General features: G+C 38.0%; 3 protein-coding genes across 10 annotated transcripts; 1 reads left to right on the top strand and 2 right to left on the bottom strand.

Annotated features, from left to right (window-relative positions):
• The first annotated feature begins 29,198 nt into the window (after positions 1-29,198).
• LOC107830830 (UBP1-associated protein 2B-like) lies at positions 29,199-33,506 on the top strand. Of its 7 annotated transcripts, none has more exons than XM_016658491.2 (4): positions 29,199-30,422; positions 30,616-30,973; positions 31,641-31,670; positions 32,358-33,345. In XM_016658491.2, exons 1-2 carry the CDS (start codon positions 29,306-29,308, stop codon positions 30,960-30,962), a joined length of 1,464 nt encoding a protein of 487 aa, XP_016513977.1. In that variant the 5' UTR covers positions 29,199-29,305; the 3' UTR covers positions 30,963-30,973; positions 31,641-31,670; positions 32,358-33,345. The 7 variants fall into 7 exon arrangements, with proteins under 7 accessions (XP_016513977.1, XP_016513976.1, XP_016513975.1 ...); XM_016658490.2 differs by having other exon boundaries at positions 31,641-31,674; XM_016658489.2 differs by lacking the exon at positions 32,358-33,345 and adding an exon at positions 31,896-32,166.
• Positions 33,507-41,832: 8,326 nt separating this feature from the next.
• On the bottom strand, positions 41,833-50,369 carry LOC107830831 (protein argonaute 4-like). 2 transcript variants are annotated; one of them, XM_075245139.1, is made up of 21 exons: positions 49,692-50,369; positions 47,362-47,601; positions 47,086-47,291; positions 46,767-46,994; positions 46,544-46,680; positions 46,366-46,463; positions 46,188-46,285; positions 45,900-46,056; positions 45,694-45,810; positions 45,513-45,620; positions 45,369-45,428; positions 45,136-45,249; positions 44,891-45,056; positions 44,693-44,805; positions 44,436-44,573; positions 44,099-44,229; positions 43,740-43,805; positions 43,252-43,315; positions 43,044-43,155; positions 42,893-42,966; positions 41,833-41,989 (listed from the first exon to the last, which is right to left on the bottom strand). In XM_075245139.1, exons 2-21 carry the CDS (start codon positions 47,590-47,592, stop codon positions 41,891-41,893), a joined length of 2,517 nt encoding a protein of 838 aa, XP_075101240.1. In that variant the 5' UTR covers positions 47,593-47,601; positions 49,692-50,369; the 3' UTR covers positions 41,833-41,890. The 2 variants fall into 2 exon arrangements, with proteins under 2 accessions (XP_075101240.1, XP_075101241.1); XM_075245140.1 differs by lacking the exon at positions 49,692-50,369 and adding an exon at positions 48,869-48,997.
• A 13,440-nt stretch (positions 50,370-63,809) lies between these two features.
• On the bottom strand, positions 63,810-65,209 carry LOC142176308 (putative mitochondrial protein AtMg00860). The gene is made up of 2 exons (XM_075243437.1): positions 64,817-65,209; positions 63,810-63,926 (listed from the first exon to the last, which is right to left on the bottom strand). Exons 1-2 carry the CDS (start codon positions 65,207-65,209, stop codon positions 63,810-63,812), a joined length of 510 nt encoding a protein of 169 aa, XP_075099538.1.
• Between the last annotated feature and the right edge of the window lie 6,880 nt (positions 65,210-72,089).

Below are 72,089 nucleotides of genomic sequence, written 5' to 3'. Positions count from 1 at the left end.
GAGCTCTGCCCCTACCTTGGCCTCTAGCACGGCCTCGGTCTCACCCTCTGCCCCTCGTGGGAGCTGTTGTTGGGGGCTCGGGCTGCCGATCAGTGGATGAGGAAGCGCGTGTCCTCGCCATCTGTGAAAGAACAAAGTAGAAATTCAATTAGTATTGAGAAACACCGCACGACATAAAGGAATAAATGTGAAGTTTTTCCTAACTCTGTAGCCTCTAGGGGATAAATACAAACGTCTCTGTACCGATCCCTCAGACTCTCTAAGCTTGTTTGTGAACTGTGAGACCCATGTAACCTAGATCTCTGATACCAACTTGTCACGACCCGGATTTTCCACCCTCGAGAGTCGTGATGGCGCCTACTGATGAAAGCTAGGCAAGCCAAATTATTCTAATTACTTAACCTTTTCCAGTTTTAAACCATTATCAGTAATGAGTAGCTATCATACAAATAGCAAAAATAATTAAGCGGAAGACAAAATCTGATAATTTATCTTAACACAAACCGCGGAAGTCTAAATACAACTCTATCCAGAATTTGGTGTCACAAGTTCACAGACAGTCTAAGATTACTACAAATAAAGTCCGAATAAAAGTACACGAATCTGTCTCTGAATAAGTAGAAACAGAAAAGAAATGATAGAAGGAGTGTTGGACTGAAGGCAGCAACCTCTCTGCAGTCCAAACGCTCTGGTACCAGTATCTGCACACAGTGCATAGTGTACTATCAACACAACCGACACCATGTACTGGTAAGTGCATAGCCTAACCTCGGCGAAGTAGTGACGAGGCTAGGACCAGACTACCAAATAAACTTGTGCAGTTAAATCATATACAACGGAAAAATAAAAGCAGATAATTATAGTTAAAGATGGGAGGGGGAAAACATGCTTTGAGGAATAACAGATAACAACAGAATATCAAGAGGAATATAAAGAAACCAAAATCTCATTACTAACAAGGATAAGGAAAACAAATGCAGAATTCACTTTCATTTCACATCTTGTTGCAGGCGTGCAACCCGATCCCATTTCATGTGTCTTGTTGCAGGCGTACAACCCGATCCCATTTCATATATCTCGTTGCAGGCGTGCAACCCACTCCAATTTCACATATCTCGTTGCAGGCATGTAACCCGCTCCCATTTCACATATCTCGTTGTAGGCGTGCAACCCGATCTCATTTCATGTATCTTGTTGCAGGCGTACAACCCACTCCCATTTCACATATCTTGTTATAGCGTGCAACCCGCTCCCATTTCATATATTTTCGTGGCGGCGTGCCACTCGATCCCTTTTACAAATCAACAACAATCACAAAAGAATCCCGACAAGGGAACAATTATATTTCAACAACATCCCGACAAGGGAAAAATAGTATCAAGACAACATCCCGGCAAGGGAATAATAATGATAATAACATCCCGGCAAGGGAACAATAATGATAATAACATCCCGACAAGGGAATGATAAAGATAATAACAAGTAAAGCGCAATAAACCACAACAGAGTCATAACAATTACAATACAAGACTCACGGGCATGCTTGACACCGACGTATAGATACTCGTCACCCTGCCTATACGCCGTACTCCACAACTAACACGTAGCAAATAAGACACAACTCCTAATCCTTCAAACTAAGGTTAGACCAAACACTTACCTCGATGCCACGAACACAATTCAAGCCTCAACTATCGCTTTACCTCTCGATTCCACCACCAATTCGCTCGTATCTAGCCACAAGTTACTTAATTACATCAATAAATGCTAAATGAATCAATGCCAATGCATGAAAATAATTTTTTTCCAAAGTTTTATCTAAAAAGTAAAAAATCGCCCCCCGGGCCCACATGGTCAAAACCCGAGGTTCGAACCAAAACCCGATTACCCATTCCCCCACGAACCCAAATATATAATTTATTTTGAAATCGGACCTCAAATCGAGGTCCAAATCCCCAATTTTTGAAAAACCTAGGTTCTACCCAAAACACCCAATTTTTCCCATGAAATTGATTTTGAGTTGAAATCATGTGAAAAGATGTTAATGATTGAATTGAAGGAAACGAGTTAAAATTGACTTACAATTGATTTGGAAGAAGAGTTGTCTATGAAAAATCGCCCAAGAGTGTTTTGGTTTTGAAAGAGTGTGAAAAATAAAAGATTTTCGGCTAAGTTATAAAATTGCAGGTTGCAGATATGGGAATTGTGAACCCAGACTTCTGCTAAGTTCGCATTTGCGAATGCAATGTCATATTTGCGACTAAAGTCTCGCATTTGCGACCAAGGGGGATTCCAGGCAGTTGTCGCATTTGCGACAGTCACTTCGCATTTGCGAAGAAGGCAGCCCGGGCCACATCTCGCATTTGCGACACATTGCTCGCATTTGTGAGACATGTGAAGCCTGCAAGCCTGTAGCACACCAGCAATTCTCTAAGTTAAAATTTCACTCCGTGGCCTATCAAAAACTCACCCGAGCCCTCAGGGATCCAAACCAAACATGCACACCAACCTAAAAATATCATATGGACTCGTTGGTGCATTCAAATCACTAAAATAACATCAACAACTATGAATTTAGCATCAAAGTCATGAAATTTCTTACGAACTTACAAATTTTCCATTTTTCTCAAAGCGATCTGATTCACATCGTTTCAAGTCCGTTTCTTACCAAACTTCACAGACTTATCTTAAATCACATATAAGACCTGTACCGGGCGCCAGAACCAAAATACGGGCCCCATACCATCAAGTTTTAAACACTTTTCATTTCCAAAACTCATAAACAATTTCAGAAAATAATTTTCTTTAAAAATTCATTTCTCGGGCTTGGGACCTCGGAATTCGAATTCGGGCATACGCCCAAGTCCTATATTTTCCGACGAACCCTCCGGGAATGTCAAATCAAGGATCCAGTTCCGTTTACTCAAAATGTTGACCGAAGTCAAATTAATTCATTTTAAAGTAAAAATTCATCATTTTTCACAAATTTTTACATATTGGCTTTCCGGCTACGCGCCCGAACTGCGCACGCAAATCGATGTGATGTTGAAGAGGTTTTAAGGCCTCGAAACGCTAATTCATTTTTAAAACAAGTAATGACCATTTGGATCATCACATTCTCCGCCTCTAAAACAACCATTTGTATATGACCTTTTGGGTCATCACATTCAAAAACTGTTTTTTCAAGTTTCAACGAAAATTATATCTCAGCGCTAGCTTAGAACCGAGACACTTTGTAGAAAAAATGCACAATGGCTAAATATTGTCAAAAATCACATCCAATAGTAAAGAAGTAGTATAGTGGACAATTACACATCTTGAAAGCAATCTGTGCAGTTAAATTGGAGGTGAAACAAAAATATTTTGTGGCTAATAAGCAACGGAAATGCAACTTTCTGGAATAAAAATTGGACAAATTAATCTTGGTCCATTATGCACCATATTTATGTTACAACTTGATAAGGAAACGAATAACTCAATAACTATTAGTGCAATAACGTTAGACTTCAAAATGGTGAAATGAATAAATATCATACATTTGAAAAGCGAACCAACACTGCTAAAATCATAAATCAACATCTTAAAAGAAAAATTGGTGCAAAAGTTGCCATCACGAAGCTGTAAGAGGTCCATCATAAATACAACATATATAAGAGTTAGTATATAAACTACACCTAATTTTGATGTTACAAATTGTCACACCTCTTTTTACACCCGAAATGAGGTATAAGGGAGTTTTTCCAATTTAAGTGACAATCAAAACAGGATTATTTTATTTATTTCAGAGTCGCTACTTGGGTAATTTATAATGTCCCAAGTCACTGATTGAAATCCCGAATCAAGGAAGTTTGACTCTGTTCTACAGTCTGCGAACACAAAAATCCGGGTAAGAAATTCTGTTAACCCGGGAGAAGGTGTTAGGCATTCCCAGGTTCCGTGATTCTAGCACGGTCGCTTAGCAATTTATACTCGACTTAAATTGTCTAATTACTTATTTTAGAACCTATGTGCAATTATCTTTTTACCGCATTTAAATCACTTTATTTATTCGTAATTAAAGAATTGAGTTACGCGTACGTATACTCTTTTCCTATGACGCGTCAAAAATCATGTCACGCGAACGTGTCCACAATTAATAATGCTTCGTTTATTTATTTAAGAAAATTTGATTGAGGTTGCGCGAACGCATCCCTCAAGTTTTTTTTTAAAGTTAAATTCGCAATTATGTTACGCGAAAGTATACATAATCACAATGGTTTATTATTAATCGCGCCTAAAGAAACTACGATGTATGATGAGTTATTTCTTCCAATGCAATGGGATTTTGCGTAAAGTCAAAAGCTTATGGAATTAGACAGTAGGGGTTCAAAAATCTTTGTTACAAAGCCAAGTTCATTTGAAGTTTTGCAGAATTAGACAAATAGCCTAATGACCTGTGCACGTTGATTAATTAAAGAGCATTTGTCCGTTACACTAAAGAACTAAGGCAAATATAAGTAGTCAATCCTTAGAATGTACATCTTTCCCCTTACTCTTTCCCTAATACTATCAAGAAATGCCAAATCGCTTACGAAATATTTATCTGTACAATAAGCAATCTTACAACGTAATAAATACTTTTCCATCTCAAAATTTTTTTCCACGTTGGAATATTTCTTTTTGGTTTAATAATCATCTTAACTGATTAAAGGTAGAGGGATATAAAATAACCAATCCATATAATTTGCAAAAGAAAGAAATTAACCATAATGTCACAGATTTTTGAAGAGCATCAACTCATATAGCTGCCAGTAAAAAGATTTTTATAAATCAACCAGATAAAAATACCACATTAAGAATGATAAGAGGAGATTGTTCCATCTAGAATTGAACTAATCGAACCTATCCAAACAAACCTCTTAAGCAAACAAATAACAAGAACAGTAGGATCCATAAACAGTACGAATTAAATAATTTTTCATATTTAAGATACTCAAACCAATTTGGGCAATAAGATTCACAAAGTACGATTCAGGGCCAAAACAAATCCTATCTATATGAAACTCCTTGCACTTTAGAGATTCCTAATAAGTAAATAAGCGAAATACCTTGATAGCAATAATACAACTTGAACTTAGCCAAACGAATTCCGAAATGGAAGAGTGAAGCTCAATGTGTTCAAGCAGAATACTCAACAAACAACATTTATTTCTCGAAATAAAACCAATATTGAGCATGCTTGTTCTACTGACACTATACTAAATCCCTACAATCCATACATACAGACGAAACCTTAAACCATTCACATCAGCTTGACTAATAAGAATGTTCTGCTTATTTATAAATGAACTTTAAGGCAAAAAAACAACTAAGAATTATATTATAAATGGTTATATATGCTAGGAATCGATCAGGGAACTGCAGTTAGAATATAACATGTAAAAGGCAAATCGACATGACACAAGCTGTGGCCCAGCAATATGATTTCAAATTCTTCTAATCTCATATATCCATGAGGTGCAGGAAAGTACCTGAAATTTGAAGAAAGGGAAGGTAAGAGGTGAAACAATAATAAACAGCAGCAACAGTAGAACCCCAGCAATCAAAGAGCAGACCAGCAGAACGATCTTTAACTCAAAAATGAAGTACAAACTAAAAAAAACTCAATGGAACAGTGTTTTCTGCAAAGTTTACAACTTTTTTTTTTTGATTTTTCAGGATTTCTTGGCTCTTCAGTATTTTTTAGTATTTTTCAGAATGTCCTCCCTTGTCTCTCTTTTGACTCTTTCTTCTGTATCTATGTCTTTTCAGTCTGTTTAGTTCCCCTCTTTTTCTGTCCTCAACAGCCCTTGAAATAAGCATTAAGTTAGTGTTCTCTCCACTATCAATTCACCTTTTCATTTTTAAACCATCCACTAGCTTAGTGCTTTCTTAATTTAAACAACTATTGCAATCCCAACCCTACCACTATTAAAAGCTTCCTAAAGTTAGTTAGGTAGATAATCCCTTTTATTAAACAATTCTTAATTTTCAACCTTTTAACTAATGTGTTGCTTTTGTTTGTTTAATTCCTAAGCCTAAAATTATTGTAAGGCTAAAATTATGGACATGGAATTTTAGAGGACATGATGTGGCTTACTCATAGCTATTGGACCAACAATTTTAATGGGCTGCACACATAAGGAATCGAGTAATCCACCAGAAAAAATGATTAAGAACCAAAGAATTGTGACTCATTACCAAGACTTTATTAATCTATCCTGTTTAAGGAAAAAGATAGGAAATACTCAAACTTCTACTCACATTCATTAATATGCAACTTGAAATTTAAATGGCAAAGAGCTGACAACAAATATACTTTTACATTTATCAACAGTAACAAACCGAAACGCATCAGCTTTTGGTCATGATACTACTGCAAAATTTCCCATTACAATACCTCTAAAACAACATGAAACCCCTACAAATCCAACATCAAATCCAATAGCAAGGAACTATTCCACAAACTTACTTCCTACACGTAATGGGTATCCAATTATCCAGTTTTCCAATTATCAAATACACCCATAACTGAATGAACATCATGCCTATCACCACAAAATTCAAGCAACAAATTAAAAATGGGAAATAGATAAACCTGAATTGCTTTCCAATGTACTTGAATCTCCGACGATTACCATTTAATAAGAATTCCAACGATTGAACTCGAAAAGAAAGCTTAATACAACAACAACAGAATCGAACCGGTACCGCGAATCTGCCTAGATTGAACCTCGGACAGTGACTTCGAATCAAGCCCAAAAAGCTAACTTAACAGCTTTCAATCGCGCCTCAACCGAAGGCCGACGATGACCTCGAGCGGACTTCGTAGGAACTAATGGAAACAGTTACTGAACTCAATCGAAAAAATGGAGAATCATCGGAAAATATACTAAACGAGTTCTCGATTGATGGATTTTACCAGTGGTTATGAGGTTGGAGAAGAAGAAGATGAATGATGGGGTGTTGTGTTTCGCTGGTCTCTAGTGTTCTCTGCTGGAGAAGACAAAGACAGGGGAGAGTCCCTCTTCTGTTTGTGTGACTGATTCCGGCGAGTTAGTGAAGCAGGGTGGTGTGAGGTCCGGCGACTTGGGGTGGGGTGTGTGAAGGAGATGGAAGGCGAGGGGTTGGGGTCTTCTCTTGTTGCAGCTGATTTTCTTCTTAGGATTATAGGTTAGAATTTTAGGTGGGGAAAAATGGGGCGGGTCTTGGGTGTTGGGTCGGGTCGTGGGCGGGTTTTGGCTGATTTTGGTAGGGTATTAGGTGGTTTTGTGTTTGGGCTTGGGATTTAAATGGGACTTTAGCCTAATTTTGATTTCCCCCTCTTTTATTAGTTATTTTCATTTTCTTTTCTTCCAAAAATTAAAACTAAAATCCTAATTAAATTTTAAAAACCCAAATTAACTTAAAAATATTAATTAACTTTAAATAATACCTATCACAAGTAATTAAACACCAAATTAAAAGAAAAATCACAAAATTTGACATTAAACACTAAAAATGCACCAATACGTTATTTTTTGTGAAATTTTCATTTTTTGTTAAACAACAATTTACTAATTTAACTAAAAAAATGTAAAATCAAATCCTACGTGTCAATGCTATATTTTTTTGTATTTTTAATGCATTAATAAATTAAATATGCACTAAAAATATGCAAACAATCAGGAAAATCACACAGTAATTCCTAAAATAACACATAATTAAAGAAAAAACCTAATTTTGAGAATTCTTTTTGAGTAATCCGTGTGAGGCAAAAATCACGTGCTCATAGCTGCCCCTCTTTGCTCGGAAACACGAAGAGTTTTCGTGCAAAGATAAAGTGAGCGGATACGAGCGATTTTTGCCCGTTTAAATACTCCGTGGGAAGCATTTTTTAAAGAATTTGACCGAACCTCTGCTTCAAAGGTTTCCTACATATCCTTGGCTATAAAGAAATCAGGTCAATATAGTTCGGGAAGTTTTGGTAGCTGGGACTACCATGAAGCTGTGGTTTCACTATTACCGCTGCTGCTGATACTGCTTACTGACCTCCTTATTACACCATAACAAAAATGAAGAAGCTAGACTAAGTTATAATCTATGCTTTACAAAGACTTATTTTCAAACTTGGTCCTGTGACTGTTGTTTCCTTGTTGACTTGTATTTTCTTCAGAAGTTCCTTTGTTGCTGACTTGAATGGTATTTTTTTTTTGAATGCTTTCCCTTTTTCTCCAGGCGGGTACCTGATTATTGAACCTTTTAAATGTCTTCCTTTAACTATTGTTTCCTTTCCTCTGTTCTCCAGGCGGGCTTCTGATTACTTGAAATTTGAATTGTATTCTCTTTCTCTCCAGGTGGGCGTCTGATTGATGAAGCTTGAATTGCATTCCCTTGTTCTTTAGGTGGGCTCCTGACTGCTGAAACTTGAAATGTATTCCCTTGTTCTCTAGGTGGGCTCCTGATTTCAACAAAATAGACAAAACAAAGAAAATTTTCTGCCCCTGTTTGGTGGATGAGCACATATGTGAGTGTAAACTAAATCATGTTACCAAATATTAGTAAGAACTTGAAAGATGAAACTTGAATTGTACTCCTTTGCTCTCCAGGTGGGCATCTGATTGCTGAAACTTGAATTGTTGTTTCTTGTTCTCCAGGTGGACGTCTGATTACTGAATCTTCAACAACTTTTCCTTATTCTCCAGGTGGATGCCAGATTGTTGATACTTCAACTGTTGTTCCTTGTTCTCCAGGTGGACGCTTGATTACTAAATCTTCAACTACTTTTCCTTGTTCTCCAGGTGGACGCCTGATTGCTGATACTTCAACTGTTGTTCCCTGTTCTCCAGGTGGACGCCTGATTGCTTGGTCCTGATCCGCTTTTATCCTTAACATCCGTGTTATCCTTCCCTGTTCTTCAGACGAGTATTTGACTTCAACAAAATAGACAACAAAAGAAAATTTCTGCCCCAGCTTGGTAACCAGGCGCATCTGTGAGTGTCAATTGAATCCTTTTACCAAATATCTCTAACAATCAGCAAGCTATATCCCATTATCTAGGAGAGTCCTGAAAATCTCTAGTAAGTTTCAAAGCTACATTATATTTTTTAGAGGTATGACTTCCGTCGAATCTTGTTATCTAAGACAGTCTTAAAGCTACATCCCATTATCTAGGAGGGTCCTGAAATTTTGAATTAAAGCTTATCTTACGATTGACAATTCCAACACTAAACTGTACTCTCTTATAACAACACTTACTTATCTAATGGAATGCTTAAAGTTATGTCTCATTATTCAGGTGGGTCCTGAAAACTCTTATGCGAATTTTGAAGCCAACTTATATTCCTTTTGGTGTACATTTATGCTATATCTACTACTTATGATTGTTTTGGATTTTAGCCTAGGTCCCATTTTCCAGGAGGATCCTGAAAATTTCTAATTGAGTCTTGTCTTAAAAATGAAAACTTCAAACCAACTTATATTTTCACAAAGTAGAGCTTATGCTAGATATTGTACTCGTGAATATTTCGAATTAAAGCTAAGTCCCATTATCCAGAAGGGTCCTGAAAATTTCCAATTAAACCGGGGGAAAAGGTGGAAAGAATGGTGTTTTTTCTTGGGGGGGAAAGGTTGAGAAAGTAGAAAATCATAACCACCAGTCTGGGAAAGAAGAGAAGTCAGAATCTTTGTTATCATGGGGTAAAAAGGTAGAAAAAGATGGTGTTTCTTCTTTCTTGAGGAAGTAAAGCAGAAACGGGTTCTTTTCGGTCCCTTTGTTGGCCAACCCGAGAGATAGAGGCTATGAGAGTCTTCCCAAATTACTTTGAAATTCGAGGCCTCTAGGGTAATGTCCAAAGTGTATCTCAAACATGCAAACTTTGAAGCTTCACTTATAATCCTTTGGGGTGCATTTATGCCAAATTCTGCTACTCATGATTATTTTAGATCTTAAACTAAGTCCCGTTTTCTAGGAGGGTCCTGAGAATTCTGCGATCAAACCTGCATGTTACTTGCTTTCCTTACAGGGTACTTCCTGAAACAAATGCCATCTTTGCCCCTGTTTCAAATCAAAGAAAATCTTGTCAGTTTAAAATGTGGTGGTTAGTTGTGGCATTCTTGCTGGGGATGGTTTTCTCTTTGCCATGCTTTGCTTCGACCGACTGCCTTAAACTTGTCGAGAATTGTTTTGACCTCCTGACTGATCCTCAACCACAGGATCCCCAATTGTTGTTTTTCACTTATGACCCTTTTATTCGAAACCATACATCTCCCATGACATTACTGAACCATTTCACCGATTTAACCTTTGCTCACACTCTATGTCCCATTTTTCATCATACTATCTCTAGCATGTCCTAGCCGCATTTTGCTTTGTGCAATTTTGAATCTGGTAGTACACTTTGACATTCCCTCTTATTTGTTGAAACAAGGCTAACCTTGGAAGAGCTTTAGAGGAGTAAAATTATCAGCAATGAAATGCAACAATTTTGAGAATTAAGAATAAAGAAGAAAATCCAAATTTGGATGACTGTTGGAGATAGGAAAGAAAGTTATCTGAGTGGAATCACTGGCACCAATGATCATGGTATGCATTTTGGATTAATCAGCCCAGTCTATTTAACCGATCTCTTTTCCAATTATTTTACTTTGTGCTCCAAGATTTCCACAACCCAATTGTCTTTCCGCCAACTTACGGACCTTGTTTGACTTGCAGTGCCCTGAAGGGTTTTCACCGACCAACCTCTCTCATTTGTTCATTCCTCAATTCCTTGTCGCCTCATGGTGCCCCTGAAGGTTTTCACCAATAAGACTCTCTCATTTTTATTTTCTCTCAGCTTTCATCGCCTCATGGTGCCCATGAGGGTTTTCACCAATAAGACTCTCTCATTTTTTGATTTTCACTTGCTTAAACCGGAGTGTTGTCCCTGATATGAATTCTCTTTTCATTGCTTGACTTGGAATCTCTCGAAAACTAATTGGGAGGTCTTTCTTTGGACAGCAATGTGGGTTCTTGGGTATGTTTTGGAAATAAAAAGGTATAAAACGGGCTCAAAACAACTTCAAATGAGTTAGAAGTACAACTTTTGGAATCACATTTCTAATCACAACTTCTGCCCCAGTTTCTTGCTTGGGGATCTTTTGACTTTTATTTTACTATGACAGAGCCGTGAGGCTGCCTACGTATCCTTAACAGGAATCAGGTCAAACGTAGTTCACACCTGAATTTCCTTGTTGTTATACTTTCTCTTTTCACTTCTTTTCTTTTCTCTTTTTTCTCTTCTTTCTTTTCTCTATTTTTCGTTATTGATTCCAAAAGAGGGGTATGAAAGAAATAAATAAGGCTCAAAAGGGGGAACAAAGGGTAAAGTGTATAGATAGCAGAACAAATTGCCTTCGTCATTTCAATCTTCGAAATAATGCCAAATACAAACAATCAACAATTATACCAAAGAAATCATACATAATATCTCTTGACTGCATCAGAATTTATAGCCTTGTCTATGCATTTTCTTTCGATATCTGTTAAAAATAAAGCACCATTGGACAATACTCTAGTTATAATGAATGGCCCTTGCCAATTCGGGGGGAACTTGCCTTTTGCATCAGCTTGATGTGGAAGGATACATTTCATCACTTGCTGACCCACTTCAAACTTTCGGGGACGCACCTTTTTGTTGTATGCTCTTGCCATTCTCTTTTGATATAACTGGCCATGACACACTGCTGCCAATCTTTTTTCATCAATCAAGCTCAACTGCTCCAAACGGGTTTTGACCCACTTATCATTATCAATCTCAGCCTCAACAACAATCCGAAGGGATGAGATTTCAACTTCTGCAGGTATTATTGATTCAGTGCCATATACCAACAAATAAGGAGTTGCACCTACTGAAGTACGGACAGTAGTGCGATAACCCAGCAACGCAAATGGTAATTTTTCATGCCATTACCTGGAACCTTCAACCATTTTTCGAAGTATCTTCTTTATATTTTTGTTAGCTGCCTCGACTGCTCCATTCACCTTGGGACGATATGGGGTAGAATTGCGATGTGTGATTTTAAACTGTTGACATACCTCTTTCATCAAATTACTGTTAAGATTAACACCATTATCCGTGATGATCACCTTTGGGATTCCGAATCGATAGATGATATTTGAGTGAACAAAATCGACCACTGCTTTCTTGGTCACTGATTTGAAAGTTTTGGCCTCAACCCACTTGGTGAAATAATCAATGGCTACCAGAATGAATCTATGCCCATTGGATGATGCTGGCTCAATTGGTCCAATGACATCCATACCCCAAGCAACGAAGGTCATGGTGCCGACATTGTGAGCAATTCCAATGGTGGAGAATGAATCAAATCTCTGTGTATCTAGCACTGATGATATTTGCGCACAAAACTGATACAATCTCGCTCCATGGTGAGCCAATAATAACCTGCTCAGAGAATTTTCTTTGCCAGCACATATTCGCTCATATGTGGTCCGCATACTCCCGGATTTACTTTGGACATGACAGTCGTAGCTTGTCCAACATCTATGCATCTTAATAATCCAAGGTCTGGAGTTCTTTTATACAAAACTCCTCCACTTAAGAAAAACCCACTTGCCAACCATCAAATTGTTTTCTTTTGATCCCCCGTGGCTTGCACTAGATATATCCTCATTCTGATGTATTCCTTGATATCGTGGAACCATGGTTTACCATCAAGTTCTTCTTCTATCATGTTATAGTAAGCATGCTGATCTCGGACTTGAATATTCAGAGGATCGACATAAGCTTTATCCAGATGGTGTAACATTGATGCCAGGGTAGCCAAAGCATCGACAACCTCATTATGGACCCTTGGAATATGCCTGAACTCCACTGATCTAAACCGTTGACAAAGATCATGCAAACATTGTCGATACGGTATGAGCTTCAAATCTCATGTTTCCCATTCTCCTTGAATTTGATGTACTAGAAGATCCGAGTCTCCCAAGACCAAGACTTCCTCGACATCCATGTCTGCAGCTAGCCTCAAACCCAAAATACATGCCTCATATTCAGCCATATTGTTGGTGCAATAAAACCGAAGCTGAGCCGTAATAGGATAGTGATACCCTATTTCAGAAATAAGCACAGCCCCTATTCCAACTCCTTTCATGTTGGCAGCCCCATCAAAGAAAAGTTTCCAGCCTGGTTTTTGAATTTGCTCCAGTTCATCGATATGCATCACTTATTCATCGGGAAAATAAGTTCTCAATGGCTCGTAATCTTTATCGACCGGGTTCTCGGCCAAATGATCGGCCAATGCTTGGGTTTTTATCGCAGTCCGAGTCACATAGATGATGTCAAACTCTGTGAGCAAAATCTGCCACTTCACAAGTTTTCCTGTCAGCATTGGCTTTTAAAAGATATACTTCAACGGATCCAAGCGCGAAATGAGGTAAGTAGTGTAGGATGATAAATAATGTTTCAATTTCTGAGCCACCCAAGTTAGGGCGCAACATGTCCTTTCCAAATGAGTGTACTTAACCTCATAAGCTGTGAATTTCTTGCTAAGATAGTAGATGGCTTGTTCCTTTCTGCCGGTGATGTCATGCTGCCCCTGTACACAGCCAAATGAATTTTCCAAGACTGTCAAGTAAAGAATCAAAGGTCTCTCTGGTTCTGGCGGAACCAACACAGGTGGGTTTGACAAGTATCATTTTATCTTATCAAATGCTTCTTGACACTCATCAGTCAACTTGACCGCAACATCCTTTTTCAGCAACTTGAAAATAGGCTCACAAGTTGTCGTGAGCTGAGCAATAAACCTGTTGATGTAGTTCAACCTCCCTAACAGACTCATCACCTCAGTCTTGTTCCTCGGAGGCGACAATTCTTGGATAACTTTGATCTTTGATAGGTCCAACTCAATACCTCGACGGCTGACTATGAATCCTAACAATTTTTCGTATGAAACACCAAATGCACACTTGGCAGAGTTGAGCTTGAGGTTGTACCTGCAAAGCCTCTGGAAATATTTCCTCAAATCCCCAACGTGGTCGGCCTGATGTTTTGATTTTATGATCACATCATCCACGTATACCTCAATTTCTTTGTGTATTATATCATGAAACACAATAGTCATCGCTCTCATGTAAGTTGCCCCAGCATTCTTCAAACCAAATGGCATTACCCGGTAGCAATAAGTTCCCTATGGCGTGATGAATGTTGTCTTTTCTGCATCTTCTTCATCCATTAGAATCTGATGATACCCGACATAGCAATCCACAAAAGATCAATCTCACACTTGGCACAATTATCGATCAAAATGTGGATATTGGGTAGTGGGAAGTTATCCTTCGGACTTACTTTGTTGAGATTGCGGTAATCGACGCATACTCTGATCTTCCATCCGTCTTCGGCACAGGCACGACATTAGCCAGCCAAACAGGATATCGAGTGACCCGAATAACCTTTGCATCCAACTGCTTTGTGATTTCTTCTTTAATCTTCACACTCATATCAGTTTTGAATTTTCTCAACTTTTGATTGACGGGAGAAAACGCTAGATCAGTGGGCTATTTATGGACCACTAAATCAGTGCTCAAACCCGGCATGTCGTCATATGACCATGCAAAAACATCTTTGTATTCGATGAATACTTTGATTAACTCTTCCCGGATCTTTGGCTCGAGATGGACACTTATTTTAGTCTCTCTGATATTATCTGTGTCCCCTAAATTGACGGCTTCTGTTTCATTCAGGTTGGGTTTGGGTTTTTCTTCGAAGTGAATTAACTCCTTACTAATCTCTTCGAAGGCTTCATCTTCATCGTATTCTGATTCGTAGTCACAATCTACTTCTTGAACTATTATTTCGGAATCAGATTGATTTTTAAGACTGGGCTGAGGATTCCTCATGCATTCCATGTCATTAGAACCAGCGTAAAAAGAACTGTACAAAAAAGAAAAAAAACAAAAGAAAAACTATCGGGAATGATAAAGAAAGGGAAACTGCATTTCATTGAATGATGAAAGATAACAAGGTTTGCACACTTCAAACAGACTGAAAGATAAAAAATTTGGATTACAACCCTGGAATAACCCAGACAAACTGAAGGAAACTCAAAATAAACTAGCAAGACTCCTTCCGAGTGGGGAGAGGAGTAGCCTTCCAATTGTTAATCTTTATTTTTGGCCCGACAAGTTGCACTTCCGCGTTGCTAGAACCCTCTCCAATTTCCACCATGTTCACACTGTCGAACAACTTCTCAAATCTTTCAATTAACTCCTTGTCAGGATCAATCACAGAACTGGGAATTGCTGTTACTGGGCGGCTTTTGGTACCGGACTTGACAAATGTTTTAGAAAGACGTGGGACTGTCTTTGGAAGGACCCATGCCTTCTGTTTTAGCTTTCTGGCCTTTCTTATGTCTGCGGCAGTGGGCTTGAATCCCAGACCAAATGTTCCCAAGTTTTCAGGAAGGGACAACGGCTGTATGATGCCTTGCAAAGATGAGCCCAAACCTTTACCGAGTACAAAATCATTCTTCAACATCTCATAGGCTACCATGACTGATGCGGCGGTTATCTTTGGATTTGGAATGTATTTCCCCTCCGGAACTTTCTCTACCAACATCGTGTCAGAAACTTGGTAGACCTATGGTCCCTGGTCATCTTCCACTTCAATGACCGGTACAATGGCGTTGTTGTGAGCGCATAAACTGTCTTCCCCATGCACAACTATTTCTTGTCTATCTCATTCAAATTTGACTACCTGGTGTAGTGTTGATGGGACTGCTTTAGCGGCGTGGATCCATGGTTGACCCAACAGCAAATTATAGGAAATAGTTATATCTAGCACCTGAAACTCCATTGTGAACTCAACGGGCCCTATCGTCAGCTCCAGCACTATATCCCCAACTGAATCTTTACCTCCGCCGTCAAATCCCCGCACGCAAATATTGTTCTTATGGATCCTCTCATCTTCTATTTTCAATTTGCTTAGAGTGGAGAGAGAAAAAATGTTTGCGCTTGACCCGTTGTCAACCAATACCCGGGTCACCACAGAGTTCTCATATTTTACTGTGAGGTAAAGAGCTTTGTTGTGCTCAATACCTTCTATAGGCAATTCATCATCGAAAAACATGACTTTGTTTGCTTCGAAGATTTTTTTGGCTATTTGTTCCAAGTGATTCACGGAGATCTTATCGGGAACGTGCGCCTCATTCAAGATCTTCATTAAAGCTTGACGGTGCTCATCCGAATGGATCAATAATGACAATAGGGAAATTTGAGCATGCGTCTTTCTTAATTGTTCCACAATAGAGTAGTCATGTAGCTTCATCTTCCTCAAGAATTCTTCCACTTCTTCTTCAGTTACAGTTTTCTTTACCAGTGCTGGATTATCTTTAATTCCTATTAACTCCTTGGGAGTAAAACACCTTCCCGAGCGAGTCAAACCCTGTGCTTCACAGACTTCTTCTTTGACTTCCTTCCCTTTGTACATCACTATTACCCGTTCGTAATTCCATGGAATAGCCTTGCTGTTGATTCTTGGTAACTGGGTTACCAACTTGATAATAACTTGATCTGCGCGGGCACCTTCCACGATTATGACGGGTTTGCTGGCCACTCCGGGCACAACCACCTTCATCCCTTCCTGTTTCATTACAACTTTGCTTAAAGACCCCTTCTCAACTGCTACAGATGGCCCAATACTCTTTTTGCTCGACTTGAGCACCGACTTCTCACCTGCTGATTGTTCATCTGTCTTGACTCCACTGGACCGAATCATCATGACAGTTTGTGATGGCTTCTTGGGTTCCCTTTCCTCATGCACTATTTCAATCATATTCGCCTCCTGATGGGCTGACATCGGATTTCTGTTGATATTGGGTGCATCAGGAGCTTGAACTTCAATTCTATTGGTATTAATGAGCTCCTGTATCGCACTTTTCAAGTGCCAGCACTTCTCTGTGTCATGACCTGGAGTACCAGAACAATACTCACAACTGATAGTATAGTCAAGGTTTTTTGGAGGAGGATTTGGCAGTTTGGACTGTATCGGCCTCAGCATGTTCAATTGTTTTAGCCTGTGGAACAGACTGGTGTATGATTCTCCCAACAGAATAAAGGTTTTCTTTTTCTGAAACCTTTCACCCTTGAATGCTTGACTAGGTCGGAAACTTGGTCCGGGAGTGTTTTGGTAGGCTCATGGATGTGGATAAGTATTTTGTAGGACGGGAGCATGCCATTGAGTGTGGGCAGGAGGTTGGTTGTATGCTTGTGCATGGTGGATGGAAAAATGAGGTTCTGGTGGGGGATAGTAGTGTTGGGGTGGATTGTGGTGATAAGTTTGTTGGTGGGGTCGAGGTTGATTGTAGTGGTAAGGTGAACCTCTGGATCCGGACCAAGTTCCTGAATCAACCATCGTTGCTTCCTCTCTCTTCTTTTTCCCAATCCCTCCTATGCTGCCCTGAATAGCCTGAGTAGTCACTTTGATAGCCGAATAGCTCATGATTTTATTCTACTTGAGGCCCTCTTCTACCATGCCCCCATCTTTACCACTTCGTTGAATGACTTTCCCACAGCGGAGACCAAATGGCCATAGTAAGTAGGTTCCAAAGCCTGTAGGAAGTAATCTACCATCTCACTTTCCTTCATTGGGGGATCTACTCTTGTTGCTTGCTCCCTCCATCGGAAACCATATTTTCTGAAGCTTTCACTGTGCTTCTTCTCCAGTTTAGTCAAGGACAGTCGATCTGGAATGATCTCAAGATTGTATTGGAAGTGACAAGCAAATGCTTGCGCCAGATCATCCCACGTGTACCATCTTCCATGGTCTTGGCGGGTATACCATTCCAATGCTGATCCACTCAAACTCTGACTGAAGTAAGCCATTAACAATTCATCTTTTCCTCCCGCTCCCCTCATCTTGCTGCAAAAACCCCTCAAGTGAGCTACTGGATCATCGTGCTCGTCGTATAGATCGAACTTGGGCATTTTGAAACCTGCCGGTAATTGCACATTCGGGAACAGACATAGGTCCTTGTAGGCTACGCTTACTTGCCCTCCCAATCCCCGCATGTCTCTGAATGATTGTTCTAAGCTTTTAACTTTCCTGAACATCTCCTCATGTTCAGGATTTTTGACTGGTTTATCAGCTTCTATCGGGAGGTCAAAGCGAGGAGTATAGGAATGTGTTTCTGAAGCTTTTAAAGTGGGCTCCGAGGGGTAGTATTGGTTGTCCTGGACCTGGAACATAGGCTCGCTAGGAGATTTGTGGAGTGTAGCTAGTGGAGGTGCTACGAAAACAGTAGTTACTGGTGAAAGAGGGTATGAAGTTGGTTTAGGGGGTGGAGATTGTGGTGTATGAGAAGTGGTGCCCCGGTAGTGTTGGTAAATGGGAAAGCTCGGGGATAGATCGGTGGCAGGATGATCCTGAGTTTGAGCCGGTGGTGGAGTGAAGGTAGGGTTAGCCGGGTAGGCGGATGGCGGTTGTCCTTTAGCCCAGGCCTGATACATTTCGGCCATTTGTTGTTTCAATATGTACATCTCTTCTTTCATTGCGTTAACGTCAAACTCTTCTCCTTCGATGACACTGGTGTCTACATTTGGGATAGACATGATTATTTCACCTTTGGATCTGGTTTGGTATGGGTGGGTTGCCAGTATGCTTAGGTGAACTAACTGCTTGAATTCTGGAAACAACAACCAAACTTGTTAGTGATTAGAGTTTTAACAAATAAACAACGCACATAGGAATGCAATGCACCTAGGCAATTAGTCATTTCTATCATGCATTTGCTTGGTTGCTTGTGTCATCCCGGCTTTTCTTATTTATGACATCTCTTTTTACTGTCGCTCATGCCTATTTTCCTTTTGGTTGTGGTCGAATCCTATAGAGATTGCCTACGTATCATGACCCCGCATGAATCAAACCGAGCGTAGTTCTGGTGGAAACAATTATTATTATTTTTATTTATTTTAACAAGCAAAATAGTACAAAGACGGAAATAATATTATATTTGGACAACACTTTAAGAAAATAGTTTAAAAGACTCAACATGTACTCAAACTAAAACATGACTAGTATATGAAAAGTTTTAACAACTATGACTATGCTTCACTCCACAATCTTTTCCTTTCAATCACTAGAACATCTGCTCACGGTGGAGCTTGACCCGACTGACCCCCTAATGTACAGTACATCCTCTCTAACTCTACTGCAAGATGACGGGCAAAAGTAGGCGCATGCTCCATAAACCTTTCATAATCCATCCCCTGGCAGTTCACATAACTTTGAGAGGTATAAACGGCCAAATCATGGATTTGTGCTCTGAAATCTTGGAGATTCTGGTCTTGGTTTTGTAATTGCTGTTAGCGAGTGGTGGTTATATCTCTTATGTGGCCCTCGCGATCTAAATCCGACTCCAATTGAGCCCGAAGTCTGGCCTGCTCGATCTTGCCTGTGCTATCTCCCTATTAATATCTGCATGCTGATGTTCTCTATTATACCTTCTCATTTCTTCCAATTGTGCATGGAGCTGAGCCTTTGAACATATCTAATGATCCTTCTCTTTCTCGAATTGAGTCATTTCTTCTTCAAATCTCATTACTTGGTGTTCTTTACTAGATATGGCCTCCTCATTCAACTGTATGATTTTTTCCTTAGCTTCATCTAACGCCTTTTCGGTTCTTGCCAAAATGGAGTCATAATCTTGCATCCTTTCCATCAGATTGGAAATGATTTTCTGATCTTTCCAACTTCTCACTGGTGCTTCAGAGGCTTTCTTTATCTGTTGAAACTGAGTGCGGAGAGTTTTATTCTCGCAAATCAGACTCTTCTTTTCACCTTCTGCTTCTTGTGTTTTTAAGTCTTTCTCTAAATTGAGGTTCCTTAGGCTTTCTTCTAAGGCATGAATAGTTTCTTTGTACCCCTTTTCCTTTTCACCCCAAGCCAACTGTTCTTGGATTTTGTCATCAAAGGCTTGAATATGCGGTCTTTTTATGGGCCTTTTGGGATCGGGTTCTGGTGCATCATCCACACGAGATCTTTTCTCAAACCACCTTGCATAACCCAGATTTATCTCACCTTTCGCATGATCTGGAACTTGGGTATCATCTTTCAAGTATCGACAACCATTCCAAATCCGTTGGATTAAAGCCTCAAGGAGTGTGGCTTCGGGGTGTAGCTCAATCACTTGCACACTCAAATCTTCATCATCAAGCACCATTTGGTATCTCCCTAGCCGTCTTAGAACTCTCTGTGGCGCATACGACTGGACACTTCTTAAACCCAACAACAGCAAATAACTCTTTAAGGTTGACATGTGTATCACCTCTCTTACCGGGAGCCATCCCAAAGTCCACTCAATTTGACTTGCCATTAAAGATCTTAAATGGGATATCCAGGCTTCCACCCCTTCTGGAGATTTATAATCTTTTATTCTTTCTTCATAACTCTCAATGAAATTGTCCTTGCTCGGACCATACTGCATGAACTTGGGGTGATGTCGGAGATGTTCAGTCAACCACATTTGCAACAAAATATTGCACCCTTCGAAGAATTTTGCCCCGGACTTACACAAAGTCAACGCCCGATAAATGTCTGAAAGAATGATCGGGGCAAGAGTGTGATGTTCCTTGGTAGTGAGGACTTGTACGACTCTGGCTATGCGAATATCAATCGTCCACTCTTTGTTTGGGAAGACCATGATTCCCAGAAAAGCCACCATGAAAGCGAAGCGACGGTGAATCTGTCAGGTGTCCTTGTTTTGTTTGTTAGTAAGGCCCTTTTCATGAATTTCAAATCCATCCGGCTTTCCGAACCTTGAATATAGGAAGTTGAAAGAACAACACCCTTTGACAATGTTGCTTTTTCTGATTTGATTACTGATATTCAGAAGACCAAAGAATCGGTGTACAGAGGGAGCTTTTGGGAGTATAAGATTCTGGGTTCTCAAATCTCCGTCAAAACCAGAATATCCAGCTATTTCTTCTAAAGTGGGAGTAAGCTCGAAATCAGAGAAGCGAAAGACATTGTGAACAGGGTCCCAAAAAGTCACTAGCGTCGTAATCAAATCATCGCGTGGTTTAACTTTCATAATATCTGTGAGAGCTCCCAAATACTTAATAACCCATTCTTGACCATCTTCTCCTAATTCATACCACCACATCTGAAGCCGAAATAGAAATTCATCTACATCTGTGAATGGTGGGTTTTGGATGGTGCTCATTTTGTACTTGTGAGTGATTTTAATTTTAAAAATAAAAATCAAGACTCATTTTGAAAAAAAAATCATCAATATTTCTAAAAAAAAGTTTTCATAAAAAGCATTTTGATGAAGAAGATTTAAAGGCTGTGTTTGTTAACCGACCAGGATTTTTTTTTAAAAAAAACGACCAAAGGCGGCTGTTCTTGCAAAAACGGCCTTCCGACGCCCTTTTGGGGACATTCGGCATATGTTGGACAAGAATGGCATCGCCTTACTTATGACAACACAACGACATTTATGTACCCATATTTTTATTTATTTATTATCTTTTCCTTCTTTTTTTTTTCAAAAATAGCTGGACCCGATGTGGGTTGCCTACGTATCTCACATCCGGTGAGAATCAAGCTTACGTAGTTCGTAATAATAAAACTATTTTTTTGAAAGAAACACAAAATTTCCTTCTTCTTTTTTTCAAAATTTCGGTAGTATTTTAAAATATTTTGGAAATTGTTTTTTTTCGAAAACAACCAATTTTCTTTCTCGATCCTCACATTGATTTTCCTTTTCTAACTTTTTCCTTATAAGCTGGTCAACATGCAAATCCGAAACAAATGAATGTACAAGTAGCAAGTAAGATGCATCAGGATGGTCTTTTCATTTCGGGTACACCTGTCCTAGACAGACCCAACCCCTGTGTTGAGTCTCCAAAGTCAAATGCACATGATGCAATCAAACGTTCCTACTAGGGATCCAGCATGAAGCTGAGTTATTCTAAGTGTAAAACCTAGGGTATATTGTTCTAAACCCGGCTTACCCTAGCGGACAACTCGAGCCGAAGTGGAGGCAACGTACCGGGAGCACGGAAGTCTACCTGGCCTAGTTACTTGACCCAACTTCGTTCTATTTGGTATGACTTTTAACAGAAAGGTGGGTCGCGCACACGTGTGCACCATAAATTCAGAAGACTCAGAAAGAGGAAGGGTTTCAAAACGATAAATAGACAACAATTAGCACATTAAGTCCACAAAATACAATAATATCAACAATAAAACCAAATAAAAATCGCATTAACAAGCTCGAATTCTTGAACCCTGAACCGGAAGTTCTAGGTTCTTTTCCCCAACGGAGTCGCCAGAGCTGTCACACCTCCTTTTTATATCCGAAATGTGGTACAAGGGAGTTTTTTCAATTTAAGTGACAATCACAATGAGATTATTTTATTTATTTCAGAGTCGCCACTTGGGATAATTTATGGTATCCCAAGTCACCGATTGAAATCCCGAATCGAGGAATTTTGACTCTGTTTTACAGTCTGCGAATAAAAAAATCCGGGTAAGGAATTTTGTTAACCCGGGCGAAGGTGTGAGGCATTCCCGGGTTCCGTAGTTCTAGCACACTCGCTTAGCAATTTATACTCGACTTAAATTGTCTAATTACTTATTTTAGAACCTATGTGCAATTATCTTTTTACCGCATTTAAATCACTTGATTTATTCGTAATTAAAGAATTGAGTTACGTGTATGTATACTCTTTTCCTTTGGCGCATCAAAAATCATGTCATGTGAACGTGTCCACAATTAATAACGCTTCGTTTATTTATTTAAGAAAATTTGATTGAGGTTGCGCGAATGCATCCCTCGAGTCTTTTTTTTTTAGTTAAATTCGCAATTATGTTACGCGAACGTATACATAATTTTAAATTCGCAATTATGTTACACGAACGTATACATAATCACAATGGTTTATTATTAATCGCGCCTAAATAAACTACGATGTATGATGAGTTATTTCTTCCGATGCAATGGATTTTGCGTAAAGTCAAAAGCTTATGGAATTAGACAGTGGGGGTTCAAATATCTTCATTACAAAGCCAAGTTCATTTGGATTTTTGCACAATTAGACAAATAGCCTAATGACTTGTGCACGTTAATTAATTAAAGAGCATTTGTCTGTTACACTAAATAACTAAGGCAAATATAAGTAGTCAATCCTTAGATGTACATCTTTCTCCTTACTCTTTCCCTAATACTATCAAGAAATGCCAAATTACTTATGAAATATTTATCTGTACAATAAGCAATCTTACAACTTAATAAATACTTTTCCATCTCAAAACTTTTTCCCACGTTGGAATATTTCTTTTTGGTTTAATAATCATCTTAACTGATTAAAGGTAGAGGGATATAAAATAACCAATCCATGTAATTTGCAAAAGAAAGAAATTAAACACAATATCACAGATTTTTGAAGAGCATCAACTCATATAGCTGCCAGCAAAAAGATTTTTATAAATCAACCAGATAAAAATACCACATTAAGAATGATAAGAGGAGATTATTCCATCTAGAATTGAACTGATCGGACCTATCCAAACAAACCTCTTAAGCAAACAAATAACAAGAACAGTAGGATCCATAAACAGTACAAATTAAACAATATTTCATATTTAAGATACTCAAACCAATTTGGACAATAGGATTCACAAAGTACGATTCAGGGCCAAAACAAATCCTATCCGTATGAAACTCCATACACTTCAGAGATTCCTAATAAGTAAATAAGCGAAATACCTTGATAGCAATAATACAACTTGAACTTAGCCAAACGAATTCCGAAATGGAAGAGTGAAGCTCAATGTGTTCAAGCAGAATACTCAACAAACAACATTTATTTCTCGAAATAAAACCGATATTGAGCATGTTTATTCTAGTGACACTATACTAAATCCCTACAATCTATACATACAAACAAAACCTTAAACCATTCACATCAACTTGACTAATAAGAATGTTCTGCTTATTTACAAATGAACTTTAAGGCAAAAATTGCAACAACTAAGAATTATATGACAAATGGTTATATATGTTAGGAATCGATCAGGGAACTGTAGCTAGAATATAACATGTAAAAGGCAAATCGACATGACACAAGCTATGGTCCAGCAATATGATTTCAAATTCTTCTAATCTCATATATCCATGAGGTGCAGAAAAGTATCAGGAATTTGAAGAAAGGGAGGGTAAGAGGTGAAGCAGTAATAAATAGCAGCAGCAGTAGAACCCCAACAATCAAAGAGCAAACTAGCAGAACGATCTTTAACTCAAAAATGAAGTACAAACTAAAAAAACTCAATGGAACAGTGTTTTTGCAGAGTTTACAACTTTTATTTTTTATTTTTCAGGATTTCTTGGCTCTTCAGTATTTTTTAGTATTTTTCAGAATGTCCTCCCTTGTCTCTCTTTTGACTCTTTCTTCTGTATCTATGTCTTTTCAGTCTGTTCAGCTCCCCTCTTGTTTTGTCCTCAACAACCCTTGAAATAGGCATTAAGTTAGTGTTCTCTCCACTATCAATTCACCTTTTCATTTTTAAACCATCCACTAGCATAGTGCTTTCTTAATTTAAACAGCTATTGCAATACCAACCCTACCACTATTAAAAGCTTCCTAAAGTTAGTTAGGCAGATAATCCCTTTTATTAAACAATTCTTAATTTTCAACCTTTTAACTAATGTGCTGCTTTTATTTGTTCAATTCCTAAGCCTAAAATTATGGATATGGAATTTTAGAGGGCATGATGTGGCTTACTCATAGCTATTGGACCAACTATTCTAATGGGCTACACACATGAGGGATCGAGCAATCCACCAGAAAAAATGATTAAGAACCAAAGAATTGTGACCCATTGCCAAGACTTTATTAATCCATCCTTGTTTAAGGAAAAAGATAGGAAATACTCAAACTTCTACTCACATTCATTAATATACAACTTAAAATTTAAATGGCAAAGAGCTGACAACAAACATACTTTCACATTTATCAACAGTAACAAACCGAAACGCATCAGCTTTTGGTCTTGATACTACTGCAAAATTTCCCATTACAATACCTCTAAAACAAAATGAAATCCCTACAAATACAACATGAAATCCAATAGCAAGGAATTAATCTGCAAACTTACTTCCTACACATAATGGGTATCCAATTATCCAGTTTTTCAATTATCAAATACACTCATAACTGAATGAACATCATGCCTATCACCACAAAATTCAAGCAACAAATTAAAAATGGGAAATAGATAAACCTGAATTGCTTTCCAATGTACTTAAATCTCCGACGATTACCATTTAATAAGAATTCCAACGATTGAACTCGAAAGGAAAGCTTAATACAACAGCAACAGAATCGAACCGGTACCGCGAATCTGCCCGAATTGAACCTCGGACAGTGACTTCGAATCAAACCCCAAAATCTAACTCAATAGCTTTCAATCGCGCCTCAACTGAAGGCCTACGATGACCTCGAGCGGACTTCGTAGGAACTAATGGAAACAGTCACTGAACTCAATCGAAAAAATGGAGAATTGTCGAAAAATATACTAAACGAGTTATTGATTGATGGATTTTACCCGTAGTTATGAGGTTGGAGAAGAATAAGATGAACGCTGGGGTGTTGTGTTTCGCTGGTCTCCAGCGTTCTCTGCTGGAGAAGACAAAGACAGGGGAGAGTCCCTCTTCTGTTTGTGTGACTGATTCCGGCGAGTTAGTGAAGCAGGGTGGTGTGAGGTCCGACGACTTGGGGTAGGGTGTGTGAAGGAGATGAAAGGCGAGGGGTTGGGGTCTTCTCCTATTGCGACTGATTTTCTTCTTAGGATTCTAGGTTAGAATTTTAGGTGGGGAAAATGGTGTGGGTCTTGGGTGTTGGGTCGGGTCGTGGGCAGGTTTTGACTGATTTTGGTTGGGTATTAGGTGGTTTTGTGTTTAGGCTTGGGATTTAAATGGGACTTTAGCCCAATTTTGATTTCCCCCTCTTTTATTAGTTATTTTCATTTTCTTTTCTTCCAAAAATTAAAACTAAAATTTTAATTAAATTTTAAAAACCCAAATTAGCTTAAAAATATTAATTAACTTTAAATAATAATTATCACAAATAATTAAACACCAAATTAAAAGAAAAATCACAAAATTTGACATTAAACACTAAAAATGCACAAATACGTTATTTTTTGTGAAATTTTCATTTTTTGTAAAGCATCAATTTACTAATTTAACTAAAGAAATATAAAATCAAATCCTACGTGTCAATAATATATTTTTTTGTATTTTTATTGCATTAATAAATTAAATATGCACTCAAAAATACGCAAACAATTAGGAAAATCGCACAGTAATTCCTAAAATAACACATAATTAAAGAAAAGACATAATTTTGGGAATTCTTTTGGAGTAATCCGTGTGAGACAAAAATCACGTGCTCACATAAATTATGCAACTAAAAGCTCCAAGATGATAATTACTTACCTAAAAAGCTCCAAGATACAATAATTACTTATCTATAAGTAAGGCTGGCATGTGGACCAGACTGGGGCCTAAATGGGCTTCGTAGGCTGGTCCTAAGTGGGCCCGGTGCCAACTTAAACGGGCTTCGCAGGCTTCTTGTAGGAACCGGCCCGGGACCGGACCCACGAATTAATAGTCTCGGGCATAAGTGGGCCCAACAGATACTTTCTATTTTTTTAAATTTTTTATAAAAGTTAGGAAAAAATGATAATAAAAATATCTAAGGCAATTCCTTGTAAACTATATTATAGAATTGTGACCTTAATTTTTTAATTCAAATTTAAAGACAAAAATATTGTAAAGAGATATTCAAAGCAACAATTACTTACCTAAAAAACTCCAAAACAGGTGATTATATATTAAACTATATATAATATAATATTATATGCTTATATATTATACCAAAGGTATTGTCTATTGTATGAACAAGTAGATATATAAAAATTGAGTTATTTTCATGGGTGGTCATTTAATTTTGTATTCATTACGCAAAAGTCATTTTTTTTTGTTACGTAAAAATTATTCAATTTTCTGTTCATTACTCAAAAGTCACTTTTCTTTATTTATTACAAAAGTTACATTGGTTAGATTTTATAATATTTTTACTAGAAAAGTCTATTATGCCCTTGGCATTATAAATGAGATGATTTATAATGTATAACCAAGTATATTACTATATTCATGTAATATAGTAATGTATGAACAAGAAAAGGAAAAATAATTATTTTTTTGGGGTTGCTTCCTCAAGCATTTGGGTGAGAATGATCTAATGAATGCAACGACAGAAGAAAAAAAAAAGAGTTAAAGTTGTTCAGCCATAGAAGAAGAAATCAGTTGATGTTTCATCTATGCAATACAATGAAGAAGAGGGAAGAAGAGGGTGGAAGATGATAGAAAGATAATTGGGGAAGACAAACAATTAAGATGCGAGAGAATCTTAATAGAGATAACTAGGAAATGAAAGTTGTATATAATCTAATTAAAAGGTTAAATTTTTGAACTAATTGTATTTATGTAACCTTGTGAAAGTAGTTATAATCCTTGTAAATCACTTTTAAAAAGGTAATGTTTTTGTTTAAATAGTAGTGTTGTCCGTAGATAAAATCCTCCCAGCAAGGGAGAATACTATAACTTATGAGACTAGGATAATGTACATAAATTCCGGAGTACAAACTTCTCGTTATCAAACGCATTTAATTACGGGATCATGCCAAAATGAAGAAAAGGTTTAGCCTTAACATACCTTATATATTTCTGTTCAATAATAACCATATTGAACTTTACTTGTGTGTTGTAGAATTATTTCTTTTGTAGCTTAACAATAGTGTCACTATCGTTCCTGTAGATTAAGGTGCGACGAGTGAAGTTCAATATGGTTATTGACCAGATATATATATATGTGGTACTGTTGATATATCACATTAACGAGTGAAATCTAGGTGTTACTAGCAGGTTTTAGGATGGCCAACTCATGGGACCGGCCCAAACACCTAACTGTAGCAATGACCTCAAAATTATACTATAGAATGGTAGAGGATTCTCAGATAGAGTAACTTTATCAAAAAAATCATAGAGATTGATTGTCTTAGGCGAGAAAGGGTTGAAAAGATGAATAGCAATGGAATCAAACAGTTGAAAAATCAACTAACCATGAGAAGAACCGCAACATGCATCTTCACATGCAGAGGCTGACCCAGGATTTGAGCATCGCGGGAGCACCGCTGTTTTTAGATATGCCAATCACCAGCAACAAATTTTGCTAATTCTATGAAAACATAATAATTATGATACGTATCAAGAAAATACAAATTCAATATTCACTAACATAACTAATTTGGTACTAACATAACATTATCTGCTCATACTTAAACTCTTCATATTTATACATACAAACCGTGCAAAGTTTGAATTTTAATGTGTAAATTCTTGTATAGAATATCCCAATGTGGTTCTAGCTAGTTAGATGTTATTTAGTTAAATGTTTAGGCATCACCAATTAGAATTGAGAAAGCAAACATCTTGTTGATGCATAGAAAATCATAAGCCACTTGCAACTGTCCATATTGAAAATACACGGGAAATTGTCCAAGTTATTTTGCATTTTACTATCTCCAAAAGGTTAACTTTATTGATGATTATGTGGATCCAACTGCACTCTCGTTCTAGTACAAACAATTTATTTTACTTCATTACCATGCTTAGTTCTTTAATTTACATCTTTCGATTTTCCTCCTAGATACATGAGAAATAAAACTTTTAAAGAAAAAAGAAAGTTCTAAGCAAGGGGAAATTTGAAAAAGAATAAAATAAATTAATACTAAACTAATTTAGAAAAGATAAAAATAAACCAATTGACTACCAAGGGAATAGTAATAAGGTAAGAAAAAGTAAAATATATGAGGGATCCTTATATATATATATATATAGTTTTTGTCGAGGCTAACGGAATTTTGTGACCCTTTAACCATAGTGTAGGTTCGCCTACCACGTGTAAGTAATGAAAGTTTCAAGAACCAAAATTGATACCAATATAGAATTCATAAATCTTGAGAAACAATCAAAATCAATACCGCAATAATATTCCTTTTAATATCAATAATAATTCCAAAACTAATTTCAAAAAACAAATCTCTTAAAACCGACCCGATAACCAAATCCAAACCCCCGAGATAAATATCAGCCTCTACTTCGCTTTTATCCTCCTCTCTCCCGAAACCCTAGCCCCCAATTCAGAAAACCCTAATCTCTGTCGCTACCTCAAACCCTAATTTCCATGGCGAAGAAGCGAAAAACCAGAGCTTCCGAAGCCGCCGCACAACCAGTAGAAGAAGAACAGCAAAATATTAAACAAGAATCAGCAGATCTCGAACCCGAACAAGAACAAGAACAAGAAGAGTACCAAAACGACGCCGTAGAAGAAGAAGAAGCAGTTCAAGAGGGCGAAGAAGAACCAGATCCCGAAGAAGAAGATGATAACGACGACGGTGATGATAATGAAGAAGAAGAGGAAGAAAATCCAGGATCTGGAAACAACGCCGTAAATGAAGTTAACGGAGGCGGTAGTGAGGTGAAGAAGGAAGGAGGAGGCGACGAAGAAGAGGATTTAGAAGATGAGCCACTCGAGAAGCTTCTAGAACCTTTCACGAAGGATCAACTTACAGCGCTTATAAAAGAAGCTTTAGTTACTTACCCTAATTTGAAGGATAATATTCAGAAATTGGCCGATAAGGATCCGGCGCACCGCAAAATCTTCGTGCACGGCTTGGGTTGGGACACTACAGCTGAAACCCTAACGAGCGTGTTCGGGAAGTACGGTGAGATTGAGGATTGTAAGGCTGTTACAGATAAGGTTAGTGGGAAGTCAAAAGGATATGGGTTTATTTTATTTAAGCATAGGAGTGGTGCTAGGAAAGCATTGAGAGAACCACAGAAGAAAATTGGTACTAGGATGACTTCTTGCCAGCTGGCTTCGGCTGGGCCGGTCCCCGCCCCGCCCCCTACAGCAGCGGCTGTCCCACCTGTTTCTGAGTATACTCAGAGGAAGATTTTTGTTAGCAATGTGGCAGCTGATCTTGATCCTCAAAAGCTGTTGGAGTTTTTCTCTAAGTTTGGTGAAGTTGAGGAGGGTCCACTTGGATTGGATAAGCAAACTGGGAAGCCCAAGGGGTTTTGTTTGTTTGTGTATAAGAGTGTCGAGAGTGCAAGAAAGGCGTTGGAGGAGCCACATAAGAGCTTTGAAGGGCATACACTTCATTGTCAGAAGGCCGTTGATGGGCCGAAGCACAATAAGAACTACTATCAGCAGCACCAGCAGCCGCAACAGCATTACCCTCAGCACCAGCAGCACCAGCAGTATTATCAGCATCCTGCAAAGAAGGGGAAATATTCAGGTAGTGAAGAATTTCACTATGTTTGTGTTGGTTTCTCTAATTTTTGAATACACTTGTATACAATGATTTGATTGGGGTTTGTCACTTTAAAATGTAATTGCAGAATTTATAGCATTGTAAAAAATTCATTACATGCATGTAACTTAAATCCTCTGCAGTAAAGTTGATTTAATTGTTTCCTTAAAAAACTCAGGTGGTAGTGGTAGTGGAGCAGCAGCATCAGCTGGGCATTTGATGGCGCCATCAGGGCCTGCACCTGTGGGATTCAATCCTGCTGTGGCTCCGGCTCTTGGGCAGGCTTTGACAGCCCTGTTAGCTACCCAAGGAGCTGGTTTGGGGATTGGGAATTTGCTTGGAGGTTTTAGTGGGCCAGTGAATCCTCAGGGTGTGCCCCCAGTGATGAACAATGCTGGAGGATATGGTGCCCAGGGTGCTGCTGGTGGCTATGTAGCTCAGCCGATGCAGTACCAAAACCCGCAGATGCAGGGCGGTGCAAGACCACAGGGTGGTGCTCCTTACCCAGGCTATGGAGGTCACTAGGAAAGCTTAAGGTGTGATCTCTCTCTCATGCTTTGCATGTTGGTGTCTAATGCTTTTAGAGTTAAATTTGCTAACAGGGCAATATTGTACTCCACGTGGAATTTCTTACCATGGACTTGAGTGGTTCCTGTGCTTATTTTCTTGTTTGCATTGCTTGCATCTATATTAACGGAGTGTAGCATGTACTAGTTTATATTTCTATATCATGCCCATTTTAAATGTAATGCATCTTCAGTGGTTTAAAAGGCTGGGGCACTACTTAGCAATTTGTGTAATGCATCATTGACTATAATCTTAACCACCTAGGCTTTTACTTAATTTGCAAAATACTTTCAAATCTGACAGTCTAGGTGGACTAGAAAATACATTTAAATCTGAGAATCTTGGTAACAATGTTCTCTTACTCCATGTAATCCTAGTCTCATTGTGTCTGTTGTGGAGGAAGTCTTTGATGTGTTATTATGCACGTTGTTGACTGAAACATAGTTTTTGTAATTTGTAACCTAAAACTTGTTGATTATTCAATAATATTGCAGCACTAAAGGAAAACCATGATAAGGTAGCCAGAAACTGCCCATACAAAAAATATCGAAGAATAGACATAGACTAGAAAGGTAACATCAATTTGCATAAGAAGGTTTATGGTGTTATCGTTTTCCATTTTGTTGTCTTGAACAGGTATCAGTAATGCGATGGTTGTACTTCCAAGTAGGTAAAATTTATTGATTTGTTTGTTGCTCATAGACATCTGGTTTGCTTGTTTATGTTACTGTATCTTGCTTGTTTGTTAAATTTCTGTCTTGCATAAAATCAATATCTTTTGACTTGTCTTTCACTTTTCTCAAGGTATTATTCTCACCTGCATTTCATGGGTTTTTCTGCTAAAAATATTTTTTTACTTAGTTTTTTATGTTTTACCTATTCATTGTGCAGATTCCTTGATAAAATGCATCAAACTTTTAGTTTTGGACTGGTGATTCTTCTGAAGTTCCGGGCACTCTCCAAATGAAGTCTTTTACTATGACAAAAGTTACCTTTTGATTAAAAGTCCATGATCTTCATTGTGTATTTTCTTTTTAGTCAAGTACTTCTATTCTGGTGAATGTTTTTAAACACTATGTAGTATTTTGCACTAAACTTTTCTATCTAAAAGGATTGAGAAGACGATAGGGTATCCTACCCATCTCTCACCAGTATTTGAGTATTTAGCAATGTCTTTCTAACCTTCAAACATCTTACTTTCTGAATGGTTTCTTCTACTGCTCCCCCCAGCATCATAGTGTCTCATAAGAAGCAACTTTTGCTTTTCCATCGGTTCAAAGAATTACATTATGAACACATCGAATAGTCAGCTAATTTGTTTTAAGGATTATCTTGTAGCAATTGCCGTTGCAGGTAAATGGTGATGTTCATGGCATTTCGCTGGAGGTGTCCTCTGCTTCCTCTATTTTTCAGTGTTTGAAGCCTGTTATGCTTATGGGTTAAGAATGAACTTTATAAATAGACTGAACCCTGATTTGGTCTCCTCGTCACAACCACTGAAATATTAATATGTAAAGATTTGATTTTCATGGTGGGGTTAAGTTTTATTTTCTTCCTGAAGAGTCTATTGGCTTATTTTAACCTGAAATGGTGGTTTGAGAAATGGAAAGGTTTCTGAAATATTCTGCTATAACTGGTTTATCAACAGCTTTACAAACCGCACTAATTGACTCTTCAAAGCCTTTTCTTGATTTTAAATATACACATCTTTTGGAGGAGGGGAGGGGTTTCCTCTCCGAGTTGATCATTTAACATTTTGTTGTACTTTATGAAGTAGAGGATTCTAACAGAAGGGTGTGATGCAAGAATGCCTTGTAGCTTTGATATTTTGCATCCAGGGGCTGAGCAGGATGGTCCTCCTGGCATTTGAAGATGGTTGTAGCTTTTAAAGATGGCTGGCGGGTCAGATCAGCAGAAAATGTCTCTTCTCCAGGACTTGGTGCTCTAGTGATGTTTATATAGAAAGATAGCAAAATGCATAGCAAATGATATTTCTGGCATGTGGTTAATAAATGGATCAACATTTCACTTGTGGTTTTTCATGAAGAGGGTTTTCCCCAATTCCAAACCCGCACCGCCTGCTCAGTTGAGCTGATTTCTCTTCTTTGCACTCTTACGCAATTGGGGCTAAAGATTCTTACCCCCGAGGCTACAAAAATTGACATGATAGAATCCTAGAAAGGTTGGATGAGCTTGGCTTTGCTTCTCTTGATCCCCAACGGCCTTTCATAGAGGTGGGTTAATAGCTCTAACCTGTTGTTTGTTGCTCTAGTTTTGAGTGTCTAGGTTTTAATCACTTAGCATTGCAATACCAGTAATACTGAAATTGGGTTGATGTGGTATCATGGGAGTTTAATTGTGTTGATATTGGTTGTTGCTTTACCTGATTGACTTCAGAAATCGAGCAAAAGGGAAGTAATTAAACATTGATGATTCCCTTGAGTAAGTTCATCAACCATGGACGTTTAGATGTTGATTATGTTCATGGAATGTTTCGTGGAACATGTTCTACTTTGGCAGACGGCAACTTCTAATCTTTCTCCGAGTATTTGATAGGGTGTGAGTGTACGTGAGGTAATATAATTATAGATTATACTCCCTCTTTTTTTTTATTTATGTGAACTTATTTTTTTTTGGTCCGTTTAAAAAAGAACGATCCATTTATAAATTTGAAATAATCTAGTTTAAATTTATAATTCTAACCTTAATTAGAAACTTTGACAATTATATAAATACTCTGGTTCCTCTTTGATTTGTTTAGGATTATAAATTTTCAGTTTTTTTTTTTTTTTTAAACTATGTGTTCGATCAAGGGAGTAGCATTTGTGAATAGCTGATCACCAAGCAAGTGGTGTGGGTTGACAATTACTCTTGGTAAAGAAAAGTTATTTTTCCTTTCGGTGAAAAATATTTTCACCAATTTCATGTATGGCGGATTTAAGGAAAAAATTATCATCCAATATCTCTCTACGAGTTTATCAAGATTCAAAATAAAGAGTGAGACTCCCTTAACCCCTAATATACATTCAAGAGAGAACCTTGAGAAAGAATGAAGGACCATATTTTGGTATTCTTTACAGCTCAGTAGCCATTATTTGTGTCTTTTAATTATTTTTAGCTAACAAAAAGTTATCAATGATATATAAATATTTAAAATATCTAAAAATATTTTTTTTCAACGGGTATGGTTGGAACTTGTTGAAAACATATACAAGAAATAATTAGTTGTAGCAAAATGGATTAAAAAGTAGTATTTTATTCATATTATCCACTAAAACATGTATTGGATAATAAATTTATTAAAATTGAGCTAAATATGAATATGAATTATATTATTCACTTAAAAAATGGATAACCAATGAGTTTAATTTTTACATTTGCATAGACCCAAATTGGGGGTTTCTCAAGTTTGGGTTATTAGGAATTCTCTTAAATGTGATCATATGCAAGAAGTCATGGATAACCATATTAATTAATTCATTTTTTATTCGTATTAAATATGGATTGAGTTGGATATTTTATTTATTTTTGTATTATCCTTGGCATAACTGGTAAAGTTGTTGCCACGTGACTAGGAGGTCACGGGTTCGAGCCGTGAAAATAACCTTTTGCAAAAATTCAAGGTAAGACTGCGTGCAATAGACTCTTATGGTCCGGTCTTTCTCCATAATAGGAGCTTAGTGCACCGGGCTGTCCATTTTCGACCCCACATATTAGATCCAACTCCCCCTGTTTGCCACATTACGGACAACATACAAAAATTTTTTAAGAAAGATCGGAGGTGATTTGAAACTATTTGGAGTCAAAAGTTGAACAAGTTTAAAATTTTATGTGCACACATGTATTTCACACATATGTATACATGAAAGTTACACAAATACCCAGAGGATACACATGGGATATATATGATACATGCAAGAGAAGCATGAAAGATACACCATTATACATGCATAAATTCCATCTTCTTCCTTCAAATTGTAATTCAAATCATATCAAATCGTTCTAAAATTGAGATTCAAACTACTTAAAATGTACCTATTCTATTCCAACAACATGCATCGAAAACAAAGTTCACATTTCGAAAACCAAAATTTCAAACTCAAGCTCAGGCGAGCTTCAACGGAGTTTTAGCTCATCTTCAGTTTTAGTTTTGGTGCGGGTTCAGGAGCGTATTTAGGGAGGGTTCCATGGGGCACGTGACCCCATGCTCTCCTCCCTAAATCATGTATAGTAATGTTATACTTTTTTAAAAAATACTTTAATATATGTATGTGCACCCATGCTCAAAGTATTATATGATGTGATAGGTACTGGGTCTACCTCTCTAACTGAGGTTGCAAGGTCAAATATTATATCAATCTTGTTGTTTTTTCTTTTGTTCTCCTAGAACTAGACGCCCACGGGAGATGAGCATGTCTGGTGTTACTTTTTGCGTATTAATTAAGTACTTTTTCTTTTATTTCTTTTTTTGTTTGATTTATTCTTTCAAAATTTTCATACATTAAAATTCCTATTCTTCTTTTGTCACCGTAAATCTTATATGATTAAATAAAATATGTATATTAAAAGAAGTAACAATGTATGATGTAGCATATAGTCAATGGTTTCAACTGATCCCGACATTTTCAAAATGGATAATAGATATCGATGCAAGAAAAATATTTTTTTTTAAATTTTAATTTTTAACTTATAATTCAAAAATGTAACGGGTGAGCAATTGTAAGAACTAAATGTTGAACATGTAAAACCTATATCCTGGATCTACCCCTTCTTAATAGTGCACCCATCTTGTCAAAATCCTGGATCCGCCTCTGGTCGGTGATATGTGTATATGTATCTTACGAAACTTTTGCATCATTTCATGTGTTCAATTTTCTAATACATGTCCGATCAAATGGTGCGCCATAAATATACATTACTGTTTCTTGGTTCACTATAGTTAAGTTTTACTTAGAAATTTTTATCCAAAATTTCACGCTCGAGCGTGATTAATTAGGGCCTTGAGATTATCAGAATTTGTAATGTTATTATTATAATGAGATAAATCAGTAGAAGAAGCAATATAGTAAAAATTAGAGTTGAAATATAAATTGACAAGACATGTCATCACGTTCATCTTAATACAATATTTTCATATAGATTTTTAACTCACAACAATTTCAATAAAATTTGATATGAAACCTATATTGTTGTCAGTAGTGTTGCCTTCAAGATCATGAGGAATTAGTATGCAACACAAAAAAGGTGGATTTGGAGAAGAAAGCTAAGAAGGGAAAAGAAAAAAAGCACGTCAAGGAACAAGGACAAAAAAAAAAGTATAAATACAAATAAGAATAAGAATAAGGAGAAAGAAGCATCTTTTCAACAAGAATATCCATAATGTTGGAAAATACTATAGATATGGATGTCCATGCTGAGCCCTGTTAAATTTATTGTGTAGTAGTCAATTTTCTCACTATTTTACAATAGTGATTCTTCACGTTTCATGTTTATATAAAGGTTTTGTAATAAATGGGTAAAAGTATACAATTGAAGAAGAAAAACTTCTTATTTCTATCTTTCTTTCTTGTTTACGTTATAGTAAATCACTTTTATTTTATAACACGTTATCAACACGAATCTCTAATCATTTTCAAGTAGATTTGAATTTTTATTTCAGAAAATAAAATTTCTAGTATTCAATTGGATACAAGATGAGTAATAAAGATATATGCATTTTGGATAGTGCTAAAACTCACACAATACTAAGAGAAAAGAAATATTTTCTTATTTGATTATGAAAAAGGCTCATGCAAGTATTAGTGTGGTTGAATCACATGCCATAGTAAACAAGAAGTTTACTCGTTCTAATGATTTTATCATTTGGCATGACCGATTTGGCCATTCTGGTCCTAATATAATGCGCAAAATAATTGAGAATTCACATGGGCACAAATTGAAGAATTATAAGATTCTTCAATCCAAAGAATTCTCTTGTGCCGCTTGTTCTCAAGGAAAATTGATTATTAAACCATCAACAACTAAGGTTGGGATTGAATCCCCTACATTCTGGAACGTATACGGGGTGATATATGTGGGCTCATATACCCTCCATGTGGATCACTCAAGTATTATATGGTTTTGATAGATGCATCTACAAGATGGCCACATGTGTGCTTGTTATCAACTCGCAACATGACATTTGCAGAATTGTTGACTCAAATAATAAGGTTAAGAGCATATTTTCCAGATTATGCAATTAATACAATTCATCTTGATAATGCTAGTAAATGTACATTCCAAGTCTTTAACGACTATTGTATATCAACTGGATAAAAATTGAGCATCTGGTTGCTCATGTTCATACTCAGAATGATCTAGTTGAATCAATGATTAAATGTCTCCAATTGATTGCTAAACCAATATTTATGAGAACAAAATTTTCTATGTTAGTATGGGGTCGTGCTATTTTACATGCAACAGTACTTGTACGGATAATGCCCGCAAGTTATCATAAAGTCCCTCTATTACAATTGGCGTTCGGTCAAGAGTCAAATATTTTTTATTTTAAAATTATTGGTTGTGCGGTATATGTTCCAATTGCTCCACCACAACGCTAGGGAGAGAAAATAAACAATTGAAAAAAGAGATAGATTAGAATGCATTATCACTATCTGATTTAGATCCTCGAATAAATCAATATGAATAAGAGGTTTAGAAAATAATTTATTTGCAAAGTATTGTAAATCAATTACCAAATGTATTCACTGACCTACTAAGAGTGACTAAGTCACATATTGTAGCTACTAATGCTCCAAGTCGACTTGATGTCCTAATAAAACAGTCAACTAATGCAAATGAGTCTAAGCCATGCTTGAACGTGGTAGACCAATTAATTCTAAAGATAAAAATCCTCAAAGAAGGAAAGGAGCAAATGATCAAGGTGATCATAATACAGAGGTAATGGATCAAGAAGAGCTCCGAGACATAACAAATAATAAGACTTCAGGAGAGGTGCAAGTACCTGAAAATGTATCTCTACAGGATGTTGAAATCAAAATGTTGAAATCCTGCAACAAGATGAGGATCTCGAACCAAAATCTATGGATGAATACAGACTAAGAAATGACTGGCCAAATTGGAAAGAAGCTATCGAGGCAGAATTAACTTCACTTGAAAAAGTAAAGTCTTCGGACATATAGTTTGAACACCTGAAAGTATAAATCCAGTAGGGTACAAATGGATTTTTATGCGAAAACGAAATGACAAAAAAATAGTCGTTAGATATAAAGCGCGACTTGTGGCACAAGGGGTTTCGCAAAGACCTGACATTGATTATATGGAGACATATTCTCCTGTGGTGGACGCTATCACCTTCAGGTATCTCATAAATGTAGCAGTGCATGAAAAACTTTATATGCGTCTAATAAATTTATCATAACCTATTTGTATGGATCATTAGAGACAACAAAATTTTCATAACCTAAGCATATAAAAGTTTTCGTGAACTTATTCAATAAAGTTTCAGAAATCCTTATATGAATCAAAACAATCAGGGCGTATGTTGTACAATTGCCTAAGTGAATACCTATTAAAAGATGGGTACAAGAATGATCCAATTTGTCATTGTGTCGTTATAAAAAGGTTTGAATCTTATAATCGCTATGTATGTTGATGATTTAAATATTATTGGAACTCAAGGGGAGCTTCCAAAAGCATTAGATTGTTTGAAAAAAGAATTTGAAATGAAAGATCTTGGAAAGACAAGATTTTGTCTTGGTATACAAATTGAGTATATAAAAGATGAAATATTTGTCCATCAATCAACAGACACTGAAAAGATCTTAAAGCGATTCTATATGGATAAAGCACATCATTGAGTACCCCGATGGTTGTAAGATCACTTGATATAAAGAAAGATCCATTCCTACCTCACGAAAATGATGACGAGCTTCTTGGTGCCGAAATATCATATCTTAGTGCAATTGGAGCATTAATGTAAATTCTCGACCAAATATAGCTTTCTCAATAAACTTGTTAGCAAGATTTAGTTCTTCTCCAACACAAAGACACTGGAATGATATTAAACATATATTCAGATACCTCCTAGGGACCATTGATATAAGTTTATTTTATTCAAATGAATCCAAGTCATTATTGATTGGTTATGCAGATCCAAGATAATTGTTTGATCCTCGTAAAGGTCAATCTCAGACATGCTATTTATTTACATGTGGAGGTACAACTATATCATGGCATTCAACAAAACAAACTATGGTTTCCACTTCGACAAATAATGCAGAGATAATATGCATTCACGAAGCGAGCCGAGAATGCGTTTGGTTGAGATCGATAACTCAACACATACAGGAAACATATCGTCTTTCTTCGAAAGGGAATACTCCAACAATATTGTATGCATAGCTCAACTAAAAGGAGGATACATCAAAGGAGATAGAACAAAATACTTTTCACCGAAATTCTTTTTTATTCATGATCTTCAAAAGAATGGTGAAATAGATGTTCCACAAGTTCGTTCAAATGATAATTTGGCGGATCTGTTCACTAAGGCATTACCAACCTCAACATTTGAAAAGCTGATATACAAGATTGGAATGTGTCGTCTTCGAGACATTATGTGATATTTTTATCGGGGGAGTGTCCCACCGCATAAACAAGGTTTTGTCCCACCGCATTTTCCTACTAAGGTTTTTAACGAGGCAACAAGCAATGCGTATAACAAATAACAACGTGCTTTTTTCCTTTCACTTGAAATTTTTATTTTTAACATGGACATACAAGGGGGAGTGTTAATACATATGGTTGCCCATGCTGAGCCCTATTACATTTAATATATAGTAGTCATTCCTCTCACTATTTTACAATAGTGATTCTTCACTTTTCATACTTATATAAAGGCTTTGTAAAATGGGTAAAAGCACACAATAGAAATGGAAGAAGAAAAAAATTTCATTCTCTCTCTATTTCTTGTTCAAGTAATAGAACTAATTACTTTTATTTTATAACACATGACATATTGTTGCACATATTGAGCCCCAACAGGACAGTCAAACTTCTTAGTCCAAAATAACCTCCAACAACTTGATACCGATACCAACCAAAAGTTTCTTTCCCTAAACCAGTTACTTACATGGGAAGATTGACACTGATTAAAGAAAAAAGTGTAATTCTTCATGGCGAATCTAGTATGTAATATATTGGCTAACGTATTCCGTGTTTACGCATAGTCAGGAAAGGTTCGCATCTCGAGTGATATGACGTAGACAACCTACTTACCTAAAATATATATCCCATTCTAAACATGTAGGAATCTGATCCAGGTTCATTTGCAAGTTCCATTTTGCATCAGAAGTTCTCCCTAAAGCATCTCCTAATTTGTGTGTAATTTTTCTCATAACTCCGGCCATAGCTTGTTAATGTTCTTCCAAATAGTTGTCTTGTCATTTTTGTGCTCCAATAACCTTCCATGCCATATTTGCACATAACAACTTCCTTCCACAGAGATTCTTTTTTAATCAAACATTCAAAATCATATTTGCCTAGACGCTGTATTTATATTAGAAAATCCATTAAATATGTATAAATATTTATAGCAGACCTAGTAACTAAAACTGAGTTATGGGTTAGGAGAAAAGAGAGGTTCCATGTATCACTCTCTGTTGGCAGCCATTGTTGCATTAGGAAATGTTGTCAAACTGAATATGTCTGAATCTTTAAAGAAGTGGGAGTTTGACCCAACCACTTGTCATGCTAGATGAGTAATTTCCAAAACCATCTCCTAATAAGTGAGTAATTCTTTTTCCAGTTAATATGAAGGTTTGAAATGGCCTAGAAAATGACAAGGATCAGCCTTGAATGTTTCATTTGATGAGTCACATAGTACTTCCTTTGGAATATTTAGTGCTTTCTTTGGAAGGTGCAGTAATAACATCGCTGAGGCCAAAGTAATCATGCTTTATATGCTCAAACTTTCAAAAATATTGCCAAGTGCAGTGTCGGATCCTCCACATATAATGCATTTTTTTATGATCCAACACAAGTGCGACAACATTTTTGAGAAATCCTCCCATCGTATTTGCAAGTCATGCAAAAAGCAAGCTCATAAAGAAACAAGTGCATAATCTTCAGCTTACCAAGATCCGAGAAATTATCATAAACACAAACTATGTCCAAACATGGTCATTGCCAGCTAAACCCCCAAACAAACAGAGGTGCATCATCCAAAATAGCTTAAGTAGCAGGTACCCTAAAGCCAAAAGATGTCATGGGGATTTCAACATGGTCCCAGACAAAAGACCAAAACACGGCAGAGTAATATCACCTAAATTGTTCGACTACCACTTGGAGTTTTAAACCGAAACTATTCACAAACAACCAAACATCCATTAACCACAGATGTTAAAAGCAAGCAGGAGGCTAGTACAAAGCCTCAACAAAAGAACATGGAACTGGAAACTTTTTCCTCGAGCTTTGGGAGCTGGGGAACGGTAACTGGACCAGCATTTGTAACTCCCCCGCGGCTTGAGGACGTCTCTGATGTATCTTCAAACTTCATCCACTGTCCCATCTGAGTGGCAGCCAGATGAGCGTAACAGATGGGAGCAACTGCAAGTTGACAAAGAATGAGCGCAAAAAGAAGACGTGCAACAAAAACAAAGGGAGAAGTGTCTACTATTCTTTAACACGATGAAGTTCCTGATTCGGAAAGCAAATTTGACACTACTGTTTTCCGCCAGGAGAAATGACACTTACCAACAGATATTGCACCTTTGGTAGCTGCAAGGATGATGCAAAAAAGTTGTTATATATAGCAACATTAGACAATTGATTCTTGATTAAAACTAACAGATGCTGTGAATACAACTCGGAGATACTTAATGCAGTACTTACACATAAGATAGATTATGAACAAGCTCTTGAAGATCATCAGGCGAGAAACCAATTTCATCATACAAGACATGGTAGTGTGTAGGACGAGTGGTACCCTACAAAATTACCATGGTCCAAATAAGAATCATTAGATACCACCGGACCAGATCTTATTTGGGATTGAAGCACAGTGGACTGATTGAATGTAAATGATTCACCATCATTCAGCAGATACGCCAACTAGTTAAGCTTTTTGAAAAATAATTGAACACATATTTGTTCCAAGCATGTCAATTGAGACACGAATATTCAAAAGAAAAAATGCAGAATTCTATAGATAAGGCGATCTGCCAAACAAATAGGCAAACGAATTGCTAAAGATATGCCAATGACACCAAAGTGTGGAGAAATCGATATTGATTTAACCCCCCCCCCCCCCAAAAAAAGGAAACACACACACACATGGAAATAAAAAAAATTACAGTGACGATGCAAATAATGCAATACAGCTGATCCAAAAGTTACTCACCAAAATCTAGCATCTTCTTGAACTGACTGAGATCAGCCCAAACCATAAACAATTCAATGGTGATTATGTCATAGAGCATGGTTATCAGCTAGCATTAGATGTTGAAATATGACTGTCATTTCTTGTTTCTTTCTCCCTTTTTCCCTTTGATAGAAATAATCTAACGTTCCCTAAAATACTAGTTTACAAATTTGCAATTAGACAACTGGAAGTGGTCTGAAAAGCTGTCACTGGATTCAGGATATACAGTAAAACAACCTTTTGCATTAGATTTAACTATGCTGCTTCAGCCATCGTAATTAGCAATGAACTGAGCTCCAAAAACTCAATAATTTTTCAATTAAGGGGAGGACCAGTCAACACATTCAGTATTCATTTTAGAGGATAAACAATAATAGCTGAGAACCTAAGAAAATTCAAGTACGAAATACCAAAACTATTAGACTGAAAAGAAAGACAGAAAAGAAAACTAAGAGAACATAAGACTTACAATCATTCCAGCATGGGCGCACAAGTAGAAATCATAATTTCTTGGGTGACAAACTTTATTGTCGATAATCGTGCCTGCACAAAAGTGAATGTGTAAGCAACTTCATACAGTGCATTAGTTGCAATTATTATATAGTGACTTCGAGTTGTACCTGGAGGAACATTGTTAGGATCTCCAGGCTGGAAAAACTTGGTATGATGATTCTTCTGTGCAATTATCACAGTAAACTTGGGTGACCACTTCTCGTCGAGAAATTTACACGCCTATTAATCAACAAACGAAACAACTTTAGTACAACTATATCTCGTTTCCCCGAGTAGAGTTCACTATTCCTCAAAATAGCATTTACGAGACTAAACCTCAATGATCTGATCCAGTTCAATGTTCAGAACTTGATTAAATTGAGATTCACTGACACCATCCCTGAAAATTTTAAATAAGACCATAAATAAAACAAAAATTATAGAATCTACACATGTACAAAGGCAGAACACATGCAGTACCACAGCATGAAATGCAGATGAAGACTTCCATCAACGAAATGCCATATATAAGTTACTTTAATTGACGACAACCCGATTTCAACTAAGAATCAGCATTTATCAACTAACAGTCGGTCCACAACCTTACAAATGTTTTATGCGGTTTTCTTCAGATGAGGCTATAGCTAACACCTCAAGTACCTGTGGACTGTTACTGAAGAACTCCTCTATAAAAGCATTTAGCATTTAACACCTCAGGTCAGTGCCAATATTAGAGCATTTACACGACATTATAGCACACTTGTACAGCACACATTTAGCTGGAACTAAATAGAATAAATGCGAAAGGCAGCTGGATAGATCACCTGAATATAATAATATGCTCAGGCTTCCTTTTTCCAGAACTCACATAAAAGTCTAGCAAAGCTTCCCTGCAATTTTGTAGAATAATTATTTCTGGGAGATGCTACAACAGAGTAGATAATTCCAAACTGAGCACTGCTTTCATGTAGCTTGAACATTTAACCAAAATAAAATATCCGTTGATGCAGCATCCTACTTATTATGGTAGAGACCCAAAACAAAAAAACTGGTGAGCACAATAGAAGTGCAACAAGCTTAGCATTGCTCTCTCGTGTAGGTTTATGTAGCACCAATTAAAGCCCCAAGCACCCCCCCCCCCCAAAAAAAAAAGAGAAAGGTAAACCTGAAAAGGCAAACTCACCTCATTATCCCCTCATCCTCAGTGTCAGAAGCACGTTTAAACAAGTTGTCTATCATCTCCACTTTAGGAGACTGAGTGCGCACTGAAGCTCTGTAACGAGATATCGAAGGCCACTGCCTTGAGCTGACAACCTGGTCACGTTAAAGATGAAAATACAAAAAGAGAGAAGCCATTATAAATTTCAAGAGGGAAGAAAAATGCAACATGTTTCCCTCTATGCGCTTGTACACATTAGGTGACTGATTTTTTAAGTACCAACTCAAGGAAATAATCATAGACCCGGTTGGTTAAAAAGGAAATAAAAATATGATTCAATGAAAATTGACAGAGATCATACCGCAGCAATGGATGGCACATCAGATTGGCCAGGAGAACCATGTGACACATCCATCCCAAGAATTATGGTGGGAACCTTAGATACCATAGGGATTGCGGGAGCATGTTCAACAGTTAACATAGAATTCAAACCACCAAGCTGCCAAGAAGGAATAACTTGATTAGAGAAATATTTTGAGATTTCAAAGAAGCAAGGAAAGGTGGAAAAAAGAAGATGCTCAGGATGATAGCACATAACCAGATGCTCAGAACTCTCACCTTTGCATTTATCTTCAGAAGCACATTGGTGATATACTGGTCATTGACTCTCGTTGGAGCTATGCATTGGGTAACAATGCCGAATTCAGCCAAATTCTTCCGCTTCCATGGTCCTTCGAGTTCAATCAGTTCAATTATATCAGTCATCATCCAGCAGTTAAGAGTTCATTGTTAAGATAACAAGTAAATCTCACTAACCATAAATGTCACAGTTTTTCCTCTCAGGAAGCAAACAAAGCAGAAATTTCGGTGCCCCGGGAAGTTTTGACTGGACTTCTTCAAACATTTTTTCCACTCTGACAAGCGGGGGAGCCCTTCTGAATTGTGGAGACTCTTCAAAAACATCAAATGGATCTTCCACCATCTGAACACATTTTATAAAATAAGGAACAATGATCAGTCATTCATCTTTACACTCACTTTGCGAATTCGAGGGAACTTACAATTCCTTTCATTTTTCCACATTTTATAAGATCACTGATTAGCCCTTGTATGTTACAACGTGCAGAAAAGTTGACAACAGCCCAGCGCTCTATCTTTGTCGGATCAACCAGTCTCTGCCCATTCCACATAAAATATTAATAGGAAATTCAATGGACATCAAAACTAAAGAAATTATGAGGATAAATTAACCGATCCAGCAGGAAAAAACATTTCAAACGGAGTAATTCTATACCTTGTTATTGAAATTCCACCTGCCATTACGTGGAACAAAGTCATCACCACCTGTCTTCAACTGAAATGTATAAAGGGTAAGGTCAGACTGGATTTCCAAATTCACTAAATGATCTAATCAGCCAAGTGATTATAAATTAAATACCTTTGGGGGAGGAAGAACACGCCCTTCAACCTGGGTGAAGTTACTGCTGATTGAAATTCCACAGGCACGAAGCAGAGGCTCGGCATCATATTTGTTGATTTTGAGGGCCTGCACCAAAACAGGAATTAGTGTCTATCCACCGGAATACTCCGAGAGATTCCTTTAATTAAGAAAAACCTACATTGCTTAGGACTTGCATCCTCTCCTGAGGCTTTTGCCTAGATTTCTCCACTAATGAAGATCTCTGGAATGTGGACAGAGATTTTGTATACCTTTGCAATGACACCAAATTGCAGAGCTGAATCGAACAAAGAGAATCTGAGAATAATATATGCACAAAACACAAGTAATGACATAGGCCTTTAATTTTCACCAAAGGCTTTTTACCTCGATAGGGAAATAGGTGGGACGTTTGGGTTTCCCAACATTGATGCAAGGCAAATCCGCAGAATAGCGCAAGTCTATGTTTCGGTGATTGACAAAGTAATCATAAACAGTAATTTCATCACCTTCCCCATCTTTACCTTTCTGCTTCAGGGTAAACCTAAAATGTCAAATGAAGCTGAGTTTTACAACTTAACCATGCCAATGTTTAAATAACAAGAAATAACAAAAGGAAGAATGGCATACACTCTTGTTTAAATAACAAGAAATAACAAAGAAAGAAAGGCATACGTTTGCTCCCTACAGGATCTCTCACTCAGTCCAGTAATCTTGTACTCTTGATTAGTTGGACTAGTCTTCACCCTCAAATTCTTGAGCATACGTTTTGCCTAATACATTGTGTAGACAATCCGAGCTTAGCTACAGTTTAAGTAACTAGATAAACAGATTACCATAAACAACAGTCTACCTTTGCCCAATCCAGCGTAAAGGGATCTTTTGCATTTTGATTTGCTATCAAAAAATCCACTACAGGCCCAGGCTGGATAATCATTGTGGTAGACACATCTATAATTGATGCAACAGTACAGCATTAAACTCATTTCGTTTGAGTAGAAGTATGAAACTTGAGTTATTAGAGTCATTACCGATGTTCAAAGACAAGCCACTCTGAGTGGTCCTAAAGCTAGAATGGAATCCTCGACAACCAAGAACACCACCGCCAACATCAACAAAGTTCTTCGGATCATTGTGGAAAAAGGACTGACGAACAAGCAGACAGCCCCTGATACAAGAACATCAACCAAACGAACTGAGAAAACAGACAGATGCAATCAACCCCTCTCGCAAAAAGAAATAAAGATAACTTACTGCTTAGCAGCATGCTGCCTTAAAATTATATCCAACACCCTCAAGGCTTCTTGAGAGTTCTCCGACTCTTGACCCCGCAAAGCATTTGCAATTGCCTGCATTGGAATTTTCGCAGCAAAGCTTATCTCCACCTTAAAAGATTTTGATTGGTAAGGACGTCGTAACCTTTTCCTGTCACTTTCATTGGGACCTTCATCTGCAGCAGCAGGGCTGCTATTGCCATTGTTCCTGAATGTAAAAAGTTGTGAACAACAGACAGTCAATAACCGCTATAAAAGGCACTGGAAACAAGTAAAGCTCAGCCATTTTGAAAACCAACCTATTTGATGTAACGTCTTCAAGAACAACGGTGAACTCCATTTTATTTCGAGGGAGTGCTCCAATGGTAAACAAGCTTTTTTCCCCATCATAAGCAAAATCCTTTCCAGCTAATTCTGTATCATATGTTTCATGCACTCTATCTAGGACCTTTCTGCCAACTCCCTTCCCATCTACTGGCCGCCCATCTTCATAAAATAGGGCAACCTGCAAAAGAACAGAGTTAACCAAAACAAATAATAAAAGACATAAAAATATATAGAAGAGAGACACATACACTGTAGTGAAAGAAGTGTCCATCCACATTGGTCACATTCACTTTAAAGTGATTAGTAAGAATTTGAATCTTTTGTCCCTTGTTTCCAAGGCCACGTCTGGCCATGGGAAGACGTGGAGCCGCCTTTTTCTTCACCGGCTCGGGTTCTGATTTTGCAGGAGTGAAATCAGGTGGAACAGGGGGAGGAGGTGGCAGACCCTCTGCTGCTCCGTTCTTATCTTCCTCAGCCATATCAGAGTCCTGTATGAAACATAGTTTCTGAATGTTAAAAAACATGAAATTGAAATGCAACTGGAAATACCATACAAAGATGTATTCTGGGGAGAAGGTGGAGTAGTGAGAAAAATCAGGAAAGAGAGTAAATTCAGACAACCCCCTACGAAAACCACCAGCCAATAGAACTGCTATGGATCCACCAAACCATAAGGCAAGATAAAAGACATGTCAAAATTCAGAAAGGTCTACCACTCTCCGTAAGAAGACCTTAAAGAGTGTAATAAGAGCTGAAAATGACAAATCTAGAATACACAGACATTTGGCTAATGTAGACAAGTGTTTGACTGCAAAAACATCTGATAAAGAACTAAAATAAAATGAAGAAATCACAGCAGCCACCAATAAGTGAAGCACGGCAACTATCATTCACAAAAAGAATTGTTATTAAGAAGCACATTGCAAAATATAAGGTGAAAGTAAAAATTCTTTTTCACCCAAAGAAAAGGTAAGAGGAATCACTAAGACCATACAAAGCACTCCATTACCATATTTGGAAAGAACAAAGAAACAACAGCAGCATAGTTCATTTCTTTACTCCATTCTATTTCAGCCTGAGGTTTTTAACCTAATAAACAAGAAGACCAAAATCTCGAAGGGAGAGACCAAAGCACAGCTTACTGTAAAATAACTAGGCAATAACATTAATGACACAGTCTATACAGAGAAGAGATTTCTGAGTAGAAAATGCAGAAATTGACAAATCAAATAGCACAAGTACTACTCAGAAAATGTCAAACTCCACAAATGAATCCATATTACACACATGCAAACCAAGAAAATCACAAAAAGAAAGAAAAACAAGCCAAACAGATCTCACTAACTCCAAAAAAAACTGAAATTTTTCATTTGAAATACTACAAATAACAAAAAGTAAACCAACCCCAGAAACTACTCAACCACTGTAGCACAAACATTGCTCAACAAAAAGTCCAACCTCCATAAATCAAGAAATAACACACACATGCAAGCCAAGTAACCACAAAAAATAGGGAGAGAAGAAAACCCTGACATTTCCCACTTAAAACCAACTTTTGTTTTTACTTTTTTCTTTCTTTCTTAAGTTTCTGCGCCTTTGAAAAAACCCATATTTAAGCATTTAAGGAGAAATACAAAAATCACAGAGAGCTTTCATCAGAAACGCTATAAAGAACAAAAATCAGACAACCCTAGAAAGTATTAAACCACAATACCACAGAGCATTGGTCAAAACACCATAAATCTTGAAACCTACTTTCTTTCCGTTTCTTTTGTTCTTTGACTTCTTCAGTTTCTGGGGTTTAAGTTTTTAACAAAAGAAAAACCAAATTTGAGCGAAAACGGTAGATAACAAACAAAAATGGACCAACCCCAGAAAATATTGAGTCAAAATCACTCAGAACAATATTTTGTTTTTTATTTTATTTTTGACTTCAGTTTTAACTTCTTGAAAAAACAGTATTTCAGTATAAATATAAAAATCCAGAAAATTTTCTACCCCATAACTCAAGCCATAACACACACATGCAAGCCAAGAAATTCCAAAAGGAAAAAAGAACAGACTAAGAAAATCTAAAATATACTTTTTATTTTTAATTTTTAATTTTTCTGTTCTTTGACTTTCACAATTTCCAGGTTTTACCAAAAGAAACAGAAGAAAAACACAAAAATAAACAAAACCCAGAAAATATTCAACCAAAAATAACTCAAAGTAAAGCAGCACTTCAAAAAGCATCAAACATTTTCCATAGGGATTTTTTTCAACAGAAACAGTTAAAAAACAAAAAATAACCAACCCCAGAAAATATTAAAACAAAATCAGTAAAAATACAACAGATTTGACTGATTCAAAAGCAGAAAAAACAAAAAGCTTAAAAAATTCCATAATATTTTTTACAAAAGGAAAACCATTTTTTAGGCACAAATAAACAAACCCCAGAAAATTACAAAAACCCAAATCACTCAAACTAACTCAGCATTGACAGATTCAACAGCAAAAAAGAAAAAACTGATTCAACAGCAAAAAAAGAAAAAAAATACATCAAGAAAAGATCAAATTTTCGCCATAAGGAGTATACCTTAGGCGCCCAAAACGGAGGAACCAAGAATCGAACTCAGAAACCCTAAAATACTAGAGAGTGAATTTTGTAGAGAGACTGGACTGAGAAAAGTGTATATTTAGTATAGGGTTGGGTACAACAGTTACGAGTGTCCCTAAAATACTGCCCTTTACACCTTTTGCCCTTTTTTATCTAAGCAGCACTTCAAAAAGCATCAAACATTTTCCATAGGGATTTTTTTCAACAGAAACAGTTAAAAAACAAAAAATAACCAACCCCAGAAAATATTAAAACAAAATCAGTAAAAATACAACAGATTTGACTGATTCAAAAGCAGAAAAAACAAAAAGCTTAAAAAATTCCATAATATTTTTTACAAAAGGAAAACCATTTTTTAGGCACAAATAAACAAACCCCAGAAAATTACAAAAACCCAAATCACTCAAACTAACTCAGCATTGACAGATTCAACAGCAAAAAAGAAAAAACTGATTCAACAGCAAAAAAAGAAAAAAAATACATCAAGAAAAGATCAAATTTTCGCCATAAGGAGTATACCTTAGGCGCCCAAAACGGAGGAACCAAGAATCGAACTCAGAAACCCTAAAATACTAGAGAGTGAATTTTGTAGAGAGACTGGACTGAGAAAAGTGTATATTTAGTATAGGGTTGGGTACAACAGTTACGAGTGTCCCTAAAATACTGCCCTTTACACCTTTTGCCCTTTTTTATCTAAGCAGCACTTCAAAAAGCATCAAACATTTTCCATAGGGATTTTTTTCAACAGAAACAGTTAAAAAACAAAAAATAACCAACCCCAGAAAATATTAAAACAAAATCAGTAAAAATACAACAGATTTGACTGATTCAAAAGCAGAAAAAACAAAAAGCTTAAAAAATTCCATAATATTTTTTACAAAAGGAAAACCATTTTTTAGGCACAAATAAACAAACCCCAGAAAATTACAAAAACCCAAATCACTCAAACTAACTCAGCATTGACAGATTCAACAGCAAAAAAGAAAAAACTGATTCAACAGCAAAAAAAGAAAAAAAATACATCAAGAAAAGATCAAATTTTCGCCATAAGGAGTATACCTTAGGCGCCCAAAACGGAGGAACCAAGAATCGAACTCAGAAACCCTAAAATACTAGAGAGTGAATTTTGTAGAGAGACTGGACTGAGAAAAGTGTATATTTAGTATAGGGTTGGGTACAACAGTTACGAGTGTCCCTAAAATACTGCCCTTTACACCTTTTGCCCTTTTTTATCTAAGCAGCACTTCAAAAAGCATCAAACATTTTCCATAGGGATTTTTTTCAACAGAAACAGTTAAAAAACAAAAAATAACCAACCCCAGAAAATATTAAAACAATTAGTAATTGATATTTAGAATTAATTGTTATCATTGATTAAAATTAATCAATTGTGAGAACAAGATACATAATGAATGTAAATGTAGATAAATTAAATCCTAATAAAAGATAAATTTGAGTACTCGATTTAATTGTAATGCTCGTAAAAATGAATTTCTTAAAGATCTCGTAAAATTTCTGAACCTCCTATCATTAATTCTGCATAATTTTCAAACTCGTACTCATAATTAATTTACACATTCAAACTATTTTCTTTGAATACGGATTGATATTCTTACCCCTTTTGATAGCATTTCCTGCGCTTGATGGTGGATCTTTTCATTTGGAAACGGGGATAAGCGATATAACAATTCAAAACCAAGAATACTTCATTTGATATGATTATTAAAGAAAACATGCTCACGTCTAAAAGCGATTATGCTATTGAGAAAGAAAACGATTAACGAAAAAGTTTAAGACTTAAACAAGCGTTACCGAAGCTAGATTTTCATAGTGAGGTGCTTCGATTTAGCGAAGCACTGTAGTAGCGTTGAAACCCTATGTGCCTAAGAAAATGAGAATGGGTTTAATAAAAATTTATCAAAATGTTTTAACTTGAAATTTATCTCATATACATAAACGGTGTAATTAAATTTATGTAATCGATTAATTTTGTTACCTGCTATAACATTTTACCTTTTTCAGGTTACTAACATCACTCATATGTATTAAGACATTTAATTAATTGCCTCTTAAGTAATTTGAGTATAATTGACTTATTGATTTCATAAAGGACTTAACTTACATAGATGGATTATTTAGAAATAATTTATATTATCAGATCAGATCATTAAGAATAATAACATGTAATTATCCATAAAAATTGTAATTCATGACCTTAAAATAGTCCATTTTAATAAATTAAATTATACTAATATTCTTGTATTCGTCAAACATGTTTTGGCATTGTTTATCTTGAGCCGAATGTCTATTCGAAATAATTTTTCTATCTTGTGTATAGACCTGCCAGACCTTACTTATATGATTATACTGGATATATTATTATTGTATTCTAATATTATACTTAAAAAAATTCATGTTAATAGTGCCAGAATTCGTTATATCGTTTAAAAATTGACTTTATGAATAAAGTTTTAATGGTGAAAATATTTCTATATAATTTTAAAGTATAGAGGATGAAATTTTGTATGTGATGCCTTAACTATTTTTTTTACTCTATATTCTAATGTATATGAGCATTATATCATTTGGGGGTTAACTATTTTGTTATATTTAACGATGACTTTTTCAGATACTTTTTTTAAAATATTTAACTTTTAAAACTCATGTACTGTTCTTCAATGTTATTTTAAATATCTTATTTATTTTAAAATTTATAGTACTATTTAGAGGTCAAACAGTTGTATCTTTAGCATGATTGTTCAGATATTTTTTAAATATTCTTTAATATAAGAAATTATGTATAATATCTTTATGTCATAAAATTTTAAAGAAATTTTATTTTTAAATTAATACTGTAATTTATATGCTAGCCCTCGTATCGAAAACTCCGTGATTCTTTTTTGGACAATGGATAATGTACTTTTGTCCCTTTCGAAGAAAAAATAAAATAAATCCCTTGAATATTTTTTAATTAAAGATTAATAATACCAAGATGGGGTTAGAATGGTCCTTTTAAAATTGTTTTGGTGTCAGTCTTTGATTTCTCGATTTCGTAAAATTTTGAATTCAACTTTGTTTATGTCACTGTCTAAAAGCAAATATAGTACACTTCAAAAAGATCCAATAAAAAACAAGGAGTACGTGCAATGAAATTGTAAATAAAAAAATATTACAAAAAAAGGAATTGTAAATAAAAATTATATATCTAAGCGACTTAAGTTACATATAATGACATTGTAGAAATATTTTAAACAATTAATATAAGTTTACTTATTGTTGCGTATAATTTATCATTCTTTTCGGAAGACCAATTACGAATATAGTTATTATAGAAATTTATTTTAGTTACCTTATAATTGTATAATTATTTTTATACAGTTATTGCATATAGTTAAACTTTTAAGTTAAAACAACTTATGCTTCATGAATATTAGAACTTTTTGTTTTTTTATTTGGTGTGAGTTATCCGCCCGAGACCTCTGATTAAAAATAAATGAATTTTATACAATTCACCACAGCCCTTGATGATGAGTACCTAAATTGTGTATGAGTAATTATGCCTTGTTCGTATATTAATTTTTATTTAGCATTATGAAATGATCATTTGTGACGACCCGGCCGGTCGTCTTAAGAATTTACGTCCCGATCCTCTAATAACTGCTTTTCCCAAGTTTATTTCTGCTAATTTGATTTGTCGTGATGTTCGGTTTTGAGTTTCGGAGAGTTTTGGGACATTTAGTCCCTAAATGAGAGCTTAAGTGTTGGAAAATTGACCGTAGTAGGAACAGCGTGAAGACGGCCTCGGAATGGAAATCTGATGGTTCTGTTAGCTCCATAGGGTGATTTTGGGGTTTGGAGCGTGATCGGAATGTGTTTTGGAGGTCCATAGCTATTTTAGGCTTGAAATGCCAAAGTTTGAATTTTTGAAGTTTCCGGTCCGATAGTGAGCTTTTGATTTGAGGGCCGGAATAGAATTCCGGAAGTTGTAGTAGCTCCGACATGTCATTCGGGATGTGTGTGCAAAATTTCAGGTCATTCGGACGTGGTTTGGTTAGGTTTTTGATCGAAAGCGTATTTTGAGGAAATTTTGTTGAAGGCAACTGGTATCTGTCATAACTGCACCTGCGGTTTGGGTTACGCAGGTGCGGAGCCGCAGAAGCGGCTTAGAGATCGCAAGAGCGAATTTTTGGCTCTCCTTCAGTTTCCGCATATGCGGAAGTTGCACCGCAAAAACGGGTTCGCATCTGCGAAAGAAAGACCGCAGATGCGGTTCCTGAGTGATTTAATGAAAGTTGCAGATGCGACATTTGGTTTGCAAAAGCGGGACTGCGTATGCGGTCCCAGGATCGCAAATGCGAAAGTCGCTGGGCAGAACATATAAATAGTTGTTTTTGCGAAAATTGACTATTCTTCCATCATTTTTATCCGAGTTTGAAGCTTCTAAGAGGGGGTTTTTGAGGAAATCAAAGGGAAATCACTTGGAGGTAATGTCCTTGACTTCATAACTCGTTTTTATGTGATTAAAGACATAAGTAATGGTGAGAAATTTGAGAAAAATGGGTAACTAGGGCTTGAGTTTAAGAGTCCTTTATTGAGGATTTGAGGGGTCATTTGGACTCCGATTTCAGTGTTCTTGTTATGTATAGACTCGTGAGAGTACGAGGTTTCTGAAAATATAAATTTCACCCGATTCCGAGACGTTGTCCTGAGGGGCGTTTTCGTCATTTTACATGATTTCGCGTATTAGCTTAGAATTTAATTGTAGAATCAATTACTTGAATTGTTATTTACAATATGCAATTGAATTGAATAGATTTGGGGCATTTGGAGTCGGATACTCGTGGCAAAAGTGTGGTTTCGAGTTGATTTTGAGCCGGTTCGAGGTTAGTGGCTTGTCTAACCTTGTGTGGGGGACCTTTGTCAACGCCCCCTTTTTCTCTAACCGTGGGGTCAGAAATCAGGTATACGACATTGGGAAGGACAACTCTATCCCTTTCGAGAATTGAGTTTCGGAATTTGAAGAGTCGCCACCTAATAATTATAGTGCATTATGACACTTTTTTAGAAGAGTTTGAGTTAGAAAACCAGAGTTCGGGTAAAGGATAAAAATTATCTCGAGGGGAAGGTGTTAGACACCCCTCAAGATCCACTAGTGTGGTCCCGACCATGTTGCAATTGTGACTTTACAAGTAAACAATCAAGGCTCAAATAAGGACTCGCATATAACATTGCAATTAGGTTGAAAACTTTCGAAGGTAAGTAGAGAGGGCAAAAATTTATGAAAAAAAGATTTGAATAGTTTTACAAGAAGAGATGAAAGCACATGAAGGGAGGGGGGGCCTAAGCTTATAATTAATATGGATCACTTCAATGCAATATCTAACAATCACTCCTCAGAAGAGGGGTCGCACGTGATATTAGCGCACCGGTCATCATATCCATATTCTACCCTTCCCACCCCGTTAAGGTATTAAAGCGCGGAGAGTTTCGTTACTTATTGCATGCTAGTACCCGTCCCAATCCTATCAGTCCCGAAGGTATTTAGGACTACTAATCCGAAAGGAAAAGGGATTTAGGGCTTTTTGAGAGTTTCAAAGGACAAAATACTAAGGCGTCAATCAAAACACATAATACAAGTAAAAGTGGAGGCAAATAAACAAGTAAGGCCCAAGTAAACCTCCTTAAATCAGATAAGCTATAGAGTTTAGCATGTCTCACATGTACTGGTTTGGTCTTTAAAATTAAAGCGATAAACGGACTGATTTAACTCATATTTTTAGACAGGAAGTCCGTATGAGGCTTACTGGAATGCAGTCATCAAAGACTGAACCACTTTAATTAGTCAACTTTACCTTAAATGTAGGATAGAACTACTGATTGTAAAGGAGTTGCAGAATAAGATAAGTTTCAGAAAAGATTGCAGACTTAATACAAAGAAAATGGTTTAAAACGAGTTTCAGAAGACATACTTGTTTAAGAAAAATAATTGTCGAGTTTTAGCAAAAGAACTGAATTGTAGACTAATTCAAAAGGTTTATCAGATAAGTATAAAGAAGTGAATTCAAATTGATTTGGAAAAAAAAAGTTTGTCAAATTATCAGGAAAGCAGTAAGTTTTCAAAAAATATGCATTGATTTAAGATTATTTATCAAGAAGGAAAAAGATACACTGGTTTGGTTGCAAGAAAAGTTTTAAGGGTTCAGAAAACGTGCAGAAAGTCGCTTGTTTTAGCGAGAAGGGGCAGTGCCGTTTTAGACGAGTGAAACAATTCTGATTTGAAGTTCCTATAGGCATGATCTCTACAAGTTACTGATTTTAATACCTTTCAAACGTTATCAGCCTTACAAACATGATATCTATATGCTGGCTTATCATTAAACCTAACGGTTTGCCTAATGTCATTATAAATGCAGAAACGCAAATCCCTATAGGCATGGTATCTATATGCATAGTTGCAGAAATCGGAAAGTTAGATCCTATAAGCATGGTTTCTACTTGTGAGATTGCATAGATCAAAAATTAAATCCTATAGGCATGATCTCTACCCTTTGTACATAAAGTAACCCCCTCCCTTTTCACTAAATCCCCATGAGTTTATACAAATTATTACAGACCAATAAAAACAAGACAGAAATTAAAAGTACATCAGAAATCATCAGCTACATCCGAGCAGCCTAATTCAGACTTAGTGTCTAACAATATGAAATTGAACCATTTCCGAAATCCAGATTTCCAAAGCCTTCTCTTATCTGGGGTGTTTCAGAGATCCAAGGAGTTTCAGGAACTCCAAGCAGTGCTTACACCCCAAATATATTGCAGATTTAGATTATAGTGCAGTGTGGAAATGCCAGCTCTCAGATGTCCAAGTTCAGAGGGAACTCAAGGTCCCAAAGCAAGGCTCAAGAGATAGGGGCAAAACTTAAGATTCTAGGAATACGTGTAAGTGCAAAAAGGGGAAATGGAATCAAAGAGAGACAGGGCAAGTTAGTGGTCATGCCCAGCAATTGGGATGTTGGCACACCTCTGACCAGCCTGCTAGTCAAGCATTGAGAGTTAGGATCCATTGTCGATCAAGCCAAGGCCTGGACAGTAATTAGGATACTGTCAGGCCGAGAACTTAACTCAGCATATAGAAGGGGGTACGGGTAGAGGATTCATAACAGAAATAGAAGCAAAGAAGGAAAATATTTAACACAAATTACTGAACGTAGGCAGTAGAGTAAATAACAGTCTGAAGCACATAAGGGTGAGGCAGAAAATTAAATAAAGGACATACCAATTTCAAAGAAAATAAGTAAGCAAAAGAAGCCTTGAGAGAACCAAGTAGTAAACAACAGTTCCAAAAGATCTTAAGCAAAGCCGAATTTAAAACAGTATTGCAAGAAAATGTTTTTGTTCGTGTGTATTTTAGTGTGTGTCTGTATGTCAAAAATGTGGAAGGGTAGTCCCTTTTATAGTGCAGAGAAACAAGTAAGAAAGGTAAGAAAATAATTTACCATCAATCACATAGAATTTCCCTTCAGTTAAGGGATTTGATCTCAAACGGGTAGAAGATAATTAAGGAAAGAATTTTGATTAAAGCCTTTTCAAAGTAGCACAAAAAGGGTAAATACATAAAGGCTATTTAAGGACAGGGTCTTGACAGTACATGGATGTAACATTTAAGGAAAGAAAATCAATTAATAGCCAAGAAATCAGAATTACAAGCTCAATTCGAATGAACCAAGTCAAGAAAAGGTAAAGGAGGTTCAATCAAAGAAAATCAGTGACAATCAATCAAACCCCATTAGAGGATTTCAGAATCAATCAATGAGTTAGTAAAAACCTTTGAAAAGAAAGTTCTCATATATAAAGCACACAAATATGTCAATCAAGAAGAGGCTGTCAAATTATTTAGAAGAGGGTTTAATTGAAGAGAAGTCCAGAATCATAAGCAACGAGATACAAGTTCAATTTGCAGACTCATAGCGAGTCTGAGAGTTCAGGGTCCCAGAGTGGAGCCTCAACTCGAACACAAAAAATCAAAATCGTCAAAGGAAACCTCCGAATCCTAGGGTTTCAAAATTGAATCTGACATGAAAGTGAGAAAGCAAGTCATTGAAATAGGGATAATAGCAGGTTTGAAATGCAAAGCAAGAAAACCGATTTAAGAGCATAAAAGAACATTTTTTAGAAAAGTTAGGGCTTAAGCAAGTTCAGAAGAGAGGATACGAACTTAAACAAAAGTAGATGAAACATGCTTAGCAAGAACATAAACAGAGTTCAGTAAAGCAAAAATCAAAGAACTCAACGGTAATCATATATAGTAAAAGAGTAAGGAAAACATAACACGGATTAACATGTGAGTACTGGAGTAACATGTATAGTAGAAAAAGAAAGTGGAAGAACAGTACATGCATAGTAAAAGAGGTCATACAAACACATGTAAAGAAAGAACAGAAAGAATCAGAAAGATGTTTTTTTTTTAAAACCCTTTCAGAAACCCTAAATCGATGGTAAACGATTTTAAAAAAAATCTGGGAAAGACCTTTTAAAATGTCAAATAAAGCATAGATGCAACATAGATCTAAGCAAACAAACAGAGAAAGAACCCCGAATAGCTTAGGGTTTTGGAGAAACCCTAGAAATGAGAAAGGCTTGGAAACAGGTCCGATTTTGAGTCGGAAAGGTCAAGAATCACTCTCCTGAATCTTGAATATGCCGGAGCATGACCGGAGATGACCGAAATCTTCGAATCGGTGAAGGTATGAGTGAAGACCTTCGAGGTCTGGCCTCGAACATTCAAGCATCAGGCATGCAAGAGCCGGAGGAGGTGAGTATAGGTTGTTCATGGCCTGAGAAGCCATGGACTCCGGCTTAAACACGGTGGAACAAGGTGGGAGGAGGCTAGGGTTCCGAAGAGCCTTGAGAGAATCTGAGAGCGTTTGGGATTCAAAGGCGGCGGGTCAGGTGGAAAATGAAGGAATTAGGGTAGGTCGTTTGGTTTAATTATGGAAGGGTGGGTTATGGCCGTTGATCTTGAATGATCAACAGTCTAGATTTGGAAGGGTAGGTGGAAATCGGGTAGGGTCATTTAGATTGGGTTATGGGTTGGGTCAGGTTAAAAAGTGGGTCGGTCCGGTTGGGGTTGGGATTGGGTCAAATGGTGGTTAAAATTGAAATATAAAAGGGGCTGTAATTGAAATAAATGAGGCTAAATGTTAAACGACCATTTCTTCCCTTTTTATTTTATATAAAATAATTAAAAATATTTTTAAAACAGATTAAAAGCATTTAACTAATTAATAAGGTATAAGTATTAATTTAAAAATACTGAAAATAATTTAATAATAATGAAATGTTGTTAATTGTAAAATAGGCTATAATTGCAATTACATGCAATTTAGTTTTTAAATATCAAATAAATTTGTAAAAATATGCAAAAAATCACATTAATTATATTTTGGTATAAATATGAGAAATAAATAAATTATTCACCAAAATGATAAATTTGGGAATAATTATTGAATTTTGCACTGCTAAAATAGACAATAAATTGGTTTTGAAAGTCTTTAGAAATTTGGAAAAAATACCAAAACACTCGGGCACGCTTATGTATGCGCATATATGTTATTTTGAAAGTATTTTGAGTGTAAAAAATACTTAGAAAAAAATTGGGTATCAACAACCTTTCCCCTTAGGATATGATATTTCGTAATTGAATGCCTTGTACGTGAGGTGACGAACGCGTACTTGAGCTAATTGTTGAAAATTCAGTTTTACTTTAAGTACTTAAACTGAGTTCCTTTCTTACCTGTTTTATTCTACTTGTAAACATAGCTTGTGTTCGTTTAGAAAAGCATGCTTAGTGGACTTAATTGCCTATTTGCTTAAACTGCCTTAATTGCATTACGTGAAGCATGTTAGGCTAGAATTTATTATTTACTTGTTACGGACTTAGTATTTGTTTTGATATTCTTGAGCTGTTGCTGTGTGTTTTAAATTGGGACTACGGGACGGCATCTCGGGAGATCCCATGCACGTGTTTATGATCTGGACCGAGGATGCGTGATACCAAGAGATCCCTGACATCATATATATTGAGGATACCAAGAGATCCTCGGGATACCAAGAGATCCCTGGCATACATATTGAGGGTACCAAGAGATCGTCGGGATAACAAGATATCCATGGCATATTTATTGAGGATACCAAGAGATCCTCGGGATACCAAAAGATCCCTAGTGTATAGGATGAGGGTACTAAGAGATCCTCGGGATACCAAGAGATCCCCGATTATCATCCTTGTTGTGAGCGGTATTTCCTTGTGTTTGCCTTATTTCTATTTCTGTTAGTGTATCCTTATTATCCTGTATAGATTTTCCCTGTAGATTCTCATTTATGTTGCTTATTTATCCTGTCATTCTATTATTTATTTATCTCAGTAGGGCCCTGACCTTCCTCGTTACTACCCAACCGAGGTTAGGCTTGGCACTTACTGAGTACCGTTGTGGTGTATTCATGCCCTTTCTGCGCATGTTTTTCATGTGCAGATCCAGGCACCACTGCACATGCTTATCATCCTTGAGACAGGGAGAGCTTTTGGAGACTTCGAGGTATATCTGTCACGTCCGCAGACAGAAGAGTCTCCCTCTTTATTCTATCTTGTACCGTTAGTCCTTCTATCATACTAGTGATGTAGACATTTCCGGAGTTAGAGCATTTACTATATTTCTTTCAGCTTGTGTTCCTGTGAGTTTTCGGGTTTTGGGATAGTACTGTAGGATCTTGTGATGTTGAGTTGTATATGCCGAGCGACATTTTATATACTGTTTTTCCTTCAGTTGTTCAGTTTTGATTAATTATTTCGCAAGTTAGTTTATTTTTCGCATTGTTAGGCTTACCTAGTCGTAGGGACTAGGTGCCGTCGCGACAGTTCACGGAGGGCGAACTGGGGTCGTGACAAGTTGGTATCAGAGCTCTAGGTTCATAGGAGCCACGGAACACATGCCAGTTTCTTAGAGTCTCGTTGATCGGTACGGAAACGTCTGTACTTATCAACGAGAGGCTATATAATTGTTAGAAAAAATCTTCACTTCATTTGATTTCCTTGTCGTGCGATATTTTGACATCAAAATTTTAAACTTCTATCTTCTATTCTCTCACAGATAGTGAAGACCCATGCTACTCGAGATGATCAGGCACTCGCGCCCCCTACTGCAGCCATTAGAGGCCGGGGTTAGGATAGAGGCCGATGATGTGTACGTGGTGCAGCGAGAGCACCTACGCGAGCTGCTACCGAGGTACCACCAGCAGATCCAGCCGGAGTCCAGACGCCTGATACGCCTACTGCTACTACTACTCCAGCCATTTAGGAGACTCTGCACAGTTCATGAGCATATACACCACTTTGTCTCAGGCAGGGTTGCTTCCCCTTACTGCAGCCACATCCCAGGCCGGGGAGGAGCACAGACTCCCGCCGCCCATACTCTTGAGTAGCGAGTGCATGTTGAGCAGGTCCCTGAGATTATTCCTGCAGTGCCAGTTCAGCCCGAGGGCATGGCAGTGCCTTCCGAGCAGGAGCAGCTGAGGGTTGAGAGGTACAAGCCTCCTGAGTTCAATGGTCTAGCATCGGAGGATGCTCTGGGATTTCTTGATAAGTGTTACCGCATTCTCCATACTATGGGTATCTCAGGATTGAGCGGAGTTTCTTTCACTACTTTCCAGCTTTGGGGAGCCGCCTATGATTGGTGGTGTACCTATGAGTTAGACAGTCCAGATGCGGCTGCTTCACTGACTTGGGCTCAGTTTTCAGATCTGTTCCTGAGAGAGTATGTTCCTTAGAGCGTCAAGGTCGCATGACACGTAGAGTTTGAGCATTTACACCATGGTGCTATGACTGTTTCAGAGTATACTGTCCGTTACACCAGTTTGGCTAGGCATGCACCAACCTTGGTTGCTACTATCGCGACAGGGTTCGCCGGTTTATTGAGGGTCTTATTCCCCCCATCAGATCTAGCATGACTCATGAGTTGGAGATGGATATTTCTTATCAGTAGATGGTGAGCATTGCTAGGAGGATTGAGGGTGTGCATGCTAGGGAGAAGGAGGAGAGGGAGGCCAAGAGGTCTCGAGAGTTGGGCCATTTCTCTGGTACCCGTGCCCCAGCTTTAGGTCGTCATGGTAGGGGTTATATGAGTCGCCCCATTTATTCAGCTCTTCCAGCAGCCAGCAGTGCTCCAGCTCCTCGTAGGCCTCAGGAGCCTTATTATGCACCTCCGGTTTCTAGCGCACCTCCTGCACGGGGTGCTTTCAGAGGTCAGTCCAGCAGACCTGGCCCGAGCTAGTCACAGCCACCACATCTTCCCATAGCTTGCTTTGAGTGTGGTAACATACGCCACATAGTGAGGGATTGCCCTAGACTTGGGATGAGTGCACATCCATAGACTTCTCAGCCACAGCGTGCCCTGTAGAGTTCTTAGGCTATGATTACAGCTCCAACTGCTACCCCACCTGCTCAGCCAGCTAAAGGTGGAGGTCGGGGAGGTAGAGGTCGCCCTCGAGGGGGAGGTCAGGCTAGATATTATGCTCGTTCTACCTGTTGATACCCAATATTTCCCTGTATATTTTTTATATATACAAAATACTTTCAAAATAACATATGTATGCATATATAATGTTATGCAGCGCCTTCCTGAGATTCCTTGGAAGGGCGACGTAAGGCTAAGCAACTGATGTCAGTGCAGTTACTGTCCGCCAACTGAAGTCCCCTCCGTACGCTAGACTAGATTGTCAGTGTCGTACGGGAAAACCAGTGTCAAGAGCAATTGAGAGAACATAAATGAGGATTGAGAATGAAATAAAGCTTGATTGCATTAATGAAAGCTATTACAGACAGGCAATGCGGTGTCGAGGGGGAGAGACACCAGTACAGAGAATTGTTTGCTTGCTAAAAAGTTTGATTGCTTGATCCCCCCTAATAATACTTAAGAAAAATAAACCAAAGCTACAAGACTAGACTTGATTAAGCTAGAGAAACATAATGGAAGTACATGGAATAAAACTACTCTATATTTACAATGAAAAATACTTATTTTTCTACAAGGCAGAAACAAGTCCGTTGTCAGCAGCATAGTCTTTGGCATCAAGGTCTGCGCACGCGGCGTTGTCTGTGTGCGCGACACTGTTGGCATCCTCCTATGGTTGGGTGCTAGCATGGGATATCGGTGGGGCGACAGAGGCACATGCGCGCTTGTCACTTGGCGCGGACAAAACCACGGGGCCGTCCGTGGCGCTAGGCATTGGGAGGCTTGCTAGGATGCCACGGGGCTCGCCCAAGGGGTCATGGGGCACAGCTGGAAATCCGCACATAACATTCTCCCCCACCTGAGTTGGCGACGTCCTCGGCGCCTTACTTGCAAGATAATCTTCAATTAGGCTCTTGTAGGCTTTGAGGTTTGTTCCCCTCTCCCAAGTGTTCTCCTCTGCATCACAGCCCTGCCATTTCACCAAGAACTCTTGGTGATCTTTCCTTGAGGCATGAATCACTCTATTATCAAGGATAGCTTCAACACGCCTTTTCCTGTTTGAATTGGGCCCTCAAATACTGGGTATTGTGAGCTGGCTCCGTGAAGGATCCTCCGTGTCTTCCCGAAAAGGTTTCAGGAGGATAACATAGAAGATAGGGTGAATTTTCCACCAAACTGGGGTATCCACCCGGTATGCAACTTTCTTAATGCCCCTTTCAATGGACAAGGGTCCAATGTATTTTTGCAATAGACGAGGGTCATGGACCCCCGCAAATAAGTAACGCTTTGGAATTTTGACCATCACTTTGTCTCCTACTTTGTATTCAACAAAGCGACAATTCTGATCAGCATGTCTCTTCATCCGCTTTTGAGCCTTGACAAGATAGCTCCACACTATCTCCAAATTTCGCTTCCACTCTTTTGAGAAGCTAGCAGCTCGAGGAGATTTAGACATATTTGGTGCATTGACTATGTGTGGGAGTAGCGATTGATATCCGGTAACAATTTCAAAAGCGCTTTTGTTTGTACTAGAGCTCTTTTGTGAATTGAAACACAGTTGAGCAACATCCAGAAGCTTTACCCAATTCTTCTACGATCCGGTTACAAAGTGACGGAGATATTCCTCCAACATGCCATTGAACCGCTCCATCTGGCCATCAAATTGTGGATGAAAACTTGAGCTGTGACTCAGCTTTGACCCAAGGCACTTAAAGAGTTGGGTCCAAAAGTTACTAGTAAAGCGTGAGTCGCGATCACTAACAACGTCTTTAGGCAGGCCCCAATATTTGACGACATGAGAGAAGAAGAGTCGAGCTGTATCTTCTGCTGATATATATTGTGGGACAGCAATAAAGGTAGCATACTTGGAAAATCGATCTACCACAACCAAGATACTTGTTAGATCTCCGACCTTGGGCAATCCGGTGATGAAATCCAGGGAAATGCTTTTCCAAGGTCTCTTTGGGACAGCTAGTGGTTCCAAGAGTCCCGCTTGTGTTAAGCGGTCCGACTTGTCCTTCTGGCATACTAGACAAGTCTTCACATACTGAGCAACGTCATCGGCCATTTGAGGCCAATAATATGCACGGTGAAGTAATGTCATGGTGCGTTCCTCACCAGGATGGCCAGCTCATAGAGTATCATGAGATTCATCCAGAAGAGTCCTTCGTAGATCTCCTCCTTTAGGAACATAAAGGCAGTTCCCTTTCACTTTCAGAAAATCATCTTCCATGTAGAACTGGCGAGTCTTGCCCTGTCCTACCAAATCAACCAAATACTGTGCAGCAGGATCCTTGATGAGTAAATCCTGTATTTGGTCCTTGATGGAGGTGGCTACTTCGCTCCCCCTTAGGGTGGCGAGTAGGCACACCGATGCTAGATCAGCTCTCCGACTGAGCGCATCAGCAACATGATTGGTCTTCCCACTTTGGTACTCTAGGTTGAAGTGGAATTCAACTAAGAGTTCCTACCACTTGGCCTGTCGACCATTCAATTTCGGTTGGGTCATGAAATGACTAACTGCTGTGTTGTCTGTCTTGACCACGAATGGGGTCCCCAGCAGATAGTGCCTCCAGAGGCGCAAGCAGGGACGACAACCAATAATTCTTTCTCATGGGCGGCATAGCGCCGCTCTGCATCTTTCAGCTTCCGACTCTTGTACGCTACAGGATTCCCTTCTTGTAGCAAGACTCCACCGAGGGCATAGTCATATGCATCTATTTGTACTTCGAATGGCTTGGCCAGATCAGGAAGGGCTAAGACGGGGCTACTAGACATAGCCGCTTTCAATGCGTTGAAGGCCCCCGCTCGCTTGGGTCCCCATTCCCAAGGTGTGACCTTCTTGAGGAGTTCTGCCAATGGTACTGCAATGAGGGAGTAGTTTTTCACAAATCGCCGATAAAAATTGCATAGACCAAAGAACGCCTTCAAGGCGTGGATATCCTTAGGCGGCGGCCAATTTGTGATTGCCTGAATCTTCTGCTGGTCCATCTTGATCCACCCTTCCTCGATGACATGACCGAGGAAGTCAATTTGCTTTTGAGCAAATGAGCACTTAGATAGCTTCGCATATAGTTCATGCTCCCGCAATCGAGCTAGGACCTTCCGCAAGTGCATTAGGTATTCCTCCAATGTTTGGCTATATACCACAATGTCATCCAAGTAGACCACCACAAATTCATCAATGTACTCTCGAAAGACTTGGTTCATCAAAGTGCAAAACGTAGTTGGGGCGTTAGTCAAGCAGAATGGCATAACCAGGAAATCGTACGACCCATATCTTGTCACACAGGTCGTCTTGTGCTCATCACCCTCTGCAATCTGAACTTGCCAATAACCTGTCTTCAGGTCTATTTTAGTGAACACCGTCGCACCACCCAGTCTATTGAACAAGTCTGCCATTAGTGGAGTTAGGTACTTGTTCTTCACAATAATTTTGTTTAGAGCCCGATAGTCCACACAGAGTCGTAGACTGCCATCATGTTTCTTTTGGAATAGCATAGGGGACCCGTATGGGGATTTGGAGGGCACGATGATCCCTGTGTCTAGCATTTCCGTCAATTGTCTCTGAAGCTCGGTGAGTTCGGGTTGTGACATTCTGTAAGGCGCCCGGGCGGGTGGCTTCGCGCCTGGCACCAGCTCAATTTCATGGTCCATAGTGCGCCTAGGCGGTAGTCTCTTTGGCATGTCTTGTGGCATGACATCTTCAAACTCTAGTAGTAGCTCCTTCACGGGCTCAGTAATGGGACCCGAGGAGCGTTCTACATCTTCAATGCAGAGGGTTGCCAGGAACGTAGGTTTATGTCTTTTGACCCCCTTCTTTAACTGCAAGGCCGATATGTTTTCCACGGCCATCTTCATGGGCATGCACAGGATAATGCAGGGCTTGGTCCCGTTTGCTCCCATCATCAGTAACATGTCAGCATATGGTACATACATGGTGTTGGTTTGCCTCAGGAATTCCAATCCAACTATAAACTCGAAGTCATCTATGATCACCACGCGCAAGTTGAATTTTCCTTCGTAAGGGCCAAGCTTCACTGGTACTTCTTTGGCTATCCCACCCACTGGCTGAGGAGGTGAGTTGATAGCCTTGACACTACCTTTTCCCTTTCCTACAACTAGACCAAGGCGCTCCACCTGAGTCGAGGCTAAGTAGTTGTGGGTAGCACCCGTGTATATCATCGCCCGAATGGGCTTGCCATTTACCTTCATCTCAACGAACATTAAGGTCCTCTCTTGTTTAGGAGGATTCTTCTCATCCGCTTTCTTTTTCCCTTTCTTGGTGCTTGGGCAGGGGTCCTTCTTCTTACGGATGCCAGCACTGGTTTCCGCTAAGGCCTCAGAAATGGAGCTAACAATTGCATTGAAGGCACCTACTGGCTCGGTCTGGTCTGAATCATCTGTCCCATCATCAAAGGCTTGATGGGCGTTCATTTGTGCATGTGGACACTCATTATTCCAATGTGGTCCGCCGCAATGACGGCATCCCGAAGGAGGCTTTCTCCCCTAGTCATTGTTGTTTGATGCAGCATTGTTGCTGCCTGAGGAGGGATCCTTAGATTTGGTTGCACTCCGATCTCCCCCACTTCTGCTAGAGCCACCATTGCTAGGTTGGCCCTCTTTGACTCCCTCTCGGACAGGCGGCTGAGGCCGATCCTTCTGAGCTTCCACTTGATAGTCCCCAAGGCATTCAACTACTTGGATCGCCTTAGGTAGGGTATCTACCCTTTCTCTTTGCCGTTCCATGCGGGCATAAGGTTTCAACCCTTCTAAGAAGGTGAAGAGCTTGTCTTTGTCCCCCATGTCACGTATGTTTAGCATGAGTGCGTAGAATTCCCGTACGTAGTCCCGCACTGACTTGGTCTAGCGGAGCTCCCGTAGCTTCCTCCTTGCATTATATTCCATATTTTCGGGGAAGAACTGTAGACGTATGGCTGCCTTCAGTTCTGCCCATGTCTCGAAAGCATCTTTACCGGCCTTGATGACTTCGTACTTCACCCGCCACCAGAGTTTAGCATCACACTGAAGATACATGGTAGCAGTTGCTACCTTATTAGCTTCTTCTAGGCCACCAACAACATCAAAGTACTATTCAATGTCAAAGATGAAGTTTTCCACTTCCTTGGCATTCCTAGCTCCACTGTATGGATTTGGCTCAAGAATTTTTAGTTTTTGTGTCGCGGAAGCGGGGTTCGCAGTGCCCCCATTTGGTTTCCACCGCCTCGAAGCAGGCCCTGTAAAGCAACATTGACAACATTGAGTTTGACTGTCAAGTCATCAATAGTTTGTTGCATGGCAGTCACCATGTCTGCCTCTTGTGCCCTGTAAGCTAAATCCTCAACACGCTCCTGTTGGAGTCCCTCGAATTTGCCAAAAATTTCGGCTGCCTCTGTGGTTGTCGTTTGTCGGTCTCCCTCAGAGTCGTGACTGATGTTTTCTATGTCAACTTCGGCCTGGAGCACCCTACAGTCCAGGTCGTTCAACCTTTTCCCTAGGCTGGTTCTTAGTTCAGGGGCCGTCTGTTCAAGGGTCGCAGTGCGGTCCCCATGATTCACCATGGTCAGAAATGGTGGTAATGGCAATGCGCTCCCTCGTCCGATGTCGAGCCTAGGCTCTGACACCAACTATTACGCGGTGCCTTCCTGAGATTCCTTGGAAGGGCGATGTAAGGCTAAGCAACTGATGTCAGTGCAGTTACTGTCTGTTAACTGAAGTCCCCTCCGTACGCTAGACTAGATTGTCAGTGCCGTAAGGGAAAATCAATGTCAAGAGCAATTGAGAGAACAAAAATGAGGATTGAGAATGAAAGAAAGCTTGATTGCATTAATGAAAACTATTACAGACAGGCAACGCGGTGTCGAGGGGGAGAGACACCAGTACAGAGTATTGTTTGCTTGCTAGAAAGTTTGATTGTTTGATCCCCCTAATAATACTTAAAAAAAATAAACCAAATCTACAAGACTAGACTTGATTAAGCTAGAGAAACATAATGGAAGTACATGGAATAAAACTACTCTATATTTACAATGAAAAAGACTTAGTTTTCTACAAGGCAGAAACAGGTCAGTTGTCAGCAGCATAGTCTTTGGCATCAGGGTTTGCGCACGCAGCGTTGTTTGCGTGCGCGGCGCTGTTAGCATCCGCCTGCGGTTGGGCGTTGGCAAGGGATATCAGTGGGGCGACAGAGGCACATGCGCGCTTGTCACTTGGCGCGGCCAAGACCACGGGGTAGTCCGTGGCGCTAGGTATTGGGAGGCTTGCTAGGACGCCACGGGGCACGCCCAAGGGGTCATGGGGCACATCTGGAAAGCCTCCCATGACAATAAGCATGCCCAAGTGTTTTAGTATTTTTTCCAATTTTTAAAAGATTTTTAAAACTAATTTATTGTCCATTTTAGTAGCACAAAATCAATAATTACTCCCAAAATCATCAATTTTGGTGAATAATTTATTTTATTCCTATATTTATACCAAAATATAGTTAAGGTAATTTTTATAAATTTTTACAAATTTATTTGGTATTTTTAAAGCTAAATTGCATATAATTGCAATTCTAGCCTACTCTAAGATTTAATAGCATAAAATTAGTTCCAGTATTTTTAAATTAATATTTATATATTATTTACTGATTCAGTACTTTTAATTTATTTTCAAAATTATTTTTTACTATTTTTGTAAAATAAAAGGGAAAAACTGGCTATGTAAATTTTAGCCTCATTTTGTTTCAATTGTAGCCCCATTACATTTCAATTTTAGCCTCCAATTGACCCAATCTTAACCCCCAATTGGACCAGCCCAAATTTCAATTTCAACCCAACCCCTTAACTCGTTTATCCAACCCGCCCGGTCTTCCTTTTAATACAGGCCGTTGATCGTTTTGATCAACGGCCATGATCACCCCTTACCATTTTTAATCCACCAACCCTACCCTAATCCCTTCATTTCCATCTCTCAGCCGCCTTTGAATACTCTCCTCTCTCAAACTCTCTCGAAGGTTCCCTGGAACCCTAGCCTCTCTCATCCTCTCCGACCATAACCTCACTGGAATCCATGGCTTCTCAGGCCATGGATGGCATGTACTCACCTCCCTCCACTCTCAAACGTCTGGGGTTTGAAGCTTTGAGGTATGACCTCAGTGGTGTCCGTTTAGATCCTCTCAGATCCATGGTTTTGAAGCCTCTCTAACCTTGTTTCGGCACATTTAAAGCATTTCGAGCCCGATTCTAACTCATCCGACTCGAGATCGGACTTTTCTTCCAAGCCTTTCTCATTTCTATGGTTTCTCTAAAACCTAACCATTCGAGGTTTTTATCTGGTTGTTTTCTTAAATCTGCTATATCTGTGCTCTACTGGAGTTTTAAAATATTTTTCCTAATTTTTTCTTTCAAATTTGTTTCTCTTCGATTTAGGGTTTCTGAAAAAAATTTAAAATGTTTCTCTGACTCTTCCTCTTCTTTTCTTTGTGTGTATCTGTCTATCTATGTTTGTATGTTTTCTTTTTCTACCTAGCATGTTATTCTCCTGTATCTTTATGTTTGCCTTATTTTGCATGTTCTTCTATTGTGCTCCGCTCTTTCTTCTACTGGTTTCTATATCATGCTTTCACATGTTTATCTTATGTGTTCATTTACCCCTATGTTCCTTTACTGTATTTTCTACTAAGCTTTTAGGTCTTTAGTTGCCTTCTTCTGGACTTTGTTTGAGTTCTTTGTTAAACATGTTTCCTCTACTGTTCTCTTAAGTGCTATACTATCTCGTTTCTCTTCTGAAACTTGTTTTAAGTTCCAAGCTTTTTTAAAATGTGTTCTTTATGCTTCAAATCAGCTTTCTCACTTTGTTGTTTCAAACTTGCTATTACATCTTTTTTTTTTCTCATGAATCCTTGAAAGAAGACCTTTGAACCTATTTTCGTTATTTGTCTTCTTTTCTCTGTATCTGACTCGAGTTGAAAACCCTAAGGTTTGGGGTTATTTTCTCTGTATTTGTCTTCTTTTCTCTGTATCTGTTTTAGGTTATATAACACTTTTTCTTTAACTTGTTCAAATTAGAATGATATGTTTTTATATTTAAAGTGAATTAAACTTTAAATTTTAAATTTTATCTTTAATCGCATAGTTTTATAAATGTACAAATATCTACGGTTTATTTTAGACCATAAGTATTAAAAGTCTTCCTCTAATTCTTTCTTAAACTCATTATTGATCAAAGAACGTCACATAAAAAAGGACTTAATAGGGACTATAAACCCTAAAAAATCAATGTAAGACCGCTACTATCTAATATTATTCTTTAAGAATAATAAAATATGTACAATGTTATTGGTACATAAAACGTGGCTAAATTGGTCCGAGTTACTCTTCGGGGCTAGTAGAATCAGGATAGACATCATATAGTACACCTGCAGAGTAGGGGACCTATAGGGAACCGTAGGATAGGTGGCTTAAAGTGGGTATTCTAGTTATCACAAGTAGTCCTTGCAGCCTCATCAGCATAGAGGTTGCTTTGAGCGTGGAGAGAGGGGGTATATCATGAAGAACTATCCTAGATTGCAGAGTGGTAGATCTCAGAAAGATACATAAGCTATTACTCAGGCATGATCCAAATTGAATGAAGAGTCATATGAGATGAAAATCTCATGTACGATTTTGCAAAGTGACAGTAAAGGCGACTTATCTGTCAACTTTTCTACTATCAGCCAAAAAAATTAAATTCTGCGTTATGTAAAGTTATCAGAGTACAATTAATCTCTGGATTTGAAATTATTGCTTATATATTTGATATTGGTCATAATTCACAAGGATATTTTATAGTCTTAGTTGTGCCTCGCTATAGTCCTCAAGAGGGTAAGCTCATATGTTTTGGGAGGGTATATTAATATGATCTTAATGATGTTTAGTGTTTTGCATCTGCCATTCGTTGGGCTTCTCTCTTTGGGAGCATGCTTTCTCGACCCAATCCCCGCACCCGGTCGTGATGGCGTCTCTTGTGAAGACAAGGCCAGCCAGACCGAAATAGAACACCTCTTTTAAATAGTTAAATACCATAAATAGTTCTAAAACATGATATAATAACCATAATTTGCAGAAATAACGATAACGACAGTAGAAACCATCCCGACACAGTCCAAACCGGGGTGTCACAAGTCATGAGCAACTAATAAATCTGGATACTAGTCTACTAGATACAAAATCCAATACAGAAGTTCAAGAACATGAAAATAGTAAGATAAAGGAGGCACGGGGTCTGCGGACGCCAACAACTACCTCATAGTCTCCGAAAACACTGCCTGGATTGGGAGGATCAACACTCAAGAGCAGACTCTACGATGCCTGAATTTGCACACAAGGTTCATGGAGTAATGTGAGTACTCCGACCTAGTGAGTAATAATCATAAATAATGACTGAAAGCAAGAAAACACGTAAAGACACAAAGCAATTCTATATCAAGCAGTAAAATCACTTAAAGTGGTAAATTAGTGAAGAAGTCAAATGAAATCCCTTTAAACCAAGTAAAATAGGTAATTTAGCAGGTAAATAACAAGTAGAAATCCGCCCCTCGGGCACAGTAACAATCGCTCAGAACAATATCAGCCCCTCGGGCTCACTCTCAGTACAGTATCAGCCCCTCGGACTCACTCTCAGATCATGATGGGTTCCCGCGCTCACTGTGGGTGTGCAGACTCCGGAGGGGCCCCTTACGGCCCAAGCGTTATATCAAACCACCTCGTGGCATCATCTCTCGGCACTCGGCCTCACATCACTTAAGGCACCTCGTGGCGTATAAAAGTATCTCAGGCCCTCGGCCTCATATCACTCAGCATATCCTCACATATGACCCTCGGCCTCACTCAGTCCGAAAATCATCACA

This window comes from Nicotiana tabacum, chromosome 22 (genome assembly GCF_000715075.1).
Source record: "Nicotiana tabacum cultivar K326 chromosome 22, ASM71507v2, whole genome shotgun sequence".
NCBI lineage: Eukaryota > Viridiplantae > Streptophyta > Magnoliopsida > Solanales > Solanaceae > Nicotiana > Nicotiana tabacum.
The sequence above is the reverse complement of the archived record's forward strand: the minus strand, read 5'-3'. Positions and strand labels throughout refer to the sequence as shown.

Bases quoted from the DNA above. Each gene is read 5' to 3' on its own strand.
- LOC142176308 (XM_075243437.1), bottom strand. From the start codon at position 65,209: ATGGACCAGCAGAAGATTCAGGCAATCACAAATTGGCCGCCGCCTAAG. The intron at 63,927-64,816 runs GTTGTCGTCCCT...CAACTCTTTAAG, and splicing joins CCCATGAGAAAGAATTATTG to TGCCTTGGGTCAAAGCTGAG.
- LOC107830830 (XM_016658493.2), top strand. From the start codon at position 29,306: ATGGCGAAGAAGCGAAAAACCAGAGCTTCCGAAGCCGCCGCACAACCA. The intron at 30,423-30,615 runs GTAGTGAAGAAT...TAAAAAACTCAG, and splicing joins AAAGAAGGGGAAATATTCAG to GTGGTAGTGGTAGTGGAGCA.
- LOC107830831 (XM_075245139.1), bottom strand. From the start codon at position 47,592: ATGGCTGAGGAAGATAAGAACGGAGCAGCAGAGGGTCTGCCACCTCCT. The intron at 46,995-47,085 runs GTTGGTTTTCAA...TTTTACATTCAG, and splicing joins GAAGACGTTACATCAAATAG to GAACAATGGCAATAGCAGCC. The intron at 44,574-44,692 runs GTGAGAGTTCTG...CCTTCTTGGCAG, and splicing joins TTCTGAAGATAAATGCAAAG to CTTGGTGGTTTGAATTCTAT.